At 47.4% G+C, this 72,089-nt stretch overlaps 3 protein-coding genes across 4 annotated transcripts; 2 read left to right on the top strand and 1 right to left on the bottom strand.

Moving 5' to 3' along the window:
* Positions 1–1,333: 1,333 nt before the first annotated feature.
* On the bottom strand, positions 1,334–9,175 carry LOC138784275 (ly6/PLAUR domain-containing protein 2-like). Its single transcript, XM_069959788.1, has 3 exons — positions 8,964–9,175; positions 1,754–1,882; positions 1,334–1,604 (listed from the first exon to the last, which is right to left on the bottom strand). The coding sequence occupies exons 1-3, from the start codon at positions 9,013–9,015 to the stop codon at positions 1,354–1,356; spliced, it is 432 nt and encodes a 143-aa protein (XP_069815889.1). The 5' UTR covers positions 9,016–9,175; the 3' UTR covers positions 1,334–1,353.
* Positions 9,176–21,731: 12,556 nt separating this feature from the next.
* On the top strand, positions 21,732–46,437 carry LOC138782962 (ubiquitin carboxyl-terminal hydrolase CYLD-like). 2 transcript variants are annotated; one of them, XM_069957001.1, is made up of 15 exons: positions 21,732–21,814; positions 26,868–27,362; positions 29,101–29,370; positions 33,097–33,169; positions 33,959–34,152; positions 35,196–35,358; positions 35,685–35,820; positions 36,346–36,456; positions 36,536–36,627; positions 42,552–42,618; positions 42,941–43,073; positions 43,158–43,266; positions 43,547–43,665; positions 44,561–44,768; positions 44,978–46,437. In XM_069957001.1, exons 2-15 carry the CDS (start codon positions 26,910–26,912, stop codon positions 45,160–45,162), a joined length of 2,313 nt encoding a protein of 770 aa, XP_069813102.1. In that variant the 5' UTR covers positions 21,732–21,814; positions 26,868–26,909; the 3' UTR covers positions 45,163–46,437. The 2 variants fall into 2 exon arrangements, with proteins under 2 accessions (XP_069813102.1, XP_069813101.1); XM_069957000.1 differs by having other exon boundaries at positions 35,673–35,820.
* A 21,268-nt stretch (positions 46,438–67,705) lies between these two features.
* On the top strand, positions 67,706–68,536 carry LOC138784093 (uncharacterized). The gene has a single exon (XM_069959609.1). The coding sequence runs from the start codon at positions 67,706–67,708 to the stop codon at positions 68,534–68,536; it is 831 nt and encodes a 276-aa protein (XP_069815710.1).
* Positions 68,537–72,089: the final 3,553 nt, after the last annotated feature.

Genomic DNA, 72,089 nt, shown 5'->3' with positions numbered 1-72,089 from the left:
CCTAGTAATTATATGCATATTATAGACCACACGATACTGGGACATGGAGATCTAATTGTAATGTGATCCGTAATCAATCACGAGGATCGGTATCTGTAATCAGTCAGCCATGAGGATTGGGATCTGTAATCAGTCAGCCATGAGGATTGGGATCTGTAATCAGTCAGCCATGAGGATTGGGATCTGTAATCAGTCAGCCATGAGAATTGGGATCTGTAATCAGTCAGCCATGAGGATTGGGATCTGTAATCAGTCAGCCATGAGGATTGGGATCTGTAATCAGTCAGCCATGAGGATTGGGATCTGTAATCAGTCAGCCATGAGGATTGGGATCTGTAATCAGTCAGCCATGAGGATTGGGATCTGTAATCAGTCAGCCATGAGGATTGGGATCTGTAATCAATCACGAGGATCGGTATCTGTAATCAGTCAGCCATGAGGATTGGGATCTGTAATCAGTCAGCCATGAGGATTGGGATCTGTAATCAGTCAGCCATGAGGATTGGGATCTGTAATCAGTCAGCCATGAGGATTGGGATCTGTAATCAGTCAGCCATGAGGATTGGGATCTGTAATCAATCAGCCATGAGGATTGGGATCTGTAATCAGTCAGCCATGAGGATTGGGATCTGTAATTAGTCAGCCATGAGGATTGGGATCTGTAATCAGTCAGCCATGAGGATTGGGATCTGTAATCAATCACGAGGATCGGTATCTGTAATCAGTCAGCCATGAGGATTGGGATCTGTAATCAGTCAGCCATGAGGATTGGGATCTGTAATCAGTCAGCCATGAGGATTGGGATCTGTAATCAGTCAGCCATGAGGATTGGGATCTGTAATCAGTCAGCCATGAGGATTGGGATCTGTAATCAGTCATCCATGAGGATTGGGATCTGTAATTAGTCAGCCATGAGGATTGGGATCTGTAATCAGTCAGCCATGAGGATTGGGATCTGTAATCAATCACGAGGATCGGTATCTGTAATCAGTCAGCCATGAGGATTGGGATCTGTAATCAGTCAGCCATGAGGATTGGGATCTGTAATCAGTCAGCCATGAGGATTGGGATCTGTAATCAGTCAGCCATGAGGATTGGGATCTGTAATAAATCACGAGGATCGGTATCTGTAATCAGTCAGCCATGAGGATTGGGATCTGTAATCAGTCAGCCATGAGGATTGGGATCTGTAATCAGTCAGCCATGAGGATTGGGATCTGTAATCAGTCAGCCATGAGGATTGGGATCTGTAATCAGTCAGCCATGAGGATTGGGATCTGTGAGGTTATACTGCAGTCTCTGATTTTAGGAGGGATCAGAGGAGACATATATATAAGGATATGGGGACATTTATTATATAGAATAAGTTACAGCAGATAATAACAGGAGGCTTGTGGTCAGGCGGTTGGCTGCGCTCGTCGTGCCTTTGCTGCAGTCTCCGCCGCCGCCGGCTTCACTTGCGCCATCTTGAATTCCGTTGCGGTTGCAGAAGTCTAAGTTGCAGCACAAGATTTTTCGGGTCACCCCCAGCCAGTTCTGTCCGGTGGGTTCACACTTCTCCGCACATTGTCTGACCACCTGTTCATTCCCGGTGAATGGGAAACCTGCGGGATTGTGGGAAAAACCAGACTGTTACATCACTGGACCCCCCCCCCCCCCACACACACACGGTGGTGAAGCAGCCCCCTCCCCCCCAACCTTCCAATATAGAGAAGCATGTTAGGACATGAAATGTTTGGCGGGGGGCACTTACCCTCTTCCGGTGACATGACGTTGGTTTTGCAGAAAGCGAATTTGGGAGACAAGGCGGTGCAGTTGGTTTTATCGTTGCATTCGCTGCTGGTGGTTAGACTATTGCAGGTGTAGCACATCAGCCCCTGTGCTGCAAACAATCAGACAGAAGATAACTATAGGCTGTGCCAAGTACTCAGGACCCCCCCAGTGCCCATAGCAGTGCCCCCAATCCACACCTCTCCATCAATTCTACAAACGACTCCTTCCTCCCCGGTGGTCACATTGGTGTTTATCTCTTGTACACAGTCATGGCGGCTCCCCCATCCCCCTAATAGTCACATGGTGTTCCCTTCCCTTGGCAGCCCCAACCGTGCTTCTCCTTTCCTTCACCTTAGGAGTCAAAATCTTGGCACCTTACCAAGATTACCATGTAGTTCTAACCTCATAGAGGGTAAGTGCAGGATGCATACAGGGTAAGTACAGGATGTGTACAGGGTTAGTACAGGAAACGTACTGGGTAAGTGCAGGATAAGGACAGGGTAAGGACAGATTAAGGACAGGGTAAGGACAGATTAAGGACAGGGTAAGTACAGGATAAGTACAAGATATGTACAGGGTAAGTACAGGATAAGGACAGGAAAAGTAGAGGGTAAGTACAGCATAAGTACTCTAGTACTGTGCAGCGCATCCCGGGACCCATTTCCCACCTCCTGCTAGTCAGACTATTCAGGCAGCTGGAAATGCTCTAGGTTCTCCTACATTGGCTAAGTAACAGTGTGACGGAAGAGACAAGCAAATAAAGGGAAAGTTCCAGGACTAGATCCAGCCTCCCGACGTGTCTGTGAGAAGGATAAGCTACCACGAAGATATGCTGCCTCTGCGTCGACTCCAGCACCTCCTGAAGCTGTATGAAAAAAGTCCCCATTGTCCAGGCTGCAAGGAGAAGCTCTACATTCTGCACCAAACTTCTTCTAGTCCAGGGGTGGATAATTTGCTCAAGGGCCTCCTGGCAATACCGTTCTCTTTTTAGGCCTCCGGTTATCTCAGAAACAGCTAATTAAAAATACATATAAACACACACACAAATACATACATACATATATATATATATATATATATATACACACACACACACACACACATATATATATAATGTATTGCACTATACCAACCGTTACAACCCTCGTGGTCAACACAAATTTATGTACACAGTGACCACACCAGCAGAATAGTGAGTGCAGCTCTGGAGTATAAGACAGGATGTAACTCAGGATCAGTGCAGGATCAGTAATGTGTTTTTATAGATGATAGCTGTGTATAAATTGTTTTGGGTGATCATACCCTTTAAGGACTCACTAATTGGTATTTATGGTGGGACGTTCTTCTTTGTACAGGATACAATTATAGAGTTGTCTTTCATGTAGACTCCTCAGTCTTCGCTGTATAATCCTCCGTGCTCCAGACACAGTATATAAACCCTTCCTGAGTCATGTGATCACGTGTAGCGCTATTTATGGCCCATTTACCGCTCCCTACTATAGAGACACGACGAGGGCAGATAACCTGCTATTATTACGCTGGGACAGCCCAGTGCGAACAGGGAAGACGGCCAGATCCTCGGCAATACACAACACACCCAGAACCAGTTCTCCTTCGACGTTGGGGCAAAGCTCAGGCCGTTATACTGTACTCATATACTGTACATGGCGTGTAGGGGATGACTGTCACCTGAAGAGGGCGCTCTATGGATTAGATTGTACTAGGTCAAGCTGGGCCACATTATTTGCCAAGTTATCTCCCCAAGTAACAGACAACATGCAGGAGAAGAGACTGCACAAGAGGAAGAGACTACACATACTGCGCAGGAGGTAGAGACTGCACAGGAGGAAGAGACTGCACACAGTGACTGCACAGGAGGAAGAGACTGCACACAGTGACGGCACAGGAGGAAGAGACTGCACACAGTGACGGCACAGGAGGAAGAGACTGCACACAGTGACGGCACAGGAGGAAGAGACTGCACACAGTGACTGCACAGGAGGAAGAGACTGCACACAGTGACTGCACAGGAGGAATAGACTGCACACAGTGACTACACAGGAGGTAGAGACTGCACACAGTGACTGCACAGGAGGAAGAGACTGCACACAATGACTGCACATATACATATAAACACACACACATACATATATATATATATATATATATATATATATATATATATATATATATATATATACACACACACACACACATATACAATGTACCACTAAGCTCTACACTATACCAACCGTTACAACCCTCGTGGTCAACACAAATTTATGTACACAGTGACCACACCAGCAGAATAGTGAGTGCAGCTCTGGAGGAAGAGACTGCACACAATGACTGCACAGTAGGAATAGACTGCACACAATGACTGCACAGGAGGAAGAGACTGTGCATAGGGACTGCACAGGAGGAATAGACTGCACACAATGACTGCACAGGAGGAAGAGACTGCACACAGTGACTGCACAGGAGGAAGAGACTGCACACAATGACTGCACAGGAGGAAGAGACTGCACACAATGACTGCACAGGAGGAAGAGACTGCACACAGTGACTACACAGGAGGTAGAGACTGCACACAGTGACTGCACAGGAGGAAGAGACTGCACACAGTGTCTGCACAGGAGGAAGAGACTGTGCATAGGGACTGCACACAGGAGGAAGAGACTGTGCATAGGGACTGCACACAGTGACTGTGCATAGGGACTGCACGCTGGAGGAAGAGACTGTGCATAGGGACTTCACACCGTAGGAAGAGACTGTGCATAGGGACTGCACAGTAGGAAAAGACTGTGCATAGGGACTGCACACATAGACACTGCACAGGTGGAGGGGACGGCGCTGTATCTGGCTGGCAGTGCACTATGGTAACTACGGGACCTATCCCACTGGATGATTATTGCTCCCAGTAAAAGCCGCAGAGATCCTGTGTTTACTGACTGATTAGTGTCGCTGGGATCGTGCGGCACTAATAATCATTGTTGTTCAGCCACTGATATGAGACAATGATGTAAGTGTCTGATCAAGTGACGGTTCGTGCCATGGTATCTGGCAGCGGTCTACCCATCAGTTCTCAGTTCTCACCGGGTGTTTTCACTCTGAACCTTATAAACATTTCTGGATGGATTTGAACTCATTCTAACAAAACTGTCAGGACAAGGCAAGAAAAAGAACATGGAGAACACAGGGTCTGAGCCGCAGTCTCCATTCATAACCACAGTCACTAGTCCAGGATCTTGACCTCTTCGTTATCTGTGGTGAACCTATAGGGGGCAGTGTGGTGTCCCACCACTGGTGTATCTAGTCTAAACACCTGTCACAAAATCCTTGTACTCTAAAGTAAAGTGGTAATGAAGTTGTGTATAAGTTTTGCCACTAGATGTCACTATGTTAAGACTTGTATATGTTGCACAGCTGTAGTCACTATAGGATTACTGTATTGTTATGCAATTCTGTGCACCAATGAGAGATGTGCTTTTTCTTCTACCTATCTCTATCCTCTTTTCTTTACCCACTTTCTTCTCCACCACTCACGGGGACTTTTTAACACCCTGTAGGAAGTCGTCACATGGGGAGAGGAAGTGTAGCATGACTTAGTTTAGTTTTCCTTTGATTCTCTGAGGAGTAGGACACACACAGATCAGGCATCCCTGCTGAACTTAGCCAAGGCCTGGCACTGCCAGGTTCCTGTCCGGGACAGACCAGCTGTTTTAGTGGACACACATATAGAGAACACAGAGACTTTCTTTTCAAAAGCTATCACTATAGACAAGATGCAGTGCTAAATAGCTAAAGAGGACAAGTCAGAGAACACCCCAGCTCACACCAAGAAACTCTCTTAAAGGAGCAGGGCGGTATCCAAGAAACTGACCCGGATAGAGCAGAAACAGAGGAACTGACCTGGATAGAGCAAAGCAGCCATATCTAAGGCCTACGTACTCTATCTCGCAGCGTGGGTGAAACCGGGACACGCTCAGACACTTGGCTACACTAGGGTATCCAAGACTGGGGCTTGGGTAACCTGACACTGCAGGGCAGAAGGTGGTTATAGCGACATTCAGGTCGAAACACAGGCACAAGAATTTTTCTCTACTCAAGTATCTTTTACGTATTTCTTCTCACAAGTTCCGGCAGAGCACATTACTACCCTGGGTTGGGGCTCTCCTGACAAACACCTCTCCACTCTTCTGAACTCTACTCTACTCAGCACTCGACTGAACCAGAACTCTTCTATTCTACCTCAGCACGTCAGCATCTCTCAGCACAGATTCAATGAACTCAGGTCTGTATCTCAGAAGTCATTTATTACACCATTATCCTGTATTGTCAGAGACTTTTCAGTAAGGATCACTTCATTTATTCTACTGGAACTCAGTGATCATTGCACCAGGATCTACACACAAGCGACACCGTCCTTGGATCGTCCTTGTTGTTTTCTGGGACCCCCAAATCAGGTTCTGAGGACCCCCAGACTTCCAACCATCCTTGGATTGGAAATAGCAGTGAACTCAAGTTTCTTGAATATCTTTCTCTTTCTCTTGTTCCTCATTCCTGAACAACGTCTGCAGTGCATATGTGGTGTCCCACCACGATGTTGCTTATTGTTACACCCTTCGCAAAAGTCTGTACTCCAAGTAAACTGTGGTAATGAAGCAGTACCTAAGTTTTACCACAAGATGTCACTGATGTATGTAACTCTACTTGCAGATAACAAAAGGGTTATTGTTTATTGTGAGCTGTACACCAATGAGGACCTTCTCTTCTTCTTTACCTATCTCTGAGCTCCTTTCTTCTATGCATTTCTTCTCCACCACTCACAGGGGATATTACACCACCTGTAGGAGGTTGTCACATGGGAAGAGGAAGCATGCACCCACTTAAGTAAGTAATTCTGGTTTGGTCTTTGAGTAGAGAGAACGCAGAACAAGTTGGTCCCTGTCGTGGCCCAGCATGGCCCTGGCTTTGCCAGGTCCCCATTCCAGACCTACACCGAGTAGTTTTAGTCTGGTTGTTGAATAGAGCAGACGCACATGGGAGACTTAGACATCTTCTTCTTGAAAGCAGCACTTCAACACACTTATGCAGCGTTAAGCTACTTAAAGGGAACCTGTCACCCCCCCATGCCGGGGTGACAGGCTCCCGACCACCCGTTAGAGCCGCATATACTTACCTAATCCCGCCGGGTCCCGCTTCTGGAGGTGGTCGGGTGACGGAGATCTCAGCCGCTGCAGCCCGGCGCGGGGGGTGACAGGTTCCCTTTAAGGGAGAGGACACGTAAGAGAAAACCACAACCCACGCCGAGAACAAGTCTAAAGGTGCAGGACAGTATCCTATAACAGAGGAACTGATCCGGATAGAGCAAAGATGCTAAAATCCTACGTACTCTATCTCGCAGCGCAGGTGTAACCAGGAAATCTTGACCACTCTGCTCAACCCAGGTAACAAGGTCTGGGGCTTGTGTCACCCTCATAGGACGGGTCACCCGACACTGGTCGGCAAAAGGTCGTATACCAACAAAGGGCGAAACACGGGCACAAGTAAACGTCTACTTTCAAGTCTTCAGTATTGTACTTCTTCTTCTAAAAGTTCCAGGAGAGCACACTTTGGGTGGGTCACAATTCCACTCTGGACCACTGTAATAAGTACCCAAGGGACTCCCTCACAGCCCAGAAGTGAACTGACCACATTGGAAAGGGTAAAGCTCGCCACTCTAAAATAAAAGCAGGTGTGCCCCCATACCTGTATGCCCACCTGGCACTGGTGTCACGGCGGTATGCCATCTGTCTGAGCTATATCTCGACCAACCACCACAGTAGTGGCGTCACACAGTACCATCTGGCAAGTGACCAGTCGTGCCTCACAGCAGTGCACCACACATAAATTAGGGGGTCTGCTGCCATTAGGGGGTCCTGTTGCCATAAGGGGGGGGACTTGGTGTGTGCAATGGTTAGGTAGGTGGTCAGTGTGACAGTAACATCCACATGATGCCAGGACACAAGGGGGCAGATTTATCAAACATGGTGTAAAGTGAAACTGTCTCAGTTGCCCCTAGCAACCAATCAGATTCCACCTTTCATTCCTCACAGACTCTTTGGAAAATGAAAGGTGGAATCTGATTGGTTGCTAGGGGCAACTGAGACAGTTTCACTTTACACCATGTTTGATAAATCTCCCCCAAGGTGTCCAACAGAACATTGCCCATCACACGGCACCCGCCATCTTGTCTTCTTCCCATAGTGCATCCTGGTGCCATCTCCTCAGTGATGCACATGCACCCGACCGCCCACATGATGGAGAACGTGACCCATCAGACCAGATGCCTTCTTCCATTGCTCCATGCTCCATTCCTCATGATCATCATAGACACTATTGGGGTGGATGGGGGTCTTTTTCTTATAGACAGCGGAAAGTTTTGCAGCAGTTTGCTCTACAGCAGCTCTTCTGTGGGATCGGACCATTTGAGCTAGCCTTCACCCTCCACACACATATCAATGGACCTTGTGCGCCCCCCCCCCCCCCCTATACTCAGACCCCGCTGCCTACACATCACTATATGGCCCTTGACGCTCAAATCCTCACAAGTCGCCCATTTTGCTACTTCTAAAACCTGATGAGTCACTTGTGCTAATATATCCCCCAGCAGTATATAGGAAATATACATATATCTGGACAAACATAATGGGGGAGATTCAGCAAAACTGGGGAGGAACTGTTACCATGGCAACCAGTCAGGTTCCGGCTTTAAGAGGCCTTTTTTTCAGCGGGAATTTTGTAATCTGACTGGTTGCTATGGGCGACTGCTCCCCCAGTATCAATCCATATGTAATGCAATAGCTGAATCTATAGGTTACCATATATATATATATATCCTAGGACCCTTCACTATAAGCCAGGGTCAAGAGGTATAACATAAGCAGCCCACCGCTCTGGAGGACCACCAGGCCCATTGATATCGATGCAGCATCACTACCATGGAAGCGACCACTGTGATGTGGTTTAAATCATCTCTCCTCTTATGTCGAATCTGGACAGCCCCTTAAAAATACAAATAATCACCAAAACATGGAAGATAATGTCACGCACCTGGGAGATGCAATATAACGGGTGGGATCATAACACTTCCCATTCACTTACACATGACTATATATCATGGGGTGATATATAAACCTCCTTCTTACCGATCTCCAGACACACGGCTGCAGCCACCGCCAGTCCTAGGCTCAGCTTCATCCTGACTTATCGGCTTCTGCAGATCCCGAGCCTGGGGCGGCTTATATACCTCTATGGAAGATATCCATTATCATTACACAATCCCACAGCTACCGGGTCACGCTACGACAGGAACAACAAGTTCTCCGCTACTGCGTCTGCTTCAGCTAAAACATCTTGGAAAAATACAAAGACAAAAGTCTGTCATCACCGGAGAAGATGTCACCGTGATTGATGAGGAAGATCGGGAACAAAGAGCGACTGCTGTGAGGATACACGGACAATGTATCTAATCCCATGTGATGCTTCTCAGAGCATCCAACGTATTGGGGGAACCTTCATGTTCATCATGGCTGGCTGCATGAAGGACAGGGGAGATAAGCTGCCACCAGAGAAGTCTGGCATCCCCTTCTAGCATCCCCTTCTAGAGCCAACAGCTGTCTAAACTCTTGGGCACTGGGTGTCTCACTTCTCTGAAATTTGCTGGTCGATGCTTGTCAGGGGAAATTTGTCTCTAGTTACAGCTAGATCAAGACAAAACACAGAAAGTAGGGGTGGAGCTTAGCTACTGCTATAAATCCTATGTACCTGGGAGCTGAGCCGGTCTGCACATTCAATAAGGGCAGTCCCTAGGTTAGCTCCTGTTAACCAAGAGAGGGCTAAACCAGTCTAAGCCTTTGGCCTGTGCTAATGTCTGCTAGCTCCACTTCTAGCCAGTCCATTTAGTCAGCTAGTTGGCTGTAAAGTTCTATCTCCTGAAGTTGCCTCTGAGCTCTACCTGATCATCTGCAAAGGTAAAGCAAATGGAGAAGATTTTCCATCAAGTCCGTGAACCTGCTCCAAGCAAGTCACTACTCTAGTCTGCACTGCGAGTTCTATGTTCTACAACCATTTTTTCGTCCAGGGTTGGATAATACTGCTCAAGGGCCTCCTTGCATCTGTTTACTTCATAGGTCCCCTTTCAGAGAAGTTGGCCTGGCTTCCACATCATGTGACATACACAGTGCACTACTGCACCCAGCTAGCTCTGCACTATACCATCTGCTGTAACCCCTTGTGGTCGCCAACCACCAGGATCGAATTCTTACGTTGTATCGATAAGTGGTTACAGCCAGCCTGGTGCTGCAGTCACATTGGAGTCAATGCAAAAATCTTTTCTAATGTTCAAAATATACATATTCCATAGAATCCACCTGCAGCCGAGGTAACAGGTGTGGTCGGCTATAAAGTCCCATCTGCACATATTACTAAATCTCCTAATTACATGTTCTCACCGTATTATAATTAATGACCGAATAAGAAATATCATTAAATGATGATCCCGAGATCAAAAGTTATAACCCATCCACTAGATAGGAGAGAATGGTCAAATGGGGGGGGGGGGCGGGGGGGTGTCCTGTCCCCTGAGAGTGGAGGTGCCCTGTCCCCTGATAATGGAGGTGTCCTGTCCCCTGAGAATGGAGGTGCCCTGTCCCCTGAGAATGGAGGTGCCCTGTCCCCTGAGAATGGAGGTGTCCTGTCCCCTGAGAATGGAGGTGCCCTGTCCCCTGAGAGTGGAGGTGCCCTGTCCCCTGATAATGGAGGTGTCCTGTCCCCTGAGAATGGAGGTGTCCTGTCCCCTGAGAATGGAGGTGCCCTGTCCCCTGAGAATGGAGGTGTCCTGTCCCCTGAGAATGGAGGTGCCCTGTCCCCTGAGAATGGAGGTGCCCTGTCCCCTGAGAGTGGAGGTGCCCTGTCCCCTGAGAATGGAGGTGCCCTGTCCCCTGAGAGTGGAGGTGCCCTGTTCCCTGAGAATGGAGGTGTCCTGTCCCCTGAGAATGGAGGTGCCCTGTCCCCAGAGAATGGAGGTGCCCTGTCCCCTGAGAATGAAGGTGTCCTGTCCCCGGAGAATGGAGGTGCCCTGTCCCCTGAGAATGGAGGTGCCCTGACCCCTGAGAATGGAGGTGCCCTGTCCCCGGAGAATGGAGATGCCCTGTCCCCTGAGAATGGAGGTGCCCTGTCCCCTGAGAATGGAGATGCCCTGTCCCCTGAGAATGGAGGTGCCCTGTCCCCTGAGAATGGAGGTGCCCTGTCCCCTGAGAATGGAGATGCCCTGTCCCCTGAGAATGGAGGTGACCTGTCCCCTGAGAATGGAGATTCACTGTCCCCTGAGAATGGAGGTGCCCTGTCCCCGGAGAGTGGAGGTGCCCTGTCCCCTGAGAATGGAGGTGCCTTGTCCCTGAAACACGTAATGCTGAGCCTTTTATACATGTTTTTATTATTTTAATAAAGTAGTTTTTATACTTCATCTGTTGGGAGTAGCTGCGCCTGTTATACCTGCTGGAATTTGGAGAGGAGGTCTGCATCTTGTGACGGCCCTGGCAGGGGTTTGCAGGAAGGCCGCACACTGGTTCCACTCTTGAGGATTCGCATTGAGAGTTGTGCCTCGATCTTGCACAACTCAGCCAGGTGAGAGGGGAGCCGGTTTCACTCTGGTACTGAAATTCTATACATCCCATTACATCTGGTCCTGCACATGGAGCGCTCTCTTTGTTCTCTTTTTCTCTAGCCCATAGAATGGAGGTGCCCTGACCCCTGAGAATGGAGGTGACCTGACCCCTGAGAATGGAGGTGTCCTGTCCCCTGATAATGGAGGTGCCCTGACCCCTGATAATGGAGGTGCCCTGACCCCTGAGAATGGAGGTGACCTGACCCCTGAGAATGGAGGTGTCCTGTCCCCTGATAATGGAGGTGCCCTGACCCCTGAGAATGGAGGTGCCCTGACCCCTGAGAATGGAGGTGCCCTGACCCCTGAGAATGGAGGTGCCCTGACCCCTGAGAATGGAGGTGCCCTGTCCCCTGAGAATGCAGGTGCCCTGACCCCTGAGAATGGAGGTGCCCTGTCCCCGGAGAATGGAGGTGTCCTGTCCCCTGAGAATGGAGGTGCCCTGACCCCTGAGAATGGAGGTGCCCTGTCCTCTGAGGGATAAGGGATTAAATTTAAGATGAATCAATGCATTTTATAGAGAAATGACGGACCTGAACCCCATAGAGATGCTGCAGCCAGAACTGAACCCCATAGAGATGCTGCAGGTTCGGCCATCTTTCAGTCATATTGCAGACACCCCATAGACGGGACTGTGTCTTAGAGCAGCAGGGGATTGATGAGCGGAGTCGCTCTTTATTGTATAGAGATGCTGCAGCCAGAACTGAACCCCATAGAGTTGCTGCAGCCACACCTGAACCCCATAGAGATGCTGCAACCGGACCTGAACCCCATAGAGATGCTGCAGCCAGAACTGAACCTCATTGAGATGCTGCAGCCACACCTGAACCCCATAGAGATGCTGCAACCGGAACTGAACCCCATAGAGATGCTGCAGCCGGACCTGAACCCCATAGAGATGCTGCAGCTGGAACTGAACCCCACAGAGATGCTGCAGCCGGACCTGAACCCCATAGAGACGCTGCAGCCGAAACTGAACCCCAAAGAGATGCTGCAGCCAGAACTGAACCCCATAGAGATGCTGCAGCCAGAATTGAACCCCATAGAGATGCTGCAGCCGGACCTGAACCCCATAGAGATGCTGCAGCCGGACCTGAACCCCATAGAGATGCTGCAGCTGGAACTGAACCCCATAGAGATGCTGCAGCCGGACCTGAACCCCATAGAGACGCTGCAGCCATAATCGAACCCCATAGAGACGCTGCAGCCAGAACTGAACCCCATAGAGACGCTGCAGCCAGAGCTGAACCCCATAGAGACGCTGCAGTCGGACCTGAACCCGACATGTGGTGAGCACCCCCGTGATGGTGTTGTGCTGGTGGTTGGTCGGCTTGGTACAGCTCAGCCAGAGATGGTATTCTTGCGATGCCAGTGCTAGTCCAGCACACAGGTGTGATGTTGGTACCTGCTTTGTGTTGTGACTGGCTGTATTCCCCAATAGTCGGTGACCTGCCAGGCTGTGATGGGTCCCTTGGGCTCCTGTCACAGTGGACCGGAGTGGTAATTGACCCATGCGGACTATCAGTACCAGCACCAACTGAAAGAGGAGAATGGCCCAAGATGTGTTGTGGAGGTGTACAGGTGCTGGTGTAAGGATGGAGTCCCAGATCTGTGCTGGGAGATACTTGTAAATGCTGATACAACAGAGGTAGATGTAGCGGTGCTTGGATAGTTTAGAGTTGAGCAGTAAAGAGAAGAGGAGTTTGTCAAGGGAGCCCCAACCCAATGTAGTACTGTGCTCTGCCGGAACGTTAAAGAAAAGAATACAGTGGTACCTTGGTTTAAGTGTAACTTGGATTGAGAGCGTTTTGCCAGAAGAGCTCACAGTTTTTCAAAATTGTGACTTAGTGTAATCGCATTGCTTTGGTGTAAGAGCTCCCTGTACTGGGTGGGAGGGGGAGTGGGGGAGGGGCATGGTCTGCATAGCGGGGTCTACAGCACTGTACTCTGACCCAGGAAGTCTCCCTCACCTTCCAAATCATAGTAGATCCACTTCAGGCTGGGGCTTACATCAGAGGACAGGACTGTGGAGGTAATCTCTCCATAGCTGTAACCCCTCTCTCTCCGGACAGAGAGCGCTGCATGTATGTGCCCACATCTGTCCTGCTGATTTCTTCATGCTCCCTGCAATCTCTGTCGGCCCTTGTGTTTTCCATCCTCTCCATTCCTGCTATAATCTGTCTGTGCTCACACTCAGCTATACACACTGCTGTTATAATGTGCCTGCACTTACACTCAGCTATACACACTGCTGCTATAATGTGCCTGCACTCACACTCAGCTATACACACTGCTGTTATAAGGTGCCTTCAGTCACACTCAGCTATACACACTGCTACTATAATGTGCCTTCAGTCACACTCAGCTATACACACTGCTGCTATAATGTGCCTGCACTTACACTCAGCTATACACACTGCTGCTATAATGTGCCTGCACTTACACTCACCCATTCACACTGCTGTATAGTAAAGTTTCTGTCACTGTCCTCCTGCACAGCTCTGTGATTCTCACTTCCTGATTGGTCCATGCTGAACACATGCTGTCATGTGACCACACAGACCTCTGAAAGCAGCCCTGCTTCTCTATTCTAACCTGTTGTACTACACTACTGCAATATGGAGATCTGCAGCTCCATCCTGTATCTACAAACTGCTGCTGTGTTATCAGGGTTATGCAGTTACTATACATTATACACCACATGCTGCTATACTGTACAGTAACTTATATATCACATATCCAGCTGCTGCTGTGTTATCAGGGTTATACAGTTACTATACATTATATACCACATGCTGCTATACTGTACAGTAACTTATATATCACATATCCAGCTGCTGTGTTATCAGGGTTATACACTTACTATACATTATATACCACATGCTGATTGCTATACTGTACAGTAACTTATATATCACATATCCAGCTGCTGCTGTGTTATCAGTGTTATACAGTTACTATACATTATATACCACATGCTGCTATACTGAACAGTATATTATATATCACATATCCAGCTGCTGCTGTGTTATCAGGGTTATACAGTTACTATACATTATACACCACATGCTGATTGCTATACTGTACAGTAACTTATATATCACATATCCAGCTGCTGTTATCAGGGTTATACAGTTACTATACATTATATACCACATGCTGCTATACTGTACAGTAACTTATATATCACATATCCAGCTACTGCTGTGTTATCAGGGTTATACAGTTACTATACATTATATACCACATGCTGCTATACTGTACAGTAACTTATATATCACATATCCAGCTGCTATGTTATCAGGGTTATACAGTTACTATACATTATACACCACATGCTGATTGCTATACTGTACAGTAACTTATATATCACATATCAAGCTGCTGTGTTATCACGGTTATACAGTTACTATACATTATATACTACATGCTGCTATACTGTACAGTAACTTATATATCACATATCCAGCTGCTGCTGTGTTATCAGGGTTATACAGTTATTGTACATTATATACCACATGCTGCTATACTGTACAGTAACATATATCACATATCCAGCTGCTGTGTTATCAGGGTTATACAGTTATTATACATTATACACCACATGCTGCTATACTGTATAGTAACTTATATATCACATATCCAGCTGCTGTGTTATCAGGGTTATACAGTTACTATACATTATATACCACATGCTGCTATACTGTACAGCAACTTATATATCACATATCCAGCTGCTGTGTTATCAGGGTTATACAGTTACTATACATTATACACCACATGCTGCTATACTGTACAGTAACTTATATATCACATATCCAGCTGCTGTGTTAACAGGGTTATGCGGTTACTATACATTATACACCACATGCTGATTGCTACACTGTACAGTAACTTATATATCACATATCCAGCTGCTGCTGTGTTATCAGGGTTATACAGTTACTATACATTATACACCACATGCTGATTGCTATACTGTACAGTAACTTATATATCACATATCCAGCTGCTGTGTTATCAGGGTTATACAGTGACTATACATTATATACCACATGCTGCTATACTGTACAGTAACTTATATATCACATATCCATCTGCTGTGTTATCAGGGTTATACAGTTACTATACATTATACACCACATGCTGATTGCTATACTGTACAGTAACTTATATATCACATATCCAGCTGCTGTGTTATCAGGGTTATACAGTTACTATACATTATATACCACATGCTGCTATACTGTACAGTAACTTATATATCACATATCCAGCTGCTGTTATGTTTCAGGGTTATACAGTTACTATACATTATACACCACATGCTGATTGCTATACTGTACAGTAACTTATAATATCACAGATTCAGCTGCTTCTCATTGTTTCATCTGTTCTACATGTTATTCAGAATAAAAAATCATTATTTTGGGGTGTGGAACCAATTGTCTGCAGATCAGTGATTTCCTATGAAAAAAATTTGCTTTGGTTTAAGAGTGATTTGGATTACAAACGCCGTCCCGGAATGATTTTTGCTCCCAATCCAAGGCACCACTATAGTTGAGAGATACTTGAGAGAGAGATACTTGTGCCTGTATTTAGACTGTGTCTGACCACCTTCTGCCCTACAGTGTCGGGGTACTCGTCCTACTAGGGTGACACAAGACCTAGTTGTGGTTACCTGGGTGAAGCTAAGTGTCTGAAGTTTTCCAGTGTCACCTTCGCTGCGAGATAGGATATGTAGACCCTCTGGTTGCTTTGTCTTATCCGGGTCAATTCCTCTATATATAAGGATACTGCACTGCACTTTGTAGGGATGTTCTCGGCGTGGGCTGGGTTTATCCACATCTTGTCCTCATTGTAGTGTTTAGCACTGCATTGTGGAAATAATATACAGAATAAAGAAGTGGAGTGTCTCTAGTTGTTCCATAGACATGTGTCTCGGCTCACTAACACAGCTGGACTGTCTTGGACAGGGGTCCTGACAGAGCCAGGCTGTGGCTTAACTACAGCAGGGATGCCTACTCTGTGTGTGTCCTCCTCCCACGAGAATCTGAGGGAAACTGACTCTACACTTCCTCCCACCAAGTGACTACTTCCTACAGGGGTGTGTAAGGGGCCCTGTAAGTGCTGGAAAGGAATGTGTGGAAGAGAAAGAAGAATAGTAAAAGGCAGAAGAGAAAGAAGTATCTTATTGGACAATAAAATAAATAATGCAGAAGGAGCAGTAACCCTTGGTTCACTACAGCTGTGCAATATATGAGTTAAAAAGAATGTACCATCAGGCCCGGGCTGTAGCACTGGAGGCGGGCTGACCCACCCTCAGTGGGAGGAAACTCTGCTCCTCTATGACACGGCTTCATTAGAATCAATGGAGCCGTATCATAGAGGGGCTAGGGTTTCCTCCCACTGGGGGAGGGTTGGCCCGCCTCCAGTACTTCAGCCCGGGCCTGATGGTACATTCACTTTAACATAGAAAACACTGACATCTAGTGTCGAAATTAATAAGTACCTTTATCACCACTTAGTTTAGAGTAAAAGGGCTTTTGCGACAGGTGTGACATAGGAAACACCCGTGGTGGGACACCACACATAGAGACGCTGCAGCCAGACCTGAACCCCATAGAGATGCTGCAGCTGGACCTGAACCCCATAGAGATGCTGCAGGTTTGGTCATCTTTAAGTCATGTTGCAGACACGCCATCAGGGGCGGATTAACTTTACCATAGGCCCCGGGCTGTTCACCAAGCTTGGCCCCTCCACCCCACTGTAACTATAGCAGCACTGCCGTAGTGTTCACAGTACAGGATAGATAATGTCATGAGGCCTTGAATTGTGCAAAATAGCTGTAAAAAAGCAGCAATTGCAAATCCTGGCAGAGCTGTAGCCATCGACATTTCACCACTGAAAGTATAAGTCTTTTTGGGTGGCCATGGGCCCACAGGAGCTCAGGGCCCCGGGCTACCGCCCAAAACTGACCTATTATAATCCACTACTGCACCCCATAGACGGGACTGTGTCTCAGAGCGGAGGGGATTGAGGAGCGGAGTCTCTCTTTATTGTACAGATCTTGTCCTGCGCCTCCATTACATAATGTCTCCCGTGTTCCGGCCGCTCCCTGTCATTATAGGATTGTGCAGCCTGAACCATCTAGTTTCTCTTGGCTCCTATAGAACATGGGAGGAAACATACAGGACAGTTACTTCTGTGGAGCTGCCGGGGCCTACTGTAGCTTTGTGCCCACCAGGGGCTTCCGTAGTTTGTTGGTCAGCCAGTCTAAGCCTTCATCGGGGCCGGACTGGGACTATAAAGCAGCCCTGGCACACAAAGCCCACCAGCCCACATACAAATCTCCCCCAACCATTACGTCACCTGTGTCATGCAGAACAATCATTTTGCTTTACTTTGTCCCTTTCTGCCCCATTTCCTCTCATATGTAAAGCACAGAATTATCAGCGAAAAAAAGTGGAACATAGAAACCACTGTAGCGCTAGTTGCTGCCCCTCTCCTGACCTTACACACAGGAATAAGAGACATTTTTCATGGATATAAAGATACGGCTGCACACCTGGCTGATATAGTAGGGAGCTGTTCTGGAGCTGATTGGTATTAATAATATTATAATAGTGTGAAGAAGAAGGACAAATGATGCAATATTTCGCTGTGAGGAGGGGCGGACGCAGACTGCAGAACTCTGGCGGGAAAACAATGTGTCTGGGTCCCCCATAACTTCAAGTGTACCTGTTGTTTGAAAAAACTTTTGACATGTCATAGAGACATCATAGAGACATCATAGAGACATCATAGAGACATGTTAAAAGTTTTGATCAGTCCAGGTCTGAGTTTTCAGATCCCATACTGATCGGGAGAAGATGAGAAGAGAGTGGGGAGAAGATGTTCTCCTGCTCGTTCTCCCAATCAGTACAGATCTGGTGTTCAGACCAATGAAAACTTTTGACATGTCTTTATGACACTTCAAAAGTTTTTTCAAACGACAGTGACACTTTAATCCTACCCTCACATTACTGATTACACTGCAGTTACATCCAGGGACTCACAGGTGATGTCTTCTCTGATCGGAGTTGTTCACTCCATCTGGCTCACATCTGTTCTGTACTCCCACTCCCACGTAGTAACAGTCCCCACTTTGTGTCCCATATAATAGGCCCCTTCTATGCCCCTTCATAGTAGATAGCCACCCTCTGTGCTTCCATATAGTATTCAGATCCTGTGCCCCCATACCATTTGTATAACCCCCTTTGCCCCATACTGTATATAGGACCCCCCTCTGTTCCCCTATATAATTTGTATAATGCCCCCCGTGACCCCATATCGTTTATGTGACTCTCCCCTGTGCCCCGATATCATTTATATTACTCCCCTGTACCCCCATGCCATCTAGATTAACCCCCTCTGTTCCCCCCTTGTTCCCAGCAGCTCCTCTCCTGATGCGCGTTCTCTCATCTCCTGGCGTAGCCGGCGTACTATAGAGACTCTGCCTGTGCCGGATGTCTCTGCAGCCTCTATCTCTCTGTGTGTGAGCGGGGACACATGCCGAAGGATAGAGGCTGCAGAGAGGTCCAGCGCAGGCAGAGTCTCTATAGTACGCCGGCTGCGCCAGGAGATGAGAGAGGTTGGGGAGCAGTACATGTAAGTTTCTGCAATGCAGTTTGAATGGCAGCACCGTGGCCTCCCACCGCCGCGCTGCCGTGTCTGGCAGTGGGCAGCCCCTCCAGTCCAGTGGCGGCCTTCAGTTTCTGATAAGCAGCACGGTGGTGGGAGGTTACAGCTCTGCCATTCACTCTTCAGTCTCCATTTAGTTTTGCAGCCCAGCGGCCCCCCCAGACTGGCAATCTGGGCAGCCCACCTGGCATTTGCCCGGGTTTGCCAGATTGTCAGTCCAGGCCTGGCCTGCATTGTGGTGAGAACCGAGGCTTGGATACAGCAGCTCAGCAGGCAGTATCATACATGAAGCTTAGCTACAAAGGCCGAGTGTACAGTATGACACATGACAGGCTTAGATTCTCAAGCTCAGCATCCAGTATCACACATGTTTGGCTTAGATACATGAGCTGAGCAGGCAGTACCACCACACTGTTGTAGTGTAGCAGAGCTGGAGGTGGGTGGGCGGTGCAATGCAGAGTTGGGAACTTCTGCTTTTGCAGTGACAGAGTATCACACATAGCAGGCTTGGATACATGCACTGATCGGACAGTATCACACGTGGCAGACTTAGATACAAGCACTGATCGGACAGTATCACACATGGCAGGCTTGGATACATGCACTGATCAGACAGTATCACAAATGGCAGGCTTAGATACATGCACTGATCGGACAGTATCACACATGGCAGGCTTAGATACATGCACTGATCGGACAGTATCACACATGGCAGGCTTAGATACATGCACTGATCGGACAGTATCACACATGGCAGGCTTAGATACATGCACTGATCGGATAGTATCACACATGGCAGGCTTAGATACATGCACTGATGGACAGTATCACACATGGCAGGCTTAGATACATGCACTGATCAGACAGTTTCACACATGGCAGGCTTAGTTACATGCACTGATGGACAGTATCACACATGGCAGGCTTAGATACATGCACTGATGGACAGTATCACACATGGCAGGCTTAGATACATGCACTGATCGGACAGTATCACACATGGCAGGCTTAGATACATGCAGTGAGCAGACAGTATCACACATGGCAGGCTTAGATACATGCACTGATCGGACAGTATCACACATGGCAGGCTTAGATACATGCAGTGAGCAGACAGTATCACACATGGCAGGCTTAGATACATGCACTGATCGGACAGTATCACACATGGCAGGCTTAGATACATACAGTGAGCAGACAGTATCACACATGGGCGTGGTATAGCAGAGCCGGCTGTGTGTGGGGTGGTATCACACATGGCAGGCTTAGATACATGCAGTGAGCAGACAGTATCACACATGGGCGCGGTATAGCAGAGCCAACTGTGTGTGGGGTGGTATCACACATGGCAGGCTTAGATACATGCAGTGAGCAGACAGTATCACACATGGGCGCAGTATAGCAGAGCCGGCTGTGTGTGGGGTGGTATCACACATGGCAGGCTTAGATACATGCACTGATCGGACAGTATCACACATGGCAGGCTTAGATACATGCACTGATAGGACAGTATCACACATGGCAGGCTTAGATACATGCACTGATGGACAGTTTCACACATCGCAGGCTTAGATACATGCACTTATCGGACAGTATCACACATGGGTGCTTAGATACATGCAGTGATCGGACAGTATCACACATGGCAGGCTTAGATACATGCAGTGAGCAGACAGTATCACACATGGCAGGCTTAGATACATGCACTGATAGGACAGTATCACACATGGCAGGCTTAGATACATGCACTGATCGGACAGTATCACACATGGCAGGCTTAGATACATGCAGTGATCGGACAGTATCACACATGGCAGGCTTAGATACATGCAGTGAGCAGACAGTATCACACATGGCAGGCTTAGATACATGCACTGATAGGACAGTATCACACATGGCAGGCTTAGATACATGCACTGATCGGACAGTATCACACATGGCAGGCTTAGATACATGCAGTGATGGACAGTATCACACATGGGCGCGGTATAGCAGAGCCGGCTGTGTGTGGGGTGGTATCACACATGGCAGGCTTAGATACATGCACTGATCGGACAGTATCACACATGGGTGCTTAGATACATGCACTGATCGGACAGTATCACACATGGCAGGCTTAGATACATGCAGTGATGGACAGTATCACACATGGGCGCGGTATAGCAGAGCCGGCTGTGTGTGGGGTGGTATCACACATGGCAGGCTTAGATACATGCACTGATCGGACAGTATCACACATGGGTGCTTAGATACATGCACTGATCGGACAGTATCACACATGGCAGGCTTAGATACATGCAGTGATGGACAGTATCACACATGGGTGCTTAGATACATGCAGTGAGCAGACAGTATCACACATGGCAGGCTTAGATACATGCAGTGATCGGACAGTATCACACATGGTAGGCTTAGATACATGCAGTGAGCAGACAGTATCACACATGGGCGCGGTATAGCAGAGCCGGCTGTGTGTGGTCACCGCACATTCTCAGCATTACTTCTGCTTTCGGGAAGCCCCGCCCTCTCGGCCCCTGCAGCAGCTGATTGGCTCCCCGGCCTCCCCCGCTCCTCCCCCTCCTCCCGGGCCTGCTCGGCTATGAGGGAAGCGGCTGCAGGGCCGGACCGGGGGCTTCTCCCACCTGCTGAACAGTGAGTATCCCCCCATAAGTGTGTGTGCTGAGAGCCCCAGGGGAGGCTGAGACTTGTAGTCCTCCTGTAGCTGGTGATAGAGAAGGGGGAGGGGAGATCTGTTACCGGATGCTGCGAATGTTACATTGTATATAAATAGTATTACTACACAGGATACAAAGTAACAACGTCACGTGATAATACAGAGGGGGGAGGATCCCCAGTATATACCCACTGCACCCAGTACACCCAGTATATACTCACTGCACCCAGTACACCCAGTATATACCCACTGCACCCAGTATATACCCACTGCACCCAGTATATACCCACTGCACCCAGTACACCCAGTATATACCCACTGCACCCAGTATATACTCACTGCACCCAGTACACCCAGTATATACCCACTGCACCCAGTATATACCCACTGCACCCAGTACACCCAGTATATACTCACTGCACCCAGTATATACCCACTGCACCCAGTATATACTCACTGCACCCAGTACACCCAGTATATACCCACTGCACCCAGTATATACCCACTGCACCCAGTATATACCCACTGCACCCAGTATATACCCACTGCACCCAGTACACCCAGTATATACTCACTGCACCCAGTATATACCCACTGCACCCAGTATATACTCACTGCACCCAGTACACCCAGTATATACCCACTGCACCCAGTATATACTCACTGCACCCAGTACACCCAGTATATACCCACTGCACCCAGTATATACTCACTGCACCCAGTACACCCAGTATATACCCACTGCACCCAGTATATACTCACTGCACACAGTACACCCAGTATATACTCACTGCACCCAGTATATACTCACTGCACCCAGTATATACTCACTGCACCCAGTACACCCAGTATATACCCACTGCACACAGTACACCCAGTATATACTCACTGCACACAGTACACCCAGTATATACTCACTGCACCCAGTATATACTCACTGCACCCAGTATATACTCACTGCACCCAGTACACCCAGTATATACCCACTGCACACAGTACACCCAGTATATACCCACTGCACCCAGTACACCCAGTATATACCCACTGCACCCAGTATATACTCACTGCACCCAGTACACCCAGTATATACTCACTGCACCCAGTACACCCAGTATATACCCACTGCACCCAGTATATACCCACTGCACCCAGTATATACTCACTGCACCCAGTATATACTCACTGCACCCAGTATATACCCACTGCACCCAGTACACCCAGTATATACTCACTGCACCCAGTATATACCCACTGCACCCAGTACACCCAGTATATACCCACTGCACCCAGTACACCCAGTATATACCCACTGCACCCAGTATATACTCACTGCACCCAGTACACCCAGTATATACCCACTGCACCCAGTACACCCAGTATATACTCACTGCACCCAGTACACCCAGTATATACTCACTGCACCTAGTATATACCCACTGCACCCAGTACACCCAGTATATACTCACTGCACCCAGTATATACCCACTGCACCCAGTATATACTCACTGCACCCAGTATATACCCACTGCACCCAGTACCCCCAGTATATACTCACTGCACCCACTATATACCCACTGCACCCAGTACACCCAGTATATACTCACTGCACCCAGTATATACCCACTGCACCCAGTATATACCCACTGCACCCAGTATATACTCACTGCACCCAGTATATACTCACTGCACCCAGTATATACTCACTGCACCCAGTATATACCCACTGCACCCAGTATATACCCACTGCACCCCGTATATACTCACTGCACCCAGTAAATACCCACTGCACCCAGTATATACCCACTGCACCCAGTATATACCCACTGCACCCAGTATATACTCACTGCACCCAGTATATACTCACTGCACCCAGTATATACCCACTGCACCCAGTATATACCCACTACACCCAGTATATACCCACTGCACCCAGTATATACTCACTGCACCCAGTATATACCCACTGCACCCAGTATATACTCACTGCACCCAGTACACCCAGTATATACCCACTGCACCCAGTATATACCCACTACACCCAGTATATACCCACTGCACCCAGTATATACCCACTGCACCCAGTATATACCCACTGCACCCAGTATATACCCACTGCACCCAGTATATACTCACTGCACCCAGTACACAGAGCCAGCGGGGAATTCCCAGTGCTGTAACTACTACATGTAGCAGAGCTCAACTTATCCTGTAATATACTGCTGCTTCCTTATATACAGATACTATAACAGCACATATACTATACCTGCAGTCCTATGTAACACCACAGATATCACAGTGATATCTCTGAGTACAGATAATGTTGTTGTCACCTGCAGTCCTATGTAACACCACAGATAACACAGTGATATCTCTGAGTACAGATAATGTAGTAGATGTCACCTGCAGTCCTATGTAACAGCACAGATAACAAAGTGATATCTCTGAGTACAGATAATGTAGTAGTAACCTGCAGTCCTATGTAACAGCACAGATAACACAGTGATATCTCTGAGTACAGATAATGTAGTAGATGTCCCTGCAGTCCTATGTAACACCACAGATAACAGTGATATCTCTGAGTACAGATAATGTAGTAGTCACCTGCAGTCCTATGTAACACCACAGATAACACAGTGATATCTCTGAGTACAGATAATGTAGTAGATGTCACCTGCAGTCCTATGTAACACCACAGATAACACAGTGATATCTCTGAGTACAGATAATGTAGTAGGTGTCACCTGCAGTCCTATGTAACACCACAGATAACACAGTGATAGCTCTGAGTACAGATAATGTAGTAGTCACCTGCAGTCCTATGTAACAGCACAGATAACACAGTGATATCTCTCTGAGTACAGATAATGTAGTAGTCACCTGCAGTCCTATGTAACACCACAGATAACACAGTGATATCTCTGAGCACAGATAATGTAGTAGATGTCACCTGCAGTCCTATGTAACACCACAGATAACAGTGATAGCTCTGAGTACAGATAATGTAGTAGTCACCTGCAGTCCTATGTAACACCACAGATAACACAGTGATATCTCTCTGAGTACAGATAATGTAGTAGATGTCACCTGCAGTCCTATGTAACACCACAGATAACAGTGATATCTCTGAGTACAGATAATGTAGTAGTCACCTGCAGTCCTATGTAACACCACAGATAACACAGTGATATCTCTCTGAGTACAGATAATATCGTAGTCGCCTGCAGTCCTATGTAACACCACAGATAACACAGTGATATATCTCTGAGTACAGATAATGTAGTAGGTTTCACCTGCAGTCCTATGTAACACCACAGATAACACAGTGATATATCTCTGAGTACAGATAATGTAGTAGATGTCACCTGCAGTCCTATGTAACACCACAGATAACACAGTGATATCTCTCTGAGTACAGATAATGTAGTAGTCACCTGCAGTCCTATGTAACACCACAGATAACACAGTGATATCTCTAAGTACAGATAATGTAGATGTCCCCTGCAGTCCTATGTAACAGCACAGATAACACAGTGATATCTCTGAGTACAGATAATGTAGTAGTCACCTGCAGTCCTATGTAACAGCACAGATAACACAGTGATATCTCTGAGTACAGATAATGTAGATGTCCCCTGCAGTCCTATGTAACAGCACAGATAACACAGTGATATCTCTGAGTACAGATAATGTAGTAGTCACCTGCAGTCCTATGTAACACCACAGATAACACAGTGATATCTCTCTGAGTACAGATAATGTAGTAGTCACCTGCAGTCCTATGTAACACCACAGATAACACAGTGATATCTCTGAGTACAGATAATGTAGTAGATGGGACCTGCAGTCCTATGTAACACCACAGATAAGTGATATCTCTGAGTACAGATAATGTAGTAGATGTCATCTGCAGTCCTATGTAACACCACAGATAACACAGTGATATCTCTGAGTACAGATAATGTAGTAGTAGTCACCTGCAGTCCTATGTAACACCACAGATAACACAGTGATATCTCTGAGTACAGATAATGTAGATGTCACCTGCAGTCCTATGAAAGAGCACAGATAACACAGTGATCTCTCTGAGTACAGATAATGTAGATGTCACCTGCAGTCCTATGTAACACCACACATAACAGTGATATGTCTGAGTACAGATAATGTAGTAGTCACCTGCAGTCCTATGTAACACCACAGATAACACAGTGATATCTCTGAGTACAGGTAATGTAGTAGTCACCTGCAGTCCTATGTAACACCACAGATAACACAGTGATATCTCTGAGTACAGATAATGTAGATGTCCCCTGCAGTCCTATGTAACAGCACAGATAACACAGTGATATCTCTGAGTACAGATAATGTAGTAGTCACCTGCAGTCCTATGTAACAGCACAGATAACACAGTGATATCTCTGAGTACAGATAACGTAGTAGATGTCACCTGCAGTCCTATGTAACACCACAGATAACACAGTGATATCTCTGAGTACAGATAATGTAGTAGATGGGACCTGCAGTCCTATGTAACACCACAGATAAGTGATATCTCTGAGTACAGATAATGTAGTAGATGTCATCTGCAGTCCTATGTAACACCACAGATAACACAGTGATATCTCTGAGTACAGATAATGTAGTAGTAGTCACCTGCAGTCCTATGTAACACCACAGATAACACAGTGATATCTCTGAGTAGATAATGTAGTATATGCCACCTGCAGTCCTATGTAACACCACAGATAACACAGTGATATCTCTGAGTACAGATAATGTAGTAGATGTCACCTGCAGTCCTATGTAGCACCAGACATTGACCCCCCTGTCTATGATTGGTCAGGGTGAGTTGGGCTCCGGCTCTCCCGGGATCGGGGACACTCAGGTCTTATCTCCTCATCCTGTGTGGACGTTGCGCTGAGATTACGTCCTGCTCGGAGCAGCTCGGGGATTATATCAGTATTGCAGGGATTATGGGAATTACTGACACAGCTTGGAGATCTCCTAAGTGACACATGAAAGTTTTCTGTGCAGGTGAGGACTGAGCGGTCGGCTCTCCTCCAGCTGCGGGAGAACATGGCACAGCTCAGCAGAGAGGTAGAAGACTTCCTCATGTACTTCATCCTGATGGAGCGGGTCCCGGTGGGCACGCGGACGGTGGAGCCCGGCAGACTGTGCTGCATGAGTGAGGAGTCCTATCTGCACAGTGTGACGGGGGACCAGACCCCGGCCCAGTCCCTCAGCGTCACCGTCATTGAGGAGAACCTCATGATAGATGTGGACGTCAACGTTCTGCAGCCCCTGAGCCAGAGACAAGCCGCCCTCCTCCTCGCCATCCACAACCCCACCGAGCGGCTCAGCTGCTTCCTGGAGAGGGGGCTTCTGGAGCAAGCCGTCCAGGCCGAGGTCGGCCAGAGGGTCCTGGTGGAGCACGAGCAGAAGCTCTTCCCTGCACTAATCCATCATGTGGGCAACATCTTGGACTCCGCCACCCTGCTGCCCCCTGTGTACCTGGGAGTGGAGCTGGAGGTGGGTAATAGCTGCCGGCAGTGGTGGGCATGGATGGTGCACTAAGAGGGGTGTGGGAGTATGGGTGATGGGTGTAGGGGTACCACCTGTGGGCATGGATGGTGCACTAAGAGGGGTGTGGTGGTATGGGTGATGGGTGTAGGGGTACCACTGGTGGGCATGGATGGTGCACTAAGAGGGGTGTGGTGGTATGGGTGATGGGTGTAGGGGTACCACTGGTGGGCATGGATGTTGCACTAAGAGGGGTGTGGGGGTATGGGTGATGGGTGTAGGGGTACCTCCGGTGGGCATGGATGGTGCACTAAGAGGGGTGTGGGGGTATGGGTGATGGGTGTAGGGGTACCACTGGTGGGCATGGATGGTGCACTAAGAGGGGTGTGGGGGTATGGGTGATGGGTGTAGGGGTACTACTAGTGGGCATGGATGGTGCATTGAGGGGTGTGGTGGCATGGGTGATGGGTGTACGGGTACACTGGTGGGCATGGATGGTGCACTAAGAGGGGTGTGGTGGTATGGGTGATGGGCGTAGGGGTACCACCTGTGGGCATGGATGGTGCACTAAGAGTGGTGTGGGGGTATGGGTGATGGGTGTAGGGGTACCACTGGTGGGCATGGATGGTGCACTAAGAGGGGTGTGGTGGTATGGGTGATGGGTGTAGGGGTACCACTGGTGGGCATGGATGGTGCACTAAGAGGGGTGTGGGGGTATGGGTGATGGGTATAGGGGTACCACTGGTGGGCATGGATGGTGCACTGAGGGGTGTGGGGGTATGGGTGATGGGTGTAGGGGTACCACCTGTGGGCATGGATGGTGCACTGAGGGGTGTGGGGGTAGGGGTACCACTGGTGGGCATGGATGGTGCACTAATAGAGGAGTGCTGCTTCCATTGGAGGATGGATATGGGGTACACATGGGTGCAGGGCTGGTGTTTGAGTTGTGTTGGGTGGGTGGTATGGCGGCCACTGGGGATAATAATTTCTCTGAACAGGGGGCACTGAGTTTCCATTTGGGGTTGGGGGTGTTAAACACTGTTATGGGTAATCTCCATTTGGAGATTGAGGCTTGTTGTCGGGTTTGTATTTGTCTACACAATGGATTGGGATTGCTAACTATGAAGTATAAGGTCATTATCAGGGTGATGCTTCTGGGGTTAGGAAGGATATAAGGTTGGGTCATAAGCTAGGACATGGGACTTCCATTGGAGTTGGACTAGAGTAAAGTTGTGCTGGAGTAGCGTTGGGCCTGAGTAGCATTTGTCCGGAGCATCGCTGGTCTGGAGTAGCTCTGGGCCGGAGTAGCATTGAGCTTGAGTATCGTTGGGCCACAGTAGCGATTGGCTGGAGTAGCATTTGACCTGAGTATCACTGGTCCAGAGTATAGCTGGGCCGGAGTAGCGTTGGTTTGGAGTAGCATTGGTCCAGAGTATTGCCGGGCCGGAGTAGCATTGGGCCTGAGTAGCGTTGTTCTGGAGTACCGTTGTTCTGGAGTAGCGTTGTTCTGGAGTAGCGTTGTTCTGGAGTAGCGTTGGGCTGGAGTAGCGTTGGGCTGGAGTAGCATTGGGCCTGAGTATTGGTGGGCCGGAGTAGCGTTGGGCTTGGCTTTTGGTTAGTGTTAGGATCAGGCTTTGGTTGGGGAGGGATCGGTGTAGACGCTGCTCCAGGCTTATTATGCGGTGTAACATCTTTTACCACTTCTTATCTCCCTATAGTCACTGAGGTTGTGATGTTTCTCCCGCAGGGTGAGGGTGAGGGTCGTGGTAACATGGACGGATCTTATAAGGGGATGACTTTCTTCAAGTGTAAGAAGAATAGCGGCCTCCTCTTACCTTTCAATAAGGTGATTTTCTCCGGAGCTCCTCCACCAGATGACGCGGGGGCCACATATCTACAGACTGGTTCCGTCAACCCCGGGGACAAGGTGTCCTTCTTTGTTGAGGACTCTATAAAGAGGGGAATCGTCGTCTTCTCAAGTAACCAGGCAGCCACCGGCTTTGTGGAAGTCTTACCGGTAAGGAGGCCGCCACGGACGTGCTCATGGACTGGCAGGTATTATATCAGGTGACACCAGAGAGGCGGCATCTATCTGTCCCTGCTGGATAGACCTCACAAGCACTGAAGACGCCACAGTTACCGTCATCAGTGGGTCACCTTTTTTGAGGGCCACCATGGAGGGATTGGAATTACTTTAGGTTGAGGTATAGGGCAGCTACTGGTAATTGAGCTTAGCTTCTGCTTGTCGTTTGAGGGGGCTTTGGGTTTGGGTTGGCTTTTAGTAGAGAAGGAGTGGGCTTAGGGTTGGCTTTGTGGGTTAGAGTTAGAGTTAGGGTTGGCTTCCAGCCAAGGAGAGAGTGAGGTTAGGGTTGGTTTCATTTAGGGAGGAGTAGGGTTTGTTTTAGCTTTGGGCTTCAGAAACGTAGGGTTAGTGTTGGCTTTGGTTGGGGAGAACAAGGGTTAGTGCTGGCTTTGGTTGGGGAGAAGAAGGGTTAGTGTTGGCTTTGGTTGGGGAGAACAAGGGTTAGTGTTGGCTTTGGTTGGGGAGAACAAGGGTTAGTGTTGGCTTTGGTTGGAGGAGAATAGTTATGCTTACTTTTAGGCCGTAGAGGAGAAGGATTAGGAATTGCGTTAGTGTAGTTAGGAGTAGAGTTAGGGTTGGCTTTGGTTAGGGAGTAGTAGAGTTAGGGTTGGCTTTGGTTAGGGAGTAGTAGAGTTAGGAGGGTTGGCTTTGGGCTTGGGAAGAGTAGGGTTATGGTTGGCTTCAGGGCGAGAAAGAGTAATAATATTAGGCAGTTGTTCAAACAAGAGGGATGAGGGCGCTGTTCACAAGAGCTTACAGTCTGAGGAATAGGGTGGAGACAAAAAGCAGAGTAGGGTTAGTATTACTGAGGGGCAGTGCTACCATTCATTACCAATGTTTTTAGATTGGGGACCAGTAGAGTTAGGCTTGGCTTAAGTTGGGGAGTAGTAGGGTAAGGCTTGGCTTCAGTTGGGGAGTAGTAGGGTTAGGCTTGGCTTTAGTTGGGGAGTAGTAGGGTTAGGCTTTGCTTCAGTTGGGGAGAAGTAGGGTTAGGCTTGGCTTTAGTTGGGGATTAGTATGGTTAGGCTTGGCTTTAGTTGGGGAGTAGTAGGGTTAGGCTTGGCTTTAGTTGGGGAGTAGTAGGGTTAGGCTTTGCTTTAGTTGGGGATTAGTATGGTTAGGCTTGGCTTTAGTTGAGGAGTAGTAGGGTTAGGCTTGCCGTCAGTTAAGGAGTAGTAGAGTTAGGCTTGCCGTCAGTTAAGGAGTAGTAGAGTTAGGCTTGCCGTCAGTTAAGGAGTAGTAGAGTTAGGGTTGGCTTCAGTTAAGGAGTAATATAGTTTGGCTTGACTTCAGTTAAGGAGTAGTAGAGTTAGGCTTGCCGTCAGTTAAGGAGTAGTAGAGTTAGGGTTGGCTTCAGTTAAGGAGTAGTAAGAGTTTGGGTTGACTTCAGTTAAGGAGTAGTAGAGTTAGGCTTGCCGTCAGTTAAGGAGTAGTAGAGTTTGGGTTGACTTCAGTTAAGGAGTAGTAGAGTTAGGGTTGGCTTCAGTTAAGGAGTAGTAGGGTTAGGCTTGCCGTCAGTTAAGGAGTTGTAGAGTTTGGGTTGGCTTCAGTTAAGGAGTAGTAGGGTTAGGCTTGCCGTCAGTTAAGGAGTTGTAGAGTTTGGGTTGGCTTCAGTTAAGGAGTAGTAGAGTTAGGCTTGCCGTCAGTTAAGGAGTAGTAGAGTTTGGGTTGGCTTCAGTTAAGGAGTAGTAGAGTTAGGCTTGCCGTCAGTTAAGGAGTAGTAGAGTTGGGCTTGCCGTCAGTTAAGGAGTAGTAGAGTTAGGCTTGCCGTCAGTTAAGGAGTAGTAGAGTTAGGGTTGGCTTCAGTTAAGGAGTAGTAGAGTTAGGGTTGGCTTCAGTTAAGGAGTAGTAGGGTTAGGGTTGGCTTCAGTTAAGGAGTAGTAGGGTTAGGATTGGCTTCAGTTAAGGAGTAGTAGGGTTAGGGTTGGCTTTGGTTAAGGAGTAGTAGAGTTAGGGTTGGCTTTAGTTAAGGAGTAGTAGAGTTAGGGTTGGCTTTAGTTAAGGAGTAGTAGAGTTAGGGTTGACTTCAGTTAAGGAGTAGTAGAGTTAGGCTTGCCGTCAGTTAAGGAGTAGTAGAGTTAGGGTTGGCTTCAGTTAAGGAGTAGTAAGAGTTTGGGTTGGCTTCAGTTAAGGAGTAGTAGAGTTTGGTTTGACTTCAGTTAAAGAGTAGTAGAGTTAGGCTTGCCGTCAGTTAAGGAGTAGTAGAGTTTGGGTTGGCTTCAGTTAAGGAGTAGTAGAGTTAGCCTTGCCGTCAGTTAAGGAGTAGTAGAGTTAGGGTTGGCTTCAGTTAAGGAGTAGTAGAGTTAGGGTTGGCTTCAGTTAAGGAGTAGTAGGGTTAGGGTTGGCTTCAGTTAAGGAGTAGTAGGGTTAGGGTTGGCTTCAGTTAAGGAGTAGTAGGGTTAGGGTTGGCTTCAGTTAAGGAGTAGTAGGGTTAGGGTTGGCTTCAGTTAAGGAGTAGTAGGGTTAGGGTTGGCTTCAGTTAAGGAGTAGTAGGGTTAGGGTTGGCTTTGGTTAAGGAGTAGTAGAGTTAGGATTGGCTTCAGTTAAGGAGTAGTAGAGTTTGGGTTGACTTCAGTTAAGGAGTAGTAGAGTTAGGCTTGCCGTCAGTTAAGGAGTAGTAGAGTTTGGGTTGGCTTCAGTTAAGGAGTAGTAGAGTTAGCCTTGCCGTCAGTTAAGGAGTAGTAGAGTTAGGCTTGCCGTCAGTTAAGGAGTAGTAGAGTTAGGGTTGGCTTCAGTTAAGGAGTAGTAGAGTTAGGGTTGGCTTCAGTTAAGGAGTAGTAGGGTTAGGGTTGGCTTTAGTTAAGGAGTAGTAGGGTTAGGGTTGGCTTCAGTTAAGGAGTAGTAGGGTTAGGGTTGGCTTCAGTTAAGGAGTAGTAGGGTTAGGGTTGGCTTTGGTTAAGGAGTAGTAGAGTTAGGGTTGGCTTTAGTTAAGGAGTAGTAGAGTTAGGGTTGGCTTTAGTTAAGGAGTAGTAGAGTTAGGGTTGGCTTTAGTTAAGGAGTAGTAGAGTTAGGGTTGGCTTTAGTTAAGGAGTAGTAGAATTAGGGTTGGCTTTGGTTAAGGAGTAGTAGAGTTAGGGTTGGCTTTAGTTAAGGAGTAGTAGAGTTAGGGTTGGCTTCAGTTAAGGAGTAGTAGGGTTAGGGTTGGCTTCAGTTAAGGAGTAGTAGAGTTAGGGTTGGCTTTGGTTAAGGAGTAGTAGAGTTAGGGTTGGCTTTGGTTAAGGAGTAGTAGGGTTAGGGTTGGCTTCAGTTAAGGAGTAGTAGAGTTAGGGTTGGCTTTGGGCCTCCAGCTAATGGAAACCATTCCATGAATCCAGTGTCATTGAGCTTAGTGGAGACATCTTGTTGCGGAGATCTCGTCGCCTTCGCTCATTCAGACTTTATTCCACCAGAATTATTTGTAAAATTGCTCAATCTTTTTTTAAGTTAAATTCAAGCAGCAAATGTCGTAAAATCTGACTAGGAATCCGGGATCTTTCAGTCTCCTTTGTCTCTATATGTTGCTGCTTGGTGTCCGCTGGAGGCGGCCGTTCTCTCATGGACTGCAGCAGGTTTTCTTCTTGAATTTCCAGACAGTGCGTGACGGATAAGAGTGAGGGGAATGGGAAGGGGATTGATGTCTTTGCTCCTACAGTGACAGCGCCCCCTTCTGTGTCTCGTCAGGAGGAGGCTCCATCCAGTGAGTTGTTGAAGGTTCCTCTGGACTCCATAGTGAAGAACGACATCCCGACTCCAGGTACATCACACAGGAAGCTTCAAAGACAGATGGTTTAAACTGGCGTCAGAAAGTTATACAGAGTTGTAAGTTACTTCAGTCTTCCAGTACTTATCAGCTGCTGTATGTCCTGCAGGAAGTGGTATTTTCTCTCCAGTCTGACACAGTGCTCTCTGCTGCCCCCTCTGTCCATGTCAGGAACTGTCCAGAGCAGCAGCAAATCCACATAGAAAACCTCTGCTGCTCTGGAAAGTTCCTGACATGGACAGAGGTGGCAGCAGAGAGCGCTGTGTCAGACTGGAGAGAATACATCACTACCTGCAGGGCATACAGCAACTGATAAGTACTGGAAGACTGGAGATTTTTAAATAGAAGTAAATTACAGATTTAAAAAACTTTCGAACACCAGTGAATAAAAAAAAAGAAAAATCACCCTTTTAAGAAAACATGACTGCTTTCTTTCAAACTTTGCGCCACCCCTGTCTACGGGAGGTATTGCAGCTTGGCTCCATTGAAGTGAATAGGGTGGTGCTGTTTCTGGAAGAAACCAGCAATGTTTTTCTAATCCCGAGCCCCTTTAATCTGTGTTAATTAGGAAGTCTGGACATATGCGTCTACATCCCCACGTGTTACAATGTATCCGTTACCAGTCAGTCACACAGGACAGGTTTTCAACCTTCATCCATTGACAACAAGCAGAGTTTTTGAAATAATTGAGATCAGAATATTTGTCGGATCTGAGTGACGTTTTTTTCTCGGTGATCGGTTTGGCGTCACATGTCATCAGCTTCTCGTCTTCTTTGCCGGTAGATCTTCACAGCCCGGTGCATGATGGGAAGTGTGCCAGTAAGGAGGAGCAGGAGAAGGTCCTCTATAAGGAGAGGGGCCTGGAGGTGGACTCCCTGGTGCAGATCCAGTATCAGGAGGGGGAGCTGGCCTTCGGGATCATCCGCTGGCTGGGATACCTGCCGCAGAAGGAAGACGTCATGGTTGGGGTTGAGCTGGTAAGGTCGAGCAAACTCCTCTCCAAAATCCTCTGTGCTGCTGTGTCTGGTAACAGCGAGATCAGGACAGAAGGCGGGAACTAGTGTCAGCGCTTATCTACTCCTCTGTGTGTACCTGCTGAAATCCTCTGTGCTGCTGTGTCTGGTAACAGTGAGATCAGGACAGAAGGCGGGAACTAGTGTCAGCGCTTATCTACTCCTCTGTGTGTACCTGCTGAAATCCTCTGTGCTGCTGTGTCTGGTAATAGCGGGATCAGGACAGAAGGCAGGAACTATTGTCAGCGCTTATCTACTCCTCTGTGTGTACCTGCTGAAATCCTCTGTGCTGCTGTGTCTGGTAATAGCGGGATCAGGACAGAAGGCAGGAACTATTGTCAGCGCTTATCTACTCCTCTGTGTGTACCTGCTGAAATCCTCTGTGCTGCTGTGTCTGGTAACAGCGAGATCAGGACAGAGGGCAGGGACTGGTGGCAAGGCTTATGTACTACTCTCTGTGTGTACCTGCTGAAATCCTCTGTGCTGCTGCAGACATCTCTGTATCCCTCACATCGTGATTTCTCATTCGTCTACGTTCCCTATAGAAAAGGGGATCTCCGGTAAAAAATAAATAAATAAATTTTATCAAATTATCTGGTGCGAGAAAGTTAAACAGATTTGTCAATTACTTCTGTTTAAAAATCTCCTGTCTTCCAGTACTTATCAGCTGCTGTATGCCTTGCAGGAAGTGCTGCCACCTCTGTCCATGTCAGGAACCGTCCAGAGCAGCAACAAATCCCCATAGAAAACCTCTCCTGCTCTGGGCAGTTCCTGACATAGACAGAGGTGGCAGCAGAGAGCACTGTGTCAGACTGGAGAGAAAACAACACTTCCTGCAGGGCATACAGCAGCTGATAAGTACTGGACGACTGGAGATTTTTAAATCGAACTAAATCTGTATAACTTTCTGCCATCAGTTGATTTTACAGAAAATACAAATCGGCAGAGTGCCCCTTTAATGCCAGGCATCTCACATTAATACTGAGGTCATCTATCCTGGCCGGCAGGAAGAAGATAAAGGTTGCACTGACGGCATCTGGTGCGGTCAACGGTATTTTTTTTGTCCACCAAGACGAGGAATTTTTGTGAAGTTAAAAGCTTGTCAGCCGGACACTCGCTTCCTGTCCAGCAGGGATGGATCCCCGAAGAGCCTGGAGAGCCCGAAACACAGTGAGTGTCCCCTCCCCCACTTGTATACAGCGACTGGACACAACCATATATATATATACAGCACCTGGACACCGACCGGTCACTCAGCTATATATACATATATATATTCAGCACCTGGACACAACCAGTCACCAGCTATGTGTATGTGTGTGTATATATATATATATATATATATATATATATATACACACACAGCGCCTGGACACCCACCATTCACTCAGCTTTATATATATATATATATATATATATATATATATATATATATATATATAATGTGTATATATATATAGTGTATAATTCACTGGTTACGTAAGTCTTTGTTTCAGGTACAGAGGACGGCCGCAGGGTGCCGGGGAAGGTTCCGCCTCTGCAGGGCGCTGCTGCCGTCGATATCTTAGAAGGAGATATGAAGGGTATTCAAGGTCATTGTAATTCCTGCTACATGGACGCTGCACTTTTTAGGTAATCCTGAGGAAATTACTCCGTTGTTACCTGCTCCTCGGGGGCGGAGCTAGGCTACGCAACAAAGTATCTTTAAAGTTCCTAGAAAAAAAAACTGGTTTCGTAATTGTGTTCACCAGATTAGTATATGAAGGACATTAGTTACTAGGTAACACATGGGTGGGGCTTAGTTATCACAAGGCTCCTCATTGGTGGGTTAGTTGTTAAATACTCAGCAGCATAAGGGTTCCTGGAGGGTTTACTATTGTGTTACTTGATAAGGACGTTATTTACAGTTCTTACTATGTTGTTTCACTTTGGTCACTTGAGGGAGTTGGTTCAGTGCTCCTCGGGGGCGGAGCATATCTGCTGAATAATGCATAATTTAGTCTATTGCTGCATCTGATACCATGTTACTGGTTCTTTTACTATTGGGACTTTAATAACAATAATAATAATAATAATGATACATTGATAATATTCATCCTTTTACATCTTTATTTCTTAGATTTTTTTTAATATAAATTTTTTGCTCTTTTTGTGCAGTCTCTTCTCCTGCAGCTCAGTGCTGGATTCTCTGCTCTTCAAACCTTCATCTCATCCTGATGGGAAAATTCAGCAGACGCTGAGGGAAGAGATTGTTAACCCCTTGCGCAGGTAGGTGGGGAGGGTTGTTTTATTGTATTATTGCTGGAGCTTCACTTGTCTGGTAATAAACTAATTCCATCCATCCCAGGAACGGCTTTGTGTCCGCAGACAGTGTGATGACCCTGCGCTGCCAACTGATGGAGGAAAGTCAGTGCCCAAGCTTCACCACCTCCGAGAAAGGTACCAACAGGCCAAATAACACATCATCATGGAGGGGGGCAGTATACTGTACAGCAGATAATACAGGTGTATACAGCATGGAGGGGGCAGTGTACTGTACAGCAGATAATACAGGTGTATACAGCATGGAGGGGGCAGTGTACTGTACAGCAGATAATACAGGTGTATACAGCATGGAGGGGCAGTGTACTGTACAGCAGATAATACAGGTGTATACAGCATGGAGGGGGCAGTGTACTGTACAGCAGATAATACAGGTGTATACAGCATGGAGGGGGCAGTGTACTGTACAGCAGATAATACAGGTGTATACAGCATGGAGGGGGGGCAGTGTACTGTACAGCAGATAATACAGGTGTATACAGCATGGAGGATGGGCAGTGTACTGTACAGCAGATAATACAGGTGTATACAGCATGGAGGGGGGCAGTGTACTGTACAGCAGATAATACAGGTGTATACAGCATGGAGGGGGCAGTGTACTGTACAGCAGATAATACAGGTGTATACAGCATGGAGGGGGGGCAGTGTACTGTACAGCAGATAATACAGGTGTATACAGCATGGAGGGAGGCAGTGTACTGTACAGCAGATAATACAGGTGTATACAGCATGGAGGGGAGCAGTGTACTGTACAGCAGATAATACAGGTGTATACAGCATGGAGGGGGGCAGTGTACTGTACAGCAGATAATACAGGTGTATACAGCATGGAGGGGGCAGTGTACTGTACAGCAGATAATACAGGTGTATACAGCATGGAGGGGGGCAGTGTACTGTACAGCAGATAATACAGGTGTATACAGCATGGAGGGGAGCAGTGTACTGTACAGCAGATAATACAGGTGTATACAGCATGGAGGGAGGCAGTGTACTGTACAGCAGATAATACAGGTGTATACAGCATGGAGGGGGGGCAGTGTACTGTACAGCAGATAATACAGGTGTATACAGCATGGAGGAGGGGGAGCAGTATACTGTACAGCAGATAATACAGGTGTATACAGCATGGAGGGGGGCAGTGTACTGTACAGCAGATAATACAGGTGTATACAGCATGGAGGGGGCAGTGTACCGTACAGCAGATAATACAGGTGTATACAGCATGGAGGGGGCAGTGTACTGTACAGCAGATAATACAGGTGTATACAGCATGTAGGGGGGGCAGTGTACTGTACAGCAGATAATACAGGTGTATACAGCATGGAGGGGGGGCAGTGTACTGTACAGCAGATAATACAGGTGTATACAGCATGGAGGGGCAGTGTACTGTACAGCAGATAATACAGGTGTATACAGCATGGAGGAGGGCAGTGTACTGTAAAGCAGATAATACAGGTGTATACAGCATGGAGGGGAGCAGTGTACTGTACAGCAGATAATACAGGTGTATACAGCATGGAGGAGCAGTGTACTGTACAGCAGATAATACAGGTGTATACAGCATGGAGGGGGGCAGTGTACTGTACAGCAGATAATACAGGTGTATACAGCATGGAGGGGGCAGTGTACTGTACAGCAGATAATACAGGTGTATACAGCATGGAGGGGGGGCAGTGTACTGTACAGCAGATAATACAGGTATATACAGCATGGAGGGAGCAGTGTACTGTACAGCAGATAATACAGGTGTATACAGCATGGAGGGGGCAGTGTACTGTACAGCAGATAATACAGGTGTATACAGCATGGAGGGGAGCAGTGTACTGTACAGCAGATAATACAGGTATATACAGCATGGAGGAGCAGTGTACTGTACAGCAGATAATACAGGTGTATACAGCATGGAGGGGGGCAGTGTACTGTACAGCAGATAATACAGGTATATACAGCATGGAGGGGGCAGTGTACTGTACAGCAGATAATACAGGTGTATACAGCATGGAGGAGGGGCAGTGTACTGTACAGCAGATAATACAGGTGTATACAGCATGGAGGGGGGCAGTGTACTGTACAGCAGATAATACAGGTGTATACAGCAGTGTACTGTACAGCAGATAATACAGGTGTATACAGCATGAAGGGGGGCAGTATACTGTACAGCAGATAATACAGGTGTATACAGCATGGAGGAGCAGTGTACTGTACAGCAGATAATATAGGTGTATACAGCATGAAGGGGGGCAGTATACTGTACAGCAGATAATACAGGTGTATACAGCATGGAGGGGCAGTGTACTGTACAGCAGATAATACAGGTGTATACAGCATGGAGGAGCAGTGTACTATACAGCAGATAATACAGGTGTATACAGCATGGAGGAGCAGTGTACTGTACAGCAGATAATACAGGTGTATACAGCATGGAGGAGGGGCAGTGTACTGTACAGCAGATTATACAGGTGTATACAGCATGGAGGGGGGCAGTGTACTGTACAGCAGATAATACAGGTGTATACAGCATGGAGGGAGCAGTGTACTGTACAGCAGATAATACAGGTGTATACAGCATGGAGGGGGGCAGTATACTGTACAGCAGATAATACAGGTGTATACCGCATGGAGGGGGCAGTGTACTGTACAGCAGATAATACAGGTGTATACAGCATGGAGGGGGGCAGTGTACTGTACAGCAGATAATACAGGTGTATACAGCATGGAGGGGGGCAGTGTACTGTACAGCAGATAATACAGGTGTATACAGCATGGAGGGGCAGTGTACTGTACAGCAGATAATACAGGTGTATACAGCATGGAGGGGGGGGCAGTGTACTGTACAGCAGATAATACAGGTGTATACAGCATGGAGGAGCAGTGTACTGTACAGCAGATAATACAGGTGTATACAGCATGGAGGAGCAGTGTACTGTACAGAAGATAATACAGGTGTATACAGCATGGAGGAGCAGTGTACTGTACAGCAGATAATACAGGTGTATACAGCATGGAGGGGGGCAGTGTACTGTACAGCAGATAATACAGGTGTATACAGCATGGAGGGGGGGGCAGTGTACTGTACAGCAGATAATACAGGTGTATACAGAATGAGGGGGCAGTGTACTGTACAGCAGATAATACAGGTGTATACAGCATGGAGGGGGGCTGTGTACTGTACAGCAGATAATACAGGTGTATACAGCATGGAGGAGCAGTGTACTGTACAGCAGATAATACAGGTGTATACAGCATGGAGGAGCAGTGTACTGTACAGCAGATAATACAGGTGTATACAGCATGGAGGAGGGGCAGTGTACTGTACAGCAGATAATACAGGTGTATACAGCATGGAGGGGGGGCAGTGTACTGTACAGCAGATAATACAGGTGTATACAGAATGAGGGGGCAGTGTACTGTACAGCAGATAATACAGGTGTATACAGCATGGAGGAGGGGCAGTGTACTGTACAGCAGATAATACAGGTGTATACAGCATGGAGGGGAGCAGTGTACTGTACAGCAGATAATACAGGTGTATACAGCATGGAGGGGGGCAGTGTACTGTACAGCAGATAATACAGGTGTATACAGCATGGAGGAGGGGGGCAGTGTACTGTACAGCAGATAATACAGGTGTATACAGCATGGAGGGGGGCAGTGTACTGTACAGCAGATAATACAGGTGTATACAGCATGGAGGGGCAGTGTACTGTACAGCAGATAATACAGGTGTATACAGCATGGAGGGGGGCAGTGTACTGTACAGCAGATAATACAGGTGTATACAGCATGGAGGGGGCAGTGTACTGTACAGCAGATAATACAGGTGTATACAGCATGGAGGAGGGGGGCAGTGTACTGTACAGCAGATAATACAGGTGTATACAGCATGGAGGAGGGGGGCAGTGTACTGTACCGCAGATAATACAGGTGTATACAGCATGGAGGGGGCAGTGTACTGTACAGCAGATAATACAGGTGTATACAGCATGGAGGGGAGCAGTGTACTATACAGCAGATAATACAGGTGTATACAGCATGGAGGAGCAGTGTACTGTACAGCAGATAATACAGGTGTATACAGCATGGAGGGGGGGCAGTGTACTGTACAGCAGATAATACAGGTGTATACAGCATGGAGGGGAGCAGTGTACTGTACAGCAGATAATACAGGTGTATACAGCATGGAGGGGGGGCAGTGTACTGTACAGCAGATAATACAGGTGTATACAGCATGGAGGGGGGCAGTGTACTGTACAGCAGATAATACAGGTGTATACAGCATGGAGGGGAGCAGTGTACTGTACAGCAGATAATACAGGTGTATACAGCATGGAGGGGGGCAGTGTACTGTACAGCAGATAATACAGGTGTATACAGCATGGAGGAGCAGTGTACTGTACAGCAGATAATACAGGTGTATACAGCATGGAGGGGCAGTGTACTGTACAGCAGATAATACAGGTGTATACAGCATGGAGGAGCAGTGTACTGTACAGCAGATAATACAGGTGTATACAGCATGGAGGGGAGCAGTGTACTGTACAGCAGATAATACAGGTGTATACAGCATGGAGGGGGGCAGTGTACTGTACAGCAGATAATATAGGTGTATACAGCATGGAGGGGGGCAGTGTACTGTACAGCAGATAATACAGGTGTATACAGCATGGAGGGGAGCAGTGTACTGTACAGCAGATAATACAGGTGTATACAGCATGGAGGGGGCAGTGTACTGTACAGCAGATAATACAGGTGTATACAGCATGGAGGGGCAGTGTACTGTACAGCAGATAATACAGGTGTATACAGCATGGAGGGGAGCAGTGTACTGTACAGCAGATAATACAGGTGTATACAGCATGGAGGGGCAGTGTACTGTACAGCAGATTATACAGGTGTATACAGCATGGAGGGGGGCAGTGTACTGTACAGCAGATAATACAGGTGTATACAGCATGGAGGGGGGGCAGTATACTGTACAGCAGATAATACAGGTGTATACAGCATGGAGGGGGGCAGTGTACTGTACAGCAGATAATACAGGTGTATACAGCATGGAGGGGGGCAGTGTACTGTACAGCAGATAATACAGGTGTATACAGCATGGAGGGGCAGTGTACTGTACAGCAGATAATACAGGTGTATACAGCATGGAGGGGGGCAGTGTACTGTACAGCAGATAATACAGGTGTATACAGCATGGAGGGGAGCAGTGTACTGTACAGCAGATAATACAGGTGTATACAGCATGGAGGAGGGGGGCAGTGTACTGTACAGCAGATAATACAGGTGTATACAGCATGGAGGGGGGGCAGTGTACTGTACAGCAGATAATACAGGTGTATACAGCATGGAGGGGCAGTGTACTGTACAGCAGATAATACAGGTGTATACAGCATGGAGGAGGAGCAGTGTACTGTACAGCAGATAATACAGGTGTATACAGCATGGAGGGGGGCAGTGTACTGTACAGCAGATAATACAGGTGTATACAGCATGGAGGAGCAGTGTACTGTACAGCAGATAATACAGGTGTATACAGCATGTAGGGGGGCAGTGTACTGTACAGCAGATAATACAGGTGTATACAGCATGGAGGGGAGCAGTGTACTGTACAGCAGATAATACAGGTGTATACAGCATGGAGGAGGGGGGGCAGTGTACTGTACAGCAGATAATACAGGTGTATACAGCATGGAGGGGGGCAGTGTACTGTACAGCAGATAATACAGGTGTATACAGCATGGAGGGAGGAGCAGTGTACTGTACAGCAGATAATACAGGTGTATACAGCATGGAGGAGCAGTGTACTGTACAGCAGATAATACAGGTGTATACAGCATGGAGGGGAGCAGTGTACTGTACAGCAGATAATACAGGTGTATACAGCATGGAGGGGAGCAGTGTACTGTACAGCAGATAATACAGGTGTATACAGCATGGAGGGGGGCAGTGTACTGTACAGCAGATAATACAGGTGTATACAGCATGGAGGGGCAGTGTACTGTACAGTGGTTTTAGTGACTTCCTTCCTTTCTGTGTAGACCCGGAGGAGTTCCTTAACCTCATCATGCACCGTATCCTGGGGGCGGATCCTCTCTTAAAGCTACAGTAAGTTGTCGGCAATGTGACTGCCCCCCATTATTCCCTGGAGGATGTGTGAGCACCACTAGGTCATCCCGTTGGTCATGTGATTGCTTCCGTTAGTCATGTGATTGCTCCCGTTGGTCATGTGATGGTTCCCATTTGTCATGTGATTGCTCCTGTTGGTCATGTGATTGCTCCCGTTAGTCATGTGATTGCTCCCATTGGTCATGTGATTGCTCCCATTGGTCATGTGATGGCTCCCGTTGGTCATGTGATTGCTCCCTTTGGTCATGTAATGGCTCTCGTTGGCCGTTGCTGTTCTGACTCTGATCGTTCCTCCTGTCAGGTCGGAGGGTCAGCGGGTGCAGGAGTCTTACTGTTACCAGATCTTCATTGAGAAGCAGCAGGAGATGATGGCGCCCAACGTGCAGCAGCTTCTAGAACAATCCTTCCATCACTCCAGGCTGAAGCTGGCCGAGGTGAGGATCAGTACAGTCTATTGCTCCCTGTTATCGGCCACGGCCGGCAGGATTGTGTGTGATGCGTCTCCTCACTCCCTCCAGGTCCCATCGTGCTTCATTATCCAGATGCCGCGTTTCGGGAAGGAATATAAGATGTTTAGTAAGATAGTTCCGTCTCTGGAGCTGGACGTCACCGATCTCCTCTCGGATAGTGAGTATGGCCTCCGTGGTGGATGGCTGATGGCCTGGACACTGGTCACCCCAACACTGACTGAAGGGGCGGAGTTCCCTTTAGTGTTTATCAGATACAGCGCCGTACATTGCATAGTGGCCGTAGCAGGTACTGCAACCCGGTCCCTGTAATGTGCAGTACCAAGCTCAGCCACTAGTGTATTGAAGGGAACAGACCTCCTCAATGTGAGTCTCAAAACCCCCCAGTTTTGGTCAATTCCACCCCCTTTGGCTTTAACTTGGGGGATCTGTGTTATCAGGTCCGCGGGAATGCGTGGTGTGCGGGAACCTGGCGACTCATGAATGTGCCGAGTGCTTCAAGGACGTCATCCTGTCCGACCACGGCCTCAAGCAGTACTGTCTGGTGTGCAGCAAACAGGTAATGTCCCACATGGAAAGGTCCTCCACATAGTCCATCGGTCCTTCACATAGTCCATCGGTCCTCACCTACCATCGGGTCCTCCCCTACCTGGCCAGTAGTAGACGATCAAAGGGATCAGAGGGATCAGTGGGGCCACCAACAACTATGCAGGTCATGGCGGACAGTGTAACATGTAGGGGGTGGGAATGTTCCACTGTGAAGGAGCAACTACTTAAATTTGGCATGACCAAACAGGACATGCCCTCTAAATGGCGATGTATAGGGGGGACTGCATATGACCCTTCTAGATGACAATGAGGAGGGGGGGCTACTGCACAAAACCCCCCTAGATGGTAAGGAGGAGGGGGCTACTGCATATGACCCCTCTAGATGGTAAGGAGGACGGGAACTACTGCATATGACTTTTCTAGATGACAATGAGGAGGGAGGCTACTGCATATGACCCCACTAGATGGTAAGGAGGAGGGGGCTACTGCATATGACCCCCTAGATGGTAAGGAGGAGGGGGCTACTGCATATGACCCCACTAGATGGTAAGGAGGAGGGGCTACTGCATATGACCCCACTAGATGGTAAGGAGGAGGGGGGCTACTGCACATGACCCCACTAGATGGTGAGGAGGGGGCTACTGCATACGACCCCCCTAAATGGTAAGGAGGAGTGGGGCTACTGCACATGACCCCCCTAGATGGTAAGGAGGAGGGGGCTACTGCATATGACCCCCCCTAGATGGTAAGTAAGAGGGGGCTACTGCATATGACCCCCTAGATGATAAGGAGGAGGGGGCTACTGCACATGACCCCCCCCCCCCAGATGGTAATAAGGAGAGGGGCTACTGCAAATTAGGGTGGCCTAACATATATTACACTGGGCTTCTATATATGCCCCCAAGGTCCATTCACATCACAAGAGGAAGGACCACAAGCCCGTCCCTCTAAAGATCCCTGACGGCTTCCGGAAGACACCAAACAAGATTCCGCGGGAGAAGCTGGAGCTCTTTGCGGTGCTGTCCATCGAGACCAGTCACTACGTCTCCTTTGTGAAGTATGGGACAGAGAAGGGCAGCTGGATGTTCTTTGACAGTATGGCCGACCGATTCGGTGAGCTCCTAAAGCTTATCATCTTAAAGGGGAACTCTACTTAAAGTTATTGAGCCTCTTGGAGGTTTCTGTCACTCAGTGAGATCCGCTTGTCTGTAGGATGGACCCATTCTCGCCTTGGAGCCCCAAGCTCTTGGAGTGTCTGCTCCTCTGTTTGGCTCTTTACGTAGAGTTCCCCTATAAGTGTCATTTTTTTTATTGACTTGCAGGAAGTGAAAATGGCTACAACATCCCACGGGTCACTCTCTGCCCAGAAGTGGCCACCTACCTGGCGGCTCCGCTCACCGACCTCATAAACCAGAACCCCCGCGAGATGAAAGGTGTGGCCAAACGCCTCTTCTGTGACGCCTACATGTACATGTATCAGAGCAAGAGGATGGCTTTGTATAAGTGAGGAGACACCCGGGCGACTCTGGATCTACAGCGCTGATCTGCAGGGTGGACCTTACAGATCCCAGGAAGAACCAGCACTATACAGGACCTTATGGATCTCACTGAAGTTTTCAGGTTCCTCCTGTTGGCGACTTATCAATGCAATGTGATGTCTTTCATCTAGACTCAGGTTATGGTGCCAATGCCGCCATCTTTTCTCATGGATCTGTGGGGAGGTGTTTGTGTTGGGGGGATCTGCAGAAATCCTCAATTCTTTTCTTCCTTGATGGAAGGAATATTACTGTGATTTCATAGGACATTGGTCTCCTTCCTCCCACAAGTGCAAAGTATGTTAATGGTCAGCTATTCCAATCCTGCATCATAGAGCATCCATCATAATGGGATAGGAGGGTCCAGTACGCTGCAGGTTCATACAACTCATGGGCAACCTGTTCTGTGCCCCATAGCAGTCACTGGGCTTATCTGTGGGTTGTTTGTGTTTAATTCACAGCTTTAGAGTGACCGTCATTGTCTCACACACTGTTGTCCTCAGTTCTGCAGAGGGGGAGCGTGCAGTGTCCCACTTGCTAATCAGATGGGCTTAGTAACAGTGAGTGCAAAATTAACCTATTAGAATAAAAAGGTTAAAAATGTAAACAATAAACAACCTTAGATAACAAAAACGTTACATAACGTTAACAAAAACATGTCTGCTGTCTTCTGGAAACAACACCACTCGTCCTCAGGTTGTGTGTGGTATTGCAGTTCAGTTCCATAGAAGTGATTGGAGTAACATTGCAATACCACACCACCCGAGGACAGGGGTGGTGCAGCTATGTTTTTCTAGTCCTGGTGAACCTTTTTAAGTTAGGGAAGATTTTTAATAAAGCTTCTGCAGGTTTCTACTATAATATATATATATATATATATATATATATATATATATATATATATATAATTTATTTTTTTAAACTCCTTATGGGTTTCAAGATCCCTGTTTGATGAATGGGTGAATGGGATGTGCGAGGATCTCTTGTAGGGATGCACACATGAAGTCATTTTAGTTTCTGGATACAGTAAGGCTGTTTACATTCACTGACGGCAAGCAGAGTTCCTGTTGAACATGGAGAGTTTGTTAGAGAGCTACAGAATTTTAGCATTGCTCCCTAAAAAGTTGCAGAAGATTTTGTGATTATAAATGTTTTAACAAAATCTGTAAAATTGTAGGCCCTTGTTGCAGGAAAAAAAGTAAAGAGGAGTCCGGCTCAAGGGGGCGGGGTCAGAGTAGCAGAGAAGGGGCGGGACCAGAGGGGTGAAGAAGGGGCAGAGGGGCGCAGAAGGGGGAGGGTTTGAGGAACAGAGAAGGGGCGGGACCAGAGGGGTGAAGAAGGGGCAGGGTCAAAGGGGCGCAGAAGGGGGAGGATCTGAGGGGCCGGGCAGGGTCAGAGGGTGGAGTAGAGGCACTTACAGGACATCTTTCCTTACTTTTCATAATATCTCAGGAATTGTAACATATTAGGCTATGTTCACACTACGTAAATAACACGGCCGTATTTCATAACAACGGCCATATTTGCGCAAACAACTACGTTATTTTGCAAATAACGGCCGTTGTTTGCGCAAATACGGCCGTGTTATTTATGTAGTGTGAACCCGGCCTTAGAATGTATCAGGGATAGAAGGGATAATCACAGCGTCTGCAGCAATGTGACTCCCGGTGATCCGGCAATCTCAGGGCACCGGAGACTTTCTGGAACTTTTGCTTTTGAAAAAAATAAAACTAAATTCTTAATACAGTAAATGTCTCAAACTTTTATTATAGTCTCTCTTGAGAAAATACAAGTTCCACTGTACTACACTACACGTCTGCAGACTTCACAGCAGATTACAAAACAGATAGCAGCTTTCATTCTGAAACAGCGCCCCTCTAGTTTTCAGTTAATTTGTGATATTGCAGCTGAGGTCCATTGAGTTGAAAGAAGCCGGGCTGTAATACCACACATAACCCGAGGTCAAAGATGATGCTGTTTTTAGTAAAAAAAAATCCTTATTTTTTTTTCTAATCCTGGATAACTCCTTTCACTTGGGGAGCAATACAGGTATGTGTAGCTTTGTTTTTTTTTTTTTTTTTTTTTTTTTTTAAATCCTACACAATCCCTTCAAGCATGTAAATGTGTTCACCATGGAGCTCATCAGTCATACCGAAGTTTGTACATCTGATTATTGATGTGTCAAATGGATCAGAGAGACGTAGGACAAAACATACAGGTTAAAAAAAAACTAAATTTCATAGCCATGAAGTGGCTAAAGATTTGCTGTGTTTTATGAACTGAATGTAATTCTGCACTTCAGCCTCTAGATGTCAGTGTTGCTACATGAAAGAAGAGTATTATTATACATAGAAACATAATAGAATGTTTCCTTTCTTTTTATCTTATGATAGACTGTGTGGGATGGGATAGTCTCACTGTCTATTAATTTTACTTTATTGTGATGTCTGTGCTTCACCCGGGATATTGTGATGTCTGTGCTCCACCTGGGATGTCATTATGTCTGTGCTTTGGCCTTGGATGGATCGGTGTCTATATCCGCTGTTACCAGTCCTGGCCATCATCTCGCATCCACTCTGTGCCTGTATCCCCCAGTATTCATGGAGTCTCGTCCCGTTTAGACACCTTGGCCCGTATTCACTTGGCCGCGTTTACAAGACTCAAATGATAAAATAGTTTTTATCTATTATTCAATGTTCATGAATGTAAATTCTCCGCCAGAAAGTCATAGCAGCTTCTATATATCACTGGAGGGGTTAGGATGGCCGAGCACTGGACTGGCTGCTTGTCTCTTCCTATTGGAGGGGGGCGGTGGCTGTCGGGCGGGGGGGGGGGGGGGCAGAGGAGAGGGGGCGGCTGCTCGTTTTTCCCTGTTCAGGGGGGGGGGTTCTTTCTGACGGATGACGACTGCTTGTATGTCCCTGTAGGGGGCGGCCGCTTTTCTCTCCCTGAAAGGGGGGCTGTATGTCTTTCCTTGTGGGGGGGTGACTGTATGTCTTTCCCTGTAGGACGGCGGCTGCTTGTCTCTCCCTGTAGTGGGGTGGCTGTATGTCTCTCCTTGTAGGGCGGCATCTGCTTGTCTCTCTCTGTAGAGGGGCTGCTTGTCTCTCCCTGTTGGGGGGCTGACTGCTTGTCTCTCCCTGTCTGGGGGTGGCTGCAGGTCTCTCACTGTGGGGGGCTGCTTGTCTTTACCTGTAGGGGGGTGGCTGTATCTCCCTGTGGGGGAGCTGCTTGTCTCTCCCTATAGGGGGCGGCTGTATGTCTCTCACTGTGGGGCCGCTTGTCTCTTCCTGTAGGGGGGTGGCTGCATGTCTCTCCCTGTGGGGGGGTGGCTGCTTGTCTCTCACTGTGGGGGGCTGCTTGTCTCTCCCTGTAGGGGGGCGGCTGACTGTCTCTCCCTGTAGGGGGACGGCTGCTTGTCTCTCACTGTAGGGGGGGTGTAGTTTTTATCTTCTAGACCAGTACAGTCCTATTCACTGACAACAAGCAGAAAACCATAAATATACAAAAACAGACCCTCACTGAGTGGGCCTTAAGGGGCAACGTACCAGGGTGGTTTGGTGATCCTCCCCTCAGCAACAGGTTTCCTTTCCAGGAGGGATATCTGGCTATTCCCGTACTTTGAAAGTCGAAAGGGCCCTATTCCACGGGACGATTATCCTTCTCATAATTGTTAACGATTTCAAACGACCGCTATTGCGAAAGACCTGAAATCGATCACCCATTTACATGGAACGATAATCGTTACTTATGATCGTCCTTGCGGTCGTCTTGTCGTCGCTATTGTGTTCGTCACTACTGCGAACGACGTCTTATTCAATGTGAATGATTTGCGAACGAGCAACGATAAAAATAGGTCCAGGTCTTATTAAGCGATCAACGATTTCTCGTTCGGTCGTTAATCGTTAACTGCATTTCAACCGAACGATTATCGCTTAGATTCGAATGGCTTAATGATAATCTGAACGATAATTGTCCCACCTGGGCCGATCGCTGCCCGTCTGAGCCGATGCTGCCCGTCTGGGTTGATCGCTGTCTGTCTTATGAAGCAGCCGAGTCTGCATTCATGTAATGTTCAGCATCCACTTCTTCACCCTCCCTGTATACAGACTTCTCCAGCAATGAGGGCAGTTCCCCATATGGGCTCTAGATGGCAGTGTTGCTATGTGATTCCCCAGTGCTAATGGCCCCTGCTCCTCCTGCCTGTGGTTTATAGTTGAAGTAACATTGTTTTACTGACAACATATGCTTGGTCATCAATTTTTCACCAGCCTCTGGGAAGTCGCCGTCTCCGCTCTGCGCTGCGCTCCAGTCTCTGTCCAGCCACTCCGCCAGAGATTTAACTTCAAGCTCTGGGGCCCCAATACAGATCTGCACCAGGGCCCCTCCTGCCATGTGTTATTATACTGGGGTCCTATACACCCCCTATAGCTGCCTAACATCCATCCCCGGCTGTAGTGCAAAAAAGTGTGTGGGATCTTATATCTGATGATGTCATTATAGTACAATTATATCAGTGATGTCATCCAGGGGGCGGGGCTGTGACTACCTCTCTATACACAGATTATACAGGGGGCTGGGCTGTGACTACCTCTCTATACACAGGATATACAGGGGGCGGGGCTGTGACTACCTCTCTATACACAGGATATACAGGGGGCGGGGCTGTGACTACCTCTCTATACATATGATACACAGGGGGCGGGGCTGTGACTACCTCTCTATACACATGATATACAGGGGGTGGGGCTGTGACTACCTCTATACACATGATATACAGGGGGCGGGGCTGTGACTACCTCTCTATACATAGGATATACAGGGGCTGGGGCTGTGACTACCTCTCTATACACAGGATATACAGGGACTGGGGCTGTGACTACCTCTCTATACACATGATATACAGGGGGCGGGGCTGTGACTACCTCTCTATACACAGGATATACAGGGGGCGGGGCTGTGACTACCTCTCTATACACATGATATACAGGGGGCAGGGCTGTGACTACCTCTCTATACACAGGATATACAGGGGGCGGGGCTGTGACTACCTCTCTATACACAGGATATACAGGGGGCGGGGCTGTGACTACCTCTCTATACACAGGATATACAGGCTGATGTCAGCAGTAATAGATGAATAGCTGTTCCTATAGTTTAAAATGTGGGTATCTCATGTCTAATCATATGTCGTCATTTATATATATATATATATATATATATATATATATGCAGTGATGTCATTCAGGGGGGCGGGGCTGTGACTAAAATAGTTACTTAAAAGAGAACACCACACCAAAACAAATTTTATTATTAAACCCTGAATCCCTGACACAGTGCTCTCTGCTGCCACCTCTGTCCATGTCAGGTACTGTTCCCGTACAGAGCAGGAGAGGTTTTCTATGGGGATTTGCTGCTGCTCTGGACAGTTCCTGACATGGACAGAGGAGGCAGCAGAGAGCACTGTGTCAGACTGGAGAGAATACACCACTTCCTGCAGGACATATAGCAGCTGATAAGTGCTGGAATGCTGGAGATTTTTAAATGGTAGTAAATTACACATCTATATAATTTTCTCAAACCAGTTGATTTGAAAGAAAAAGAAAACTCTCTGGAGATCCCCTTAAATGTCTCCTGTGGAGATGCTGCAGTTTCTCTGTCCGATCAGTGATGATTATAGTAGAAAAGCTCAGTGACCCTTTAATACAAGTAATGGTCCCGATTAGGTCACATGACTTTTACCCCAGCTTCTACCCCCCCCCCCCACACACACTGCAGTCTAAATACCCCGATCTACTGACCTTTGCAATGACCACACGATGGCGGCAGGAGACGCTTATTACGCTACGCTATGTGGTAGTATGTGAGTATTGTGTGATGGTGTTATTTGGAAATTGTAAAGTGTCAATATTTTGCAGCCATTTTATTGAGCACTGTATGGCGGCATTACCGGAGCACTGTGCGGGGGGGGCATTACCGGAGCACTGTACGGGGGGGGCATTACCGGAGCACTGTACGGGGGGGCATTACCGGAGCACTGTACGGGGGGGCATTACCGGAGCACTGTACGGGGGGGCATTACCGGAGCACTGTACGGGGGGGCATTACCGGAGCACTGTACGGGGGGCATTACCGGAGCACTGTACGGGGGGCATTACCGGAGCACTGTACGGGGGGGCATTACCGGAGCACTGTACGGGGGGGCATTACCGGAGCACAGTACGGGGGGGCATTACCGGAGCACTGTGCGGGGGGGCATTACCGGAGCACTGTGCGGGGGGGGCATTACCGGAGCACTGTGCGGGGGGGCATTACCGGAGCACTGTGCGGGGCGGCATTACCGGAGCACTGTACGGGGGGGCATTACCGGAGCACTGTGCGGGGGGGCATTACCGGAGCACTGTGCGGGGGGGCATTACCGGAGCACTGTGCGGGGGGGCATTACCGGAGCACTGTACGGGGGGGCATTACCGGAGCACTGTACGGGGGGGCATTACCGGAGCACTGTACAGGGGCAGTAACGGAGCACTGTACGGGGGGGCATTACCGGAGCACTGTACGGGGGGGCATTACCGGAGCACTGTACGGGGGCAGTAACGGAGCACTGTACGGGGGGGGGCATTACCGGAGCACTGTACGGGGGCAGTAACGGAGCACTGTACGGGGGGGCATTACTGGAGCACTGTACGGGGGGGCATTACTGGAGCACTGTACGGGGGGGCATTACCGGAGCACTGTATGGGGGCAGTAACGGAGCACTGTACGGGGGGGGGCATTACCGGAGCACTGTACGGCGGCAGTAACTGAGCACTGTACGGGGGGGCATTACCGGAGCACAGCTGACAGCTGTATGTGGTATTACTGTATGGGAGTGTAATGAAGCCCTGCATGCTGGCTGTTTATACGTATGTATGCAGTATTATCTGAGTACAGTATGGCAATATTATTTATGGCCAGTATAACAATATGTGATAGCTATATGTAGTATTATCTGAGTACAGTATGGCAATATTATTAAAGGCCAGTGTGACAATATACGAGAGCTATATGTAGTATTATCTGAGTACAGTATGGCAGTATTATTTAAGGCCAGTGTGACAATACATGAGAGCTATATGTAGTACTAACTGAGTACAGTATGGCAGTATTATTTAAGGCCAGTGTGACAATATATGAGAGCTATATGAAGTATTGAGTACAGTATGGCAGTATTACTGTATGATAATTGGAGAGTGGACAGTGTTATCCTTTGAGCACTATATGGTGGTTATAATGTAAGCTTTGTATATTGGTATTATATAATACCGACTGGAATATAAGCTGGGATAACATAGCAGAATTAGAAGGGCAGCTCTGGAGGGGTCACGTGATTTTCTGGACTTTTATGATAAGATTTAGATACTTTACTCTCCTTATTCCGTAAACCTGGAGCTGTCGGCGTTAAGTCCCAACAGGACAAACTTTTTACATTGTGCGCAGCCAATAACCCTGAATCTCCCCAGAGCCGCCGCCGCTCTAGTAAACAAGCCGCACTTTAATTAGAAAGAACGCCAAACGAGGCAAATGTGAGCGACCCCCAGTCCCCCCCATTCTCTCAGCCTCCATCCTGTGCCGCACCCCCCTGACCCCCCCCACCTCCGTCCTGCTAGGATTCGCCCGGTGTCAGCAGATCTGCGAGGTCAGGCTGGTGGGTTTTTATTAATTTGATTAATAAAGTGCACGTCATCGAGGTAATTAGCAAGTAATTGGGACTGACAAGGATGTCAGCGAGTGTCCCTCGAAGGAGAGCGCGCTTCCTCCCCGTGTAAATCACCCACGCTCCTCAGCGCCATTAATTACAAGGCAGAGATAAATGCCGCATGTTCTGGTACACAGGTAAATCTCACGCTCCACTCACCTGATCCATCAGAGACCCCCAACACCTGTCCCCTAATGGAAACCGCTGTCCCCGGGGGCCGCAACGTCCCTCCGGCTCAGGATTCCAAGCGATTAATTGCTGGTTCAATCCTCCACTTGTGTAATTAATGAACTTCTATCCCCCCAGCAACAATTACCTGACAACTTAAATGATATCGGTGTTATCCCTTTAAGACGTAAATCTGTTATGTGGCAATAGAAAGCGACTCCAGTCACAACCTATATTCCCCTGACTGGTGAAAGATGCATGAGCAACGCCATCTAATAGAAGAAATGATTATAATACTGATATAATACTGCTCCTATATACAAGAATATACCTACTATAATACTGCTCCTATATACAGGGATATAACTACTATAATACTGCCCCCTATATACAGGAATATAACTACTATAATACTGCTCCTATATACAAGAATATAACTACTATAATACTGCTCCTATATACAAGAATATACCTACTATAATACTGCTCATATATACAGGGATATAACTACTATAATACTGCTCCTATATACAGGAATATATACTACTATAATACTGCTCCTATATACAGGAATATAACTACTATAATACTGCTCCTATATACAAGAATATAACTACTATAATACTGCTCCTATATACAAGAATATATACTACTATAATACTGCTCCTATATACAGGAATATAACTACTATAATACTGCTCCTATATACAAGAATATAACTACTATAATACTGCTCCTATATACAGGAATATAACTACTATAATACTGCCCCTATATACAAAAATATATCTACTATAATACTGCTCCTATATACAGGAATATAACTACTATAATACTGCTCCTATATACAGGGATATAACTACTATCAAACTGCCCCTATACACAGGGATATAACTACTATAATACTGCTCCTATATACAAGAATATAACTACTATAATACTGCTCCTATATACAGGAATATAACTACTATAATACTGCTCCCTATATACAGGAATATAACTACTATAATACTGCTCCCTATATACAGGAATATACTACTATAATACTGCCCCCTATATACAGTAATATAGCTACTATAATACTGCTCCCTATATACAAGAATATAACTACTATAATACTGCTCCTATATACAGGAATATAACTACTATAATACTGCTCCTATATACTGGAATATACTACTATAATACTGCTCCTATATACAAGAATATAACTACTATAATACTGCCCCCTATATACAGGGATATAACTACTATAATACTGCTCCTATATACAGGGATATAACTACTATAATACTGCTCCTATATACAGGAATATAACTACTATAATACTGCTCCTATATACAGGGATATAACTACTATAATACTGCCCCTATATACAGGAATATACTACTATAATACTGCTCCTATATACAGGAATATAACTACTATAATCAGCACAAGCCATTGAGGAAGTAAAGACCAGCGGCACTCACCGGGTTGATGCAGTTATGATGATTTATTGATACGATGTCATCTTGCAGATAAGCTCAGGGCAGGGGGAGACAGGTCCAGAGGTGCTGTGCACCGTGGCGACGGCCGTTTCGCGGGCTAACTTTCCCGCTTCGTCTAGACGAAGCGGGAAAGTTAGCCCGCGAAACGGCCGTCGCCACGGTGCACAGCACCTCTGGACCTGTCTCCCCCTGCCCTGAGCTTATCTGCAAGATGACATCGTATCAATAAATCATCATAACTGCATCAACCCGGTGAGTGCCGCTGGTCTTTACTTCCTCAATGGCTTGTGCTGATTAAATGAATTGCTTTCTCATTTACGCTGAGCACCACTGTAATGCATGAATGTCACTGAGATTGCTCAGCCAACAAAGACTACAACGCTCCTCATCTCACAAAGACACTTAATCTGAAAACATAAACAGCCCCACACAAATCACGGGTCACTGATAGTGCCAACACATCTATTTGCTTGTGCATATAACTACTATAATACTGCTCCCTATATAGAAGAATATAACTACTATAATACTGCTCCTATATACAGGAATATAACTACTATAATACTGCCCCTATATACAGGGATATAACTACTATAATACTGCCCCTATATACAAGAATATAACTACTATAATACGAACTGGAGAGAATGGAACCGCTGCACATCCCATCTATGGCTGATACTAATGCTGCTAGGACTACATTAAAAATCAACACCAGAGTGTCTGTATATGAATTGATCAAGCCATATTGCCCCGTGTACCACCGCGCAGGTCCTCTGGTCCACACGGGTCCCTACACTAACTCCACACCGTGTCGGTCAGCGACCGCCAACCCCGAAAAGCGTGCACGTGCAGGGAAGGGAGGCCATGGAACGGCCCTGCAACCCCAATGTCACAGGACCAGACCCAAAAAGCCCCACCAAAACCCAGCCAGCACCACCGGCGGGGAAGGCTGCCCCCAAACGACACAAGTATGGATATGGTATTACACTTACCATTGCTGCTCTCACAGAATGGGGAAGACATAGGGTCCAGACATATGAGCACAGGCATATCCGCCGGGGTTGGCGGTCGCTGACCGACACGGTGTGGAGTTAGCGTAGGGACCCGTGTGGACCAGAGGACCTGCGCGGTGGTACACGGGGCAATATGGCTTGATCAATTCATATACAGACACTCTGGTGTTGATTTTTAATATAGGCCTAGCGGGATTAGTATCAGCCATAGATGGGATGTGCAGCCGTTCCATTCTCTTCAGTTTGTGTATAACTACTATAATACTGCTCCTATATACAGGAATATAACTACTATAATACTGCTCCTATATACAGGAATATAACTACTATAATACTGCTCCTATATACAGGAATATAACTACTATAATACTGCTGCTATATACAGGAATATAACTACTATAATTGCGAGGGGAAGGAACAGCTGACCCGCACCACCAGACAATACTCCAGTTACAATGGGCCCACGGACTTGAGTATGCAGGATACACCGCGGTATATACGGCTGAGCACCGGAGGTGCAAGACAGTAAAAGAGGATTATGCTGTGTGTAAGGTAGATGAAGACAGCACTCACCCGGTATCGAACAGCTCACTTTATTCCATGAATCGCGGGTAGCAGGGAGGGAGAGGTAAGGACGCTCACCAGTGCGCGTCCTTACCTCTCCCTCCCTGCTACCCGCGATTCATGGAATAAAGTGAGCTGTTCGATACCGGGTGAGTGCTGTCTTCATCTACCTTACACATAACTACTATAATACTGCTGCTATATACAGGAATATAACTACTATAATATGCACAAGCCAAAAAGACAGAAATGGCTGCACATCGCACCCATGGCTGACACGAAAGCTTATTCAGCTACATTTAAAACCAACATCAGAAGTTAGTATATAATTTGGCCAAACCATATTGCCTCATGTACCACTCGTGCTTTTTAAGACCCATGCGATCCAAATTAGCAGGAAGCACCTGTGTACATAAGGGGAGGATCTCCTAGTTTTCTCCCATTCTACCTGCAGAGGAATGGAGAGAGGTAAGAGCTTGTTCACACTTGTGTTGCTTGGCGTCCACTTTTCCCGCCGGTGGCGCCTGCAGGGTTCGGGGGGGCCCTTTAGGGTCTGGTCCTGTGACAATGGGGTTGCAGGGCCATTCCAAGGCCCCCCTTCTCTGCTTGCGCACGTTTTGCGGGGATTGTGGTCGCTGACCGGCACAGTGATGTTTTTTGGTTAGGGACTCATGTGTATCAGAAGACCTGCACGTGGTACATGAGGCAATATGGTTTGGCCAAATTATATACTAACTTCTGATGTTGGTTTTAAATGTAGCTGAATAAGCTTTCGTGTCAGCCATGGGTGCGATGTGCAGCCATTTCTGTCTTTTTGGCTTGTGCATATAACTACTATAATACTGCTCCTATATACAAGAATATAACTACTATAATACTGCTCCTATATACAGGAATATACTACTATAATACTGCCCCCTATATACAGGGATATAACTACTATAATACTGCTCCTATATACAGGAATATAACTACTATAATACTGCTCCTATTTACAGGAATATAACTACTATAATACTGCTCCTATATACAGGAATATAACTACTATAATACTGCTCCCTATATACAGGAATATACTATAATACTGCCCCCTATATACAGGAATATAACTACTATAATACTGCCCCCTATATACAAGAATATAACTACTATAATACTGCTCCTATATACAGGAATATAACTACTATAATACTGCCCCCTATATACAAGGATATAACTACTATAATACTGCTCCTATATACAGGAATATAACTACTATAATACTGCTCCTATATACAGGAATATAACTACTATAATACTGCTCCTATATACAAGAATATAACTACTATAATACTGCCCCTATATACAGGAATATAACTACTATAATACTGCCCCCTATATACAGGAATATACTACTATAATACTGCTCCTATATACAGGAATATAACTACTATAATACTGCTCCTATATACAGGAATATACTACTATAATACTGCCCCCTATATACAGGAATATAACTACTATAATCCTGCTCCCTATAATATTGTGCCTGAGTACAGGAGGATTGCTGTATGGTGGTGTGTGGGGATCAGTGTGTGTTACAGAGCACAGTGCTGGGAGGGTAGGCGTATGGCGGTATGTGGGACCTGCGCATCCTGTCACATGGGCCACTTCTCCGTCTTGTGCAGAAAATGTGTCAAGTCGGTCGCAAAATGGTTAAAAAAACAACAACAAATGGAGCAGCTGAGAATAAGAAATAATGACTGGTGAGGGGAATGTGCTGACGGCTGAAATCCTGCAAGGACATGGCGGCATCTCCGCTCTCTGTGATTACATCTGTGGCTGTGTACATGGTGTCCATACGAATAAAGAGCAGCACACATCAGCGGCCGGAGCCCGCGCCCCAACGCTCAGACCCTAACACACTCTGACAAGTAAACAACAATCACAGGCGCTCCGCAAGATTGTCAGGAGCCCGAGCGCTGGCTCAGCACAATGCGCCAGAGCGAGCGGGAGCCAGAGCGAGTGAGCCCAAGATGGACGAGCCAGAGAAGACTGTATCACACATGATCAGCTTAGATACAGCAGCTCAGCACAATGCGCCAGAGCGAGCAGGAGCCAGAGCGAGCGAGCCCAAGATGGACGAGCCAGAGAAGACTGTATCACACATGATCAGCTTAGATACAGCAGCTGAGCACAATGCGCCAGAGCGAGCGGGAGCCAGAGCGAGCCCAAGATGGACGAGCCAGAGCAGACTGTATCACACATGATCAGCTTAGATACAGCAGCTGAGCACAATGCGCCAGAGTGAGCGAGCCCAAGATGGACGAGCCAGAGCAGACTGTATCACACATGATCAGCTTAGATACAGCAGCTCAGCACAATGCGCCAGAGCAAGCGGGAGCCAGAGCGACCCCAAGATGGACGAGCCAGAGCAGACTATCACACATGAACTTAGATACAGCAGCTCAGCACAATACAACAAAGTGAGCGGGACTCAGAGCAAGCGAGAACCAGAGCGAGCGGGTGCCAGAGCGAGCGACCCCAAGATGGACAAGCCAGAGCAGACTGTATCACACATGATCAGCTTAGATACAGCAGCTCAACACAATGCGCCAGAGCGAGCGGGAGCCAGAGCGAGCGACCACAGGACCCCAAGATGGACGAGCCAGAGCAGACTGTATCACACATGATCAGCTTAGATACAGCAGCTCAGCACAATGCGCCCGAGCGGGAGTGAGTGGCCACAGGACCCCAAGATGGACGAGCCAGAGCAGACAGTATCACACATGAACTTAGATACAGCAGCTCAGCACAATGCACCAGAGTGAGCGGGACCCAGAACAAGCGAGAACCAGAGCGAGCGGGTGCCAGAGCGAGCGACCCCAAGATGGGCAAGCCAGAGCAGACTGTATCACACATGATCAGCTTAGATACAGCAGCTCAGCACAATGTGCCAGAGCAAGCGGGAACCAGAGTGAGCGGGAGCCAGAGCGAGCGGCCACAGGACCCCAAGATGGACGAGCCAGAGCAGACTGTATCACACATGAACTTAGATACAGCAGCTCTCACTCAGTATCTCACTGTATGATTGTCCGGGTATGATGATGTGTGGAGCGCCCCCTGCCTGGTCACCTGGGTCGTCCTATCCTGCCCCCTCACCCCCCTGACACTCATCTGAACCATTATAAGAGAGCGGTTATAATAGGCCGATTGGGTGTCTGGGATATCGGAGTTCATTCCATACAGTAGATGAGACAGCCAGTGACAGCCAGTGACAGCCGGTGACAGCGTGTGCATTATTTTAAGAGGAAAGTGTCTGCCCATTACTCACTATAATGAGTGCGGTGACATCCGTGTGGTGGGGGTCCGCGGCCGCCATGGGGGGGGGGGGCTTCTACTTATTCTCCAGGTGAAACTAATGACACCTGAGCCCCACATCTGTAAGCCGGGGGGGGGGGGGGGGGGGGGTAGAGGTTAACACCTTCAGGGCCGGGACAAAGCCTACCTGTATACCTGAGCTGGTGACCTGACCCCCCCACGGCCACATCCCTAAAACCGATCCCCAACCCCGGTTATAGCCCCAGGACTAATCACACCTCTCTATCTTAAAGGGGTTGTTCACCCCCCAAAAAAATTTCTTTCAAATCTGATGACAGAAAGTTATAATGATTTGTAATTTACTTCTATTTAAAAATCTCCAGTCTTCCAGTACTTAGCAGCTGCTGTATGTCCTGCAGGAAGTGGTGTATTCTCTTCAGTCTGACACAGCGCTCTCTGCTGCCACCTCTGTCCATGTCAGGAACTGTCCAGAGCAGCAGAGGTTTTATATGGGGATTTGCTGCTGCTCTGGACAACCAGACAACTGCCCAGGACGAGACGTTACCATTGGGGTTATTGCCCCTTGTCAGTGCAGAGTGGGGGGCTACAGAGAGGATGTCCATAGTGGGACCCTCTGGACAGTTCTCAGTCATGTTCTGGGGCTTCTTATTGGAGTCATACACTGACTCAAAGAGAAAGCGATGATGTAATAACACTGACATAGAGTTGTCTGTATCATTGTAGCCACCATGGAACTCCCACCCAATAGCAGTGCCCGCGGGGTGTTACTACCAGACAGCCCCTAAAGTGCCTCACATCTCTTTCTCTCTTCTGTCAGCGGACACTTATATGTTACCAGTCAGCAGACACTTATATGTAACCAGTCAGCGGACACTTATATGTAACCAGTCAGCGGACACTTATATGTAACCAGTCAGCGGACACTTATATGTAACCAGTCAGCAGACACTTATATGTAACCAGTCAGCGGACACTTATATGTTACCAGTCAGCAGACACTTATATGTAACCAGTCAGCGGACACTTATATGTAACCAGTCAGCGGACACTTATATGTAACCAGTCAGCGGACACTTATATGTAACCAGTCAGCGGACACTTATATGTAACCAGTCAGCGGACACTTATATGTAACCAGTCAGCAGACACTTATATGTTACCAGTCAGGCGACACTTTCATGTAACCAGTCAGCAGACACTTATATGTAACCAGTCAGCAGACACTTATATGTTACCAGTCAGGCGACACTTTCATGTAACCAGTCAGCAGACACTTAAATGTAACCAGTCAGCAGACACTTATATGTAACCAGTCAGCAGACACTTATATGTAACCAGTCAGCAGACACTTATATGTAACCAGTCAGCAGACACTTATATGTAACCAGTCAGCAGACACTTATATGTAACCAGTCAGCAGACACTTATATGTTACCAGTCAGGCGACACTTTCATGTAACCAGTCAGCAGACACTTATATGTAACCAGTCAGCAGACACTTATATGTTACCAGTCAGCAGACACTTATATGTAACCAGTCAGCAGACACTTATATGTAACCAGTCAGCAGACACTTTCATGTAACTAGTAAGCTGACACTTAAATGTAGCTAGTAACCAAACACCTATATGTAACCCGTCAGCAGACACTTATATGTTACCAGTCAGCAGACACCTATATATAACCAATCAGTAGACAATTATATTTAACCAGTCAGCAGACACTTATATGTTACCAGTCAGCAAGCACTTAGTGTCCAGCACTCATCATATAACAGTATAGTGCCCATCACATAACAGTACAGTGCCCAGTACTCATCATATAACAGTGCAGTGCCCAGTACTCATCATATAACAGTATAGTGCCCATCATATAACAGTACAGTGCCCAGTACTCATCATATAACAGTATAGTGCCCATCATATAACAGTACAGTGCCCATCATATAACAGTACAGTGCCCATCATATAACAGTACAGTGCCCAGTACTCATCATATAACAGTGCAGTGCCCATCATATAACAGTGCAGTGCCCAGCACTCATCATATAACAGTATAGTGCCCATCATATAACAGTACAGTGCCGAGCACTCATCATATAACAGTACAGTACCCAGCACTCATCATATAACAGTACAGTGCCCAGTACTTATCATATTACAGTATAGTGCTCATCATATAACAGTACAGTGCCCATCATATAACAGTACAGTGCCCATCATATAACAGTACAGTACCCAGCACTCATCATATAACAGTGCAGTGCCCAGCACTCATCATATAACAGTGCAGTGCCCATCATATAACAGTACAGTGCCCATCATATAACAGTGCAGTGCCCAGCACTCATCATATAACAGTATAGTGCCCATCATATAACAGTACAGTGCCCAGCACTCATCATATAACAGTACAGTGCCCATCATATAACAGTACGGTGCCCAGCACTCATCATATAACAGTACAGTGCCCATCATATAAAAGTATAGTGCCCATCATATAACAGTACAGTGCCCATCATATAACAGTACAGTGCCCATCATATAACAGTACAGTGCCCATCATATAAAAGTATAGTGCCCATCATATAACAGTACAGTGCCCATCATATAACAGTACAGTGCCCATCATATAACAGTGCAGTGCCCAGTACTTATCATATTACAGTATAGTGCCCATCATATAACAGTACAGTGCCCATCATATAACAGTACAGTGCCCATCATATAACAGTACAGTGCCCAGTACTCATCATATAACAGTACAGTGCCCATCATATAACAGTACAGTGCCCTGTACTCATCATATAACAGTACAGTGCCCATCATTTAACAGTACAGTGCCCAGTACTTATATTACAGTATAGTGCCCATCATATAACAGTACAGTGCCCAGTACTTATATTACAGTATAGTGCCCATCATATAACAGTACAGTGCCCAGTACTCATCATATAACAGTATATTGCTCAGTACTCATCATATAACAGTATAGTGACCATCATATAACAGTATAGTGCTCAGTACTCATCATATAACAGTATAGTGCCCATCATCAGGGGCGGAACTACCGCCGTAGCAGCCGTAGCGGCTGCTACGGGGCCCCTAACATCAGGGGGCCCGTGGCCTCGGCCCCCCGAAGATGACCGCTTGCAACACCCGGCGGCCGAGCGGGCCTCCCGGGTGTTCAGTGTTCTGACTGACAGCGCGAGAAGCCATAGGCTTCCTGCCCTGTCAATCATTCTTGTGACCGCAAGCAAGCATTCTGCTTGCGATCACAAGAGTGTCCCACCCGATGAGCAGCTCTTTGGTGAAGTCCTGGCAGCGTCATCGCTGAGCACTCAGTGTGCGCCGCCGCGGCTGGGACTTCCGGTACTAAGAACACAAACCGGAAGTCCCAGCCGCCGCGGCGCACACTGAGTGCTCAGCGATGACACTGCCAGGACTTCACCAGAGGGCTGCTCATCGGGCGGAGGCAGAGAGAAGAGGAGACCGGCGACCGACGGGGGAGCGTGGGGTTAGGTGAGTTATGTGTTTGTTTTTTTAATCAGAGGGGCAACACTGCGGGCTATGTGGGGAAGGGGATGCACAATACTGGGGGCTATGTGGGGAAGGGGATGCACAATACTGGGGGCTATGTGGGGAAGGGGATGCACAATACTGGGGGCTATGTGGGGAAGGGGATGCACAATACTGGGGGCTATGTGGGGAAGGGGATGCACAATACTGGGGGCTATGTGGGGAAGGGGATGCACAACACTGGGGGCTATGTGGGGAAGGGGATGCACAATACTGGGGGCTATGTGGGGAAGGGGATGCACAGTACTGGGGGCTATGTGGGGAAGGGGATGCACAATACTGGGGGCTATGTGGGGAAGGGGATGCACAGTACTGGGGGCTATGTGGGGAAGGGGATGCACAACACTGCGGGCTATGTGGGGAAGGGGATGCACAACACTGCGGGCTATGTGGGGAAGGGGATGCACAACACTGCGGGCTATGTGGGGAAGGGGATGCACAATACTGGGGGCTATGTGGGGAAGGGGATGCACAACACTGCGGGCTATGTGGGGAAGGGGATGCACAATACTGGGGGCTATGTGGGGAAGGGGATGCACAACACTGGGGGCTATGTGGGGAAGGGGATGCACAACACTGCGGGCTATGTGGGGGAGGGGATGCACAATACTGGGGGCTATGTGGGGAAGGGGATGCACAATACTGGGGGCTATGTGGGGGAGGGGATGCACAATACTGGGGGCTATGTGGGGGAGGGGATGCACAATACTGGGGGCTATGTGGGGAAGGGGATGCACAATACTGGGGGCTATGTGGGGAAGGGGATGCACAATACTGGGGGCTATGTGGGGAAGGGGATGCACAATACTGGGGGCTAAGGATAGACAACACTGGGGGCTACATGGGGGATGCACAATACTGGGGGCTATATGGGGGATGCACAATACTGGGGACTATATGGGGGGATGCACAATACTGGGGGCTATATGGGGGATGCACAATACTGGGGGCTATATGGGGGGGATGCACAATACTGGGGGCTATATGGGGGATGGGAATGCACAACACTGGGGGCTACCTATATGGGGGATGGACAACACTGGGGGCTACCTATATGCGGGACGGGGATGGACAACACTGGGGGCTACTTTTATGGGGAATGTGGGCCATCTAAAAGGGGAACTACACAGGGGGGCCATTTATGAAGGGGACTAGGGGGCATCTATAAGGGGAACTACACTGGGGGGGTTGACACAGAGGGGTCATCTAAGAGGACTACACAGAGGGGACCATATACTGTTGGGCAGGGATAGGGAACCTTGGCTCTCCAGCTATTGCAAAACTACAGCTTTATTTTTGACTGTCCACACATGATGGGAGTTGTAGTTTTGCAGAAGCTGGAGAGCAGAGATTCCCTACCTCTGATATAGGTGATGCACAGAGGGTGTCATCTACTATAAATGGATTACACAGAGGGGGATCTCTACTATAGTAGATGCACATGGGGCCATCTATATGGAGGACTGAACAAGGGGCAATCTATAAGCTGTCTACACAGAGCCTAATTTGTCTGTCTGGCAGATTCTGTGGATTCGTGGCTCGGAGTTCTTATAATGGCCCAGGACAGATGGAGAAGAAAATGAAAAGGAAACAACTCTAATGAGAGAAGGCGTCCCCTGTGAGTCACCTGATATAACTGCAGTGTAATTTATATGGTGTATAGAACCTGTGTAGAGCTGGGTGTGTTGATGGCATAGTGGTTGGTCGAGGAGGGGGGGGCCCCAATCAAAAGTTTGCTGTGGGGCCCAGCCATTTCTAGTTACGCCCCTGCCCATCATATAACAGTACAGTGCCCATCATATAACAGTACGGTGCTTAGTACTCATCATATAACAGTATAGTGCCCATCGTATAACAGTACAGTGCCCATCATATAACAGTACGGTGCTTAGTACTCATCATATAACAGTATAGTGCCCAGCACTCATCATATAACAGTACAGTGCCCAGCACTCATCATATAACAGTACAGTGCCCATCATATAACAGTACGGTGCTTAGTACTCATTATATAACAGTATAGTGCCCATCATATAACAGTACAGTGCCCAGCACTCATCATATAACAGTATAGTGCCCATCATATAACAGTACAGTGCCCATCATATAACAGTACGGTGCCCAGCACTCATCATATAACAGTACAGTGCCGAGTACTCATCATATAACAGTATAGTGCCCATCATATAACAGTACAGTGCCCATCATATAACAGTATAGTGCCCATCATATAACAGTACAGTGCCCATCATATAACAGTACGGTGCCCAGCACTCATCATATAACAGTACGGTGCTTAGTACTCATCATATAACAGTATAGTGCCCATCATATAACAGTAGAGTGCCCATCATATAACAGTATAGTGCCCATCATATAACAGTACAGTACCCAGCACTCATCATATAACAGTACAGTGCCCATCATATAACAGTATAGTGCCCATCATATAACAGTACAGTGCCCATCATATAACAGTGCAGTACTCATCATATAACAGTACAGTGCCCAGTACCTATCATATAACAGTATAGTGCCCATCATATAACAGTATAGTGCCCATCATATAACAGTATAGTGCCCATCATATAACAGTACGGTGCTCAGTACACTGTTGGCACCCTGGCAGGAAGCGCGGCTGATGATTGATGGCTCTTAGAGGGGAGGGACAGGCTGATGGTGAGTGGCTCAGTAATAAACGTGGAGACGTGGTCTGGTCCGGCAGTGATATATGGGGCGACAGGCTGCCGGCAATTTGTTCTCACATGGGGAGTCATTTGTCAGGCGCAGAGGAGAGCAGCCCGGAGATGTGACTGCTGCAGATTAACACATCTGTCTAACTCTCATCCACCCTCACCCGTCCCCCTCCATCCACCAGCCTATGTAATATACTGCACGATATACAGCTTTCCATGTATCATCATCAGCCTGAGCTAACAGGGGTCCAGCATCACGCCTGACGACAGGGCGGCCATTAAAACATGTGACGTCCAATATAATAATCATTTATCAATGATCAGGTGATGTCCAATACAATAATCATGTATCACAAATAACACGTGGCCATCCATCTATATCGTACTCTATCATACACACAACAGTGTCCTTCATACCATAATCAGCTGTCCACACTGTTACAGAGCCTGCTGCCCACACTGTTACAGAGCCTGCTGCCCACACTGTTACAGAGCCTGCTGTCCACACTGTTACAGAGCCTGCTGTCACTGTTACAGAGCTTGCTGCCCACACTGTTACAGAGCCTGCTGTCCACACTGTTACAGAGCCTGCTGTCCACACTGTTACAGAGCCTGCTGTCCACACTGTTACAGAGCCTGCTGCCCACACTGTTACAGAGCCTGCTGCCCACACAGTTACAGAGCCTGCTGCCCACACTGTTACAGAGCCTGCTGCCCACACTGTTACAGAGCCTGCTGCCCACACTGTTACAGAACCTGCTGCCCACACTGTTACAGAGCCTGCTGTCCACACTGTTACAGAGCCTGCTGTCCACACTGTTACAGAGCCTGCTGCCCACACAGTTACAGAGCCTGCTGCCCACACAGTTACAGAGCCTGCTGCCCACACTGTTACAGAGCCTGCTGCCCACACTGTTACAGAGCCTGCTGCCCACACAGTTACAGAGCCTGCTGCCCACACTGTTACAGAGCCTGCTGCCCACACTGTTACAGAGCCTGCTGCCCACACTGTTACAGAGCCTGCTGCCCACACTGTTACAGAGCCTGCTGCCCACACTGTTACAGAGCCTGCTGCCCACACTGTTACAGAGCCTGCTGCCCACACTGTTACAGAGCCTGCTGCCCACACTGTTACAGAGCCTGCTGCCCACACTGTTACAGAGCCTGCTGCCCACACTGTTACAGAGCCTGCTGCCCACACTGTTACAGAGCCTGCTGCCCACACTGTTACAGAGCCTGCTGCTCACACTGTTACAGAGCCAGCTGTCTACATTGTTACAGAGCCTGCTGCCCACACTGTTACAGAACCTGCTGCCCACACTGTTACACAGCCTGCTGCTGATGCTGTTAGAGAGCCTGCTTCCCACTCTGTTACAGAGCCTGCTCTCCACACTGTTACAGAGCCTGCTACCCATACTGTTACAGAGCCTGCTGTCCACAATGTTACAGAGCCTGCTGTCCACAATGTTACAGAGCCTGCTGTCCACAATGTTACAGAGCCTGCTGTCCACAATGTTACAGAGCCTGCTGTCCACAATGTTACAGAGCCTGCTGTCCACAATGTTACAGAGCCTGCTGTCCACAATGTTACAGAGCCTGCTGTCCACAATGTTACAGAGCCTGCTGTCCACAATGTTACAGAGCCTGCTGTCCACAATGTTACAGCGCCTGCTGTCCACAATGTTACAGAGCCTGCTGTCCACAATGTTACAGAGCCTGCTGTCCACAATGTTACAGAGCCTGCTGTCCACAATGTTACAGAGCCTGCTGTCCACAATGTTACAGAGCCTGCTGTCTACAATGTTACAGAGCCTGCTGTCCACAATGTTACAGAGCCTGCTGTCCACACTGTTACAGAGCCTGCTGTCCACACTATTACAGAGCCTGCTGTCCACAATGTTACAGAGCCTGCTGTCCACACTATTACAGAGCCTGCTGTCCACAATGTTACAGAGCCTGCTGTCCACACTGTTACAGAGCCTGCTGTCCACAATGTTACAGAGCTTGCTGTCCACAATGTTACAGAACGTGCTGTCCACACTGTTACAGAGCCTGCTGCCCACACTATTACAGAGCCTGCTGTCCACAATGTTACAGAGCCTGCTGTCCACAATGTTACAGAGCCTGCTGCCCACACTGTTACAGAGCCTGCTGTCCACAATGTTACAGAGCTTGCTGTCCACAATGTTAGTTAGACTGCTGCCCATACTGTTACAGAGCCTGCTGTCCACAATGTTACAGAACCTGCTGTCCACACTGTTACAGAGCCTGCTGCCTACAAAGTCACAGAGCTTGCTGCTCACACTGTTACAGAACCTGCTGTCCACAGTGTTACAGAGCCTGCTGTCCACAGTGTTACAGAGCCTGCTGCCCACACTATTACAGAGCCTGCTGCCTACAATGTTAAAGAGCATGCTGTCCACAATGTTACAGATCTTGCTGTCCACAGTGTTACAGAGCCTGCTGTCCACACTGTTACAGAGCCTGCTGCCCACAATGTTACAGAGCCTGCAGTCCTCACTGTTACAGAGCCTGCTGCCCACAATGTTACAGAGCCTGCAGTCCTCACTGTTAGAGCCTGCTGTCCACAATGTTACAGAACCTGCTGTCCACAATGTTACAGAACCTGCTGTCCACACTGTTACAGAACCTGCTGTCCACACTGTTACAGAGCCTGCTGCCCACAATGTTACAGAGCCTGCAGTCCTCACTGTTACAGAGCCTGCTGTCCACACTGTCCTCATCTGCACCCCACACTGCACCCTTACCCCATAACCCCCTTCATCTGCCACCCTGCACCAACCACGCTGCACACCCCACCCCATAACCCCCACCCTGCACCCCAACACCCCTACCCTGCACCTCCCACCCCCACCCCATACCCCTCTGCTCCCGCCACTCTGCACCCCCAACCCTTACCCACTTGAACCCACAACGCTGCACCCCCACCCTGCACCCCAGCACCCCTACTCTGCACCCACACCCTGCACCCCTCACACTGCATACCCAAATTTCACCTCCTCCCACCCTGCATCAAACACACTGCACATTTCATCCCCCGGCCCCCCTCCCCCCTTCCCTGGACCCCCACACTGCACCCCCACCCGCACCTAAAAATGAAGTGAATGTATAGTGTGGGATTGGGGCAGATCGGTCTGGACGGGTGTAGGGGAAGTGATGGATTTCTATCCCGCAGCATGTGACAGATACTCAGGCCGGAATTTATTGTGTACAGATCAGGAAACTCTGAGCAGAGATAATAAATTGAAATTAATTGGAGTCGTGCGGCGGTATAAATCATGGAAGACGCTAAAGTGTGAGGCAGCGAAACAGGAGGAGCAGCAAAGTATAACAAATGTCCCGACGCCGCGACCAATCCGCTATACAGGAGCCATCACATCCCATACTGGAGCCGGATTCTACTATACATTATACTATACTACACTATACACAGGGCACATATATATATACTGTATATAATCTACCACCTGCTGTATTCTTGTATATAGGAGGCAGTATTATAGTAGTTATATTCCTGTATATAGGAGCAGTATTATAGTAGTTATGCGGTTCAGGGAAGAAACAGAGTGCTGCACCTCACACCTATGGCTGATACTAGTGCCCCTAGGCTAAATAAAAAACACATCAGAATTTTGTGTATGAATTGATCAAGCCATACTGCCCCATGTACCTCGTGCCGGTATCTGATACACATGGGTCCCTACACTAAGTCCACACACCGTGCCAGTCAGTGACCACCAACCCCGCAGGCACGCACAGTCAGTTATATACAGACACTCTGGTGTTGATTTTTAATATAGGCCTAGCGGCATTAGTATCAGCCATAGATGGGATGTGCAGCCGTTCCACTCTCTCCAGTTCGTGTATTATAGTAGTTATATTCCTGTATATAGGAGCAGTATTATAGTAGTTATATTCCTGTATATAGGAGCAGTATTATAGTAGTTATATTCCTGTATATAGTAGCAGTATTATAGTAGTTATATTCCTGTATATAGGAGCAGTATTATAGTAGTTATATTCCTGTATATAGTAGCAGTATTATAGTAGTTATATTCCTGTATATAGGAGCAGTATTATAGTAGTTATATTCCTGTATATAGGAACAGTATTACAGTAGTTATATTCTTGTATATAGGAGGCAGTATTATAGTAGTTATATTCCTGTATATAGGAACAGTATTACAGTAGTTATATTCTTGTATATAGGAGCAGTATTATAGTTATATTCTTGTATATAGGAGCAGTATTATAGTAGTTATATTCTTGTATATAGGAGGCAGTATTACAGTAGTTATATCCCTGTATATAGGAGCAGTGTTATAGTAGTTATATTCCTGTATATAGGAGCAGTATTATAGTAGTTATATTCCTGTATATAGGAGCAGTATTATAGTAGTTATATTCCTGTATATAGGAGCAGTATTATAGTAGTTATATTCTTGTATATAGGGGCAGTATTATAGTTATATTCTTGTATATAGGAGCAGTATTATAGTAGTTATATCCCTTTATATAGGAGCAGTATTATAGTAGTTATATTCCTGTATATAGGAGCAGTATTATAGTAGTTATATTCCTGTATATAGGGGCAGTATTATAGTTATATTCTTGTATATAGGAGCAGTATTATAGTAGTTATATTCCTGTATATAGGAGCAGTATTATAGTAGTTATATTCCTGTATATAGGAGCAGTATTATAGTAGTTATATTCCTGTATATAGGAGCAGTATTATAGTTATATTCTTGTATATAGGAGGCCATTTTTATTGATATAAAACAAACAAATACAGAAATACTTTTCCATCAGAATAAATAAATAAATGATCATACAGTATAACTTATACTTGTGCAAAGGAAAATGAAATTATACTAATTGTACCTTAAGTGCATTTTAACTAAAGGGGAAAAGAAAAAGAAGTAAGTAATAGCCTCCATGACAATATACAATACACTACAATACATTAGTCCAGATGGACGTTCCTCCATAATTTGATGTTCTCCCCTTTTTTCCTGACCTCTAGTGCCCGGATCCACCTGAGCTCTGACATAATAAGGGTTATGGCTTTGGTGGGATTGAATGGCTCACTATGGACCGAGACTCGTGTTCTTGTGTGCCAATGATAGTACTTAATCACAGAGATGATCAGATACAGGGTCCCCCGGTTGATATTATACTTATTAGATGTGACCACATAGATGATTTCTGGGTATTTCAGGGACTGTAATGTGGGGATCTGTAGCTTGGCTGATATGTCACACTAGATTTTCCGTCCACCCCAACACTCTGAAATGAAATGATCCATAGTCTCCTCCTGCTGACAACCCAAGGGACACAAGCGATCTGACACACTGAGGAACTTTAGATTTCCCCTGACAAAAAGCTTCCCCTGTAATGATAACCAAGCAATATCCCAGAACTTAGGGGGGAGCCGCGGACCATTGAGAAGCCGCAGACTATCCTGCAGGGTTGTGGATGGACAGTCCCTAAGTGCAGGTTGTACACTGTAGAACGTCCTACACACTCTGGAGTATAGATCTTTCCTGGTTTTACTCTCAATGAAACACTTATCAATACTCCATTTCTTGAGACATCGTATACCGTACTCCAGATACTGGGGAAGGTGGCCAGGAGTCAATCTCCCCCTCTTGAGACTGCCGCCTTGCATCCAAGGTTCTGCAAAAGGCAATATCCAGTCCCTGATACTATTCACCCACAGAGGACTGTTGTTTGAGTCCAGGCAACCAAAATTCACTTTAAGAAACATGGAGTCAAAGAACACCCTTGGATTTAACATATCTAGCCCACCCTCTTTCCTCTGCAGGTAAGTTATCCCTCTTTTTACTGGGTTCAACCTGTTGCCCCATAAGAGCTGGAAGAACAGGCTAAAGAGCCTAGCCGAGAAAGATTCTGGCAAAGGAAAGACGACAGAGACGTACAAGAAGACGGGGACCAGGTAAGTCTTCAACATTGAGATCCGCTCTCTATAGGTCAGCCTCCAGTTCTTCCACCGCTGAACCTTTACATTTCCGGCTTCCAACTTTTCCTCCCAATTTAGCCTGGCATTGTCATCCCTCCCGAATTTAACCCCAAGGATCTTAATATGGGTGGAGGCCTTGGCAAACTGCGGCAGATCAAAATCTGGGTTCGTATTCAATGTCCAGAAAGCTTGACTCTTCTCAAGGTTGACCAGAGACCCTGAGGCCTCCGAGTAGCTTCTGATGGCTGCAGAAACATCTCCACCTCACGAGGCTCAGATATCACTACAGTCACATCATCCGCGTAGGCAACAACATCCAGGGGC

The sequence above is a fragment of the Dendropsophus ebraccatus genome, chromosome 2 (assembly GCF_027789765.1).
Source record: "Dendropsophus ebraccatus isolate aDenEbr1 chromosome 2, aDenEbr1.pat, whole genome shotgun sequence".
NCBI classification, from domain to species: Eukaryota; Metazoa; Chordata; class Amphibia; order Anura; family Hylidae; genus Dendropsophus; species Dendropsophus ebraccatus.
The sequence above is the reverse complement of the archived record's forward strand: the minus strand, read 5'-3'. Positions and strand labels throughout refer to the sequence as shown.

What these genes read in the sequence shown, in the direction of transcription:
- LOC138784275 (XM_069959788.1), bottom strand. Translation starts at nt 9,015, where the DNA reads ATGAAGCTGAGCCTAGGACTGGCGGTGGCTGCAGCCGTGTGTCTGGAG. An exon ending in AGCCGTGTGTCTGGAGATCG is followed by an intron (nt 1,883 to 8,963) that starts GTAAGAAGGAGG and finishes GATTGTTTGCAG; the next exon opens with CACAGGGGCTGATGTGCTAC. An exon ending in CGTCATGTCACCGGAAGAGG is followed by an intron (nt 1,605 to 1,753) that starts GTAAGTGCCCCC and finishes ACAATCCCGCAG; the next exon opens with GTTTCCCATTCACCGGGAAT.
- LOC138782962 (XM_069957000.1), top strand. Translation starts at nt 26,910, where the DNA reads ATGGCACAGCTCAGCAGAGAGGTAGAAGACTTCCTCATGTACTTCATC. An exon ending in TCATGGTTGGGGTTGAGCTG is followed by an intron (nt 34,153 to 35,195) that starts GTAAGGTCGAGC and finishes CCTGGCCGGCAG; the next exon opens with GAAGAAGATAAAGGTTGCAC. An exon ending in ATGGACGCTGCACTTTTTAG is followed by an intron (nt 35,821 to 36,345) that starts GTAATCCTGAGG and finishes CTTTTTGTGCAG; the next exon opens with TCTCTTCTCCTGCAGCTCAG.
- LOC138784093 (XM_069959609.1), top strand. Translation starts at nt 67,706, where the DNA reads ATGTTACAGAGCCTGCTGTCCACACTGTTACAGAGCCTGCTGTCCACA.